The sequence below is a fragment of the Eulemur rufifrons genome, chromosome 7 (genome assembly GCF_041146395.1).
Source record: "Eulemur rufifrons isolate Redbay chromosome 7, OSU_ERuf_1, whole genome shotgun sequence".
Lineage (NCBI taxonomy): Eukaryota > Metazoa > Chordata > Mammalia > Primates > Lemuridae > Eulemur > Eulemur rufifrons.
In genome coordinates this window covers 108,022,177-108,094,265 of record NC_090989.1, presented here as the reverse complement: position 1 = coordinate 108,094,265, position 72,089 = coordinate 108,022,177, and the positions used below count along the sequence as shown (strand labels likewise).

Here is a 72,089-nt window from a genome sequence, read left to right as displayed (position 1 = left end):
TGTTGAAGGAAGTGCCTATTTGTTTTTCAATCTTGGGTGGCCTGTCAAATTTTAATATAATGTTAGGGGCAAATACAGTCAGGGATATTTTTAACTCAGCAATTCTTTAACCTCCTGAACTCTTGTCATCTGCTGTAGTCAGAAAAATGTCCCCTCAGCATATTCTTTTACTAATCCCTTGGCTACATCGTGGAGGATTCTGACAGTCCTAGCCATGCTGGACTGCCCAGCCCGTTTTCACTCCAGCGTGTGTGGACAGCACAGGGCCTCTGCTCTGCCGAAATAAGCTCTTCTGCTACTTGCAAGGCTGGACAGGACAACCAGACATGTCCCAGAACGTTTGGGAGACATGTTTGAGGGTTTTAGAAAATCTGGTGCAAAACATTTCTCTTCTGTGCCTCTTTTGTTTGCACCTCATGATAAATGTTCCTTTGGCAGTTTTATAAACAGACTGCTGAAATGCCACCTTTTCAGAAGTGTGACAGGCTTGTTGGAGAGGACTGCTGGGAGTCAGGCGGGCTAGGGGCAGTAAGTAGCTGCCTTGGCCTGGGCTGGCGATTGATAACGAGCAAGTCATTTGTCTGCAGAGCTGGCCCAACTTGCCATCATTCACGTAGACAAAAAAATGACATGGCTGATCCTCTGAAATGCAGACACGGGGTTTCTATGTGCATTTCAGTCTTCAGGGATGCCTCTTGGATCTATCTGTGAACAGCGTGAAAGACGGGAGAAGCCGGCTGGCCTGGAGTGGGGGCCACCCTACCCGCCCGCCCCAAACCGGGTCTCCCTTAGGAGCAACAAGCTCTAGCTCACTGAATGAAGCAGACACAGATAAAATTGGGTATGTTCCAAGCAAAACAACCAGTCTACAGAGCACGAATGAATTAGGTCATCTTGATAATAATGCATTTGCCATCCCCAGAAGCCTAATGTGTTGTGAGGCGAAGGAACACATTATTTGAATTCATGCTCAATTAGTGTAGAAATTAGTTGTAACTGCGTTCAGGCCCATCCACCCTACAAAGCAGATGGAGCTTGTTCTGCTTTACTCATCATCACGTCATCAATGGAATTCCATGTGAATTCCCAAGATTCCCAGGAGGGTCACAAAACACATCTTAGTTGCCACATGGAACATGTTGGAAATAGGGAAAATAAAGTCTTAATTTGTAAAGTGAGAAAAAATACTAGATGCCTTGAGAAAGGAAAATGCCCAAGACTTCACAGATGGGAGTTTGTCCTTCAGGCAGAAAGCCTGTTTCCGTTTCATGGCCCCCAAGGCCGATGTCCAGCAGGCAGCAGAATTTTCTCAACTCAACGGTGCAATTCCTATTAGCTAACAAACTTGCTTTGAATTCGAATGGTTCAGGTAAACCAACTTTTTGCCTTTTGAAGCTTACAGATTACAGTCACAACCTTTTGCTTCCCTTTGAGCATGAATGATTTAAGAACTGTGTCTAATATGGTAGCCACTGGCAATATTAAGCACTTGAAATGTAGTTAGTCCCAATTGGCATATGCTGGAAGAGTGCAACACACACGCACAAAATGTCAAATTGATTACATGTGGAAATGATAATGTTTTGACTATATTAAATTAAGTATATTCATAAAATTAATTTCACTTGTTTCTTACATTTTTTAAGATGCTCCTAGAAAATGTAAAGTTATATACATGTTTTGATAATGGACAGCACTGTGTTAGAGGTTTAATTTCAAGTATGAAGAGTCTCCAGCTTCCTTTTCCACATTCCTGCAAACATTTCCTTATTCTGGACGAATTCTGAAGTTCTTTTAGTGAGTCACCAAACTTTCTTTATTGCCACAATTAGGGACAAACTTTAAAATGTCAATGATTTTTAGATGGGCAATAACTACCCAGTAGTGCTGCACTAGGGAAGCCAGGTGAGAGACATTGGTCACAGGGACAGTCTCACAAAGCTGTTTTAAGTTCACACATTATATTTTTTTCACCAGCCTCTTCCCATTTTTACCACCTCCCATCACCCCAATAACACTCATAATGAAGGTTTGCCTGAGCCCCACTGCACAGAACTGACACCAACATCTCAATGTCTAAGAGTCAGGTTACCTAAATTTTATATACAAGCAGGGCTGGAGTCCTATCAGATATAAAATACTATGGGCAAAAGACAGAACTAGTAAAGGCAACCTAAACCTGGAGGCCGTGGGAAAGATGTGAAACCTGTCACGCCTACATCCAGCCACTCACAGGCATTTCTCCCTAAGGAGATAGTGTCAGTTCCTAAGAAAGATCAGATTCCAAAATTTCCGTCCAGTTGAATTCATTTCAATACTCTGTACATATTAGACATACAGTCATCCCTAGGTATCCATGGGGGGTTGCTTCCAGGAACCCCCACAGATACCAAACTCTGAAGATGCCCAAGTCCCTTATGTAAAATGGAGTAATAATTTGCATATAACCTACACGGAGCCTTCCATGTACTTTAGATCATCTCTAGATTACTTATAATACCTAATACAATGTAAATACTATATGGTTGTTATACTATATTGTTTTATTTTTATTATTTATTTTTTACTGTTGTATTGTTAATTTTTATTATTTTTTTCTGGATATTTTCAATCTGCTGTTGGTTGAATTGGAGGTTGGTTGAATCCACAGATTCAGAACCTGCAGATATGGAGGGCTGATTGTAATTATGATTAATGTTAGGTTTCTCTGCCACTGACTTTCTGCAACTTTTGTTTGTTAATACTCTTCAACATTAGTATCATCCCTTACACTCAGCCACACTAAAATACAGATGACTGGTCTTAGATCCTGTCTTGAAATCAAGTTTTTCCCTCTTTTTTCATGATTATTTGACTGATGTAGATAATCAAAACTCCCTTAAAAACTTGAGTTAACATTTTAAACTAATATCACCACCACTCTAAGATAGCTTTCAATTTCTCTGTTTCTTTTTCCAAGATGAATTAATGAGTTACCAAGTTACGTTTATGGATAATGTACGACTTTTTGCTCTATAATTAGGCCCCCCTGCTTGCTCGCTTGCTTTCTGAGATCAGATTTGAATGGAAAGAAGAAAACTAGGTTGGGGAAAGGCTGCAGGAGAGGGAGGACGAGGACAGTGGACTGTCCACCTCAAGCACAGGGTAGAAGACCCTGGAAGAGCAAGCCCCGGGCACCATTCTAGGACTGCAGGAGCATTTGGACCAGATTCACTCTATCAGTGGATCAACATATACTTTGTGAATGACAACTAGTTGCTAATGATTTAATGGTAAACAGGCCACACACACAGGGGAGTTGGTGAGTGTGTTGTCTGCAACTGCAGTCCTACTTCCTCACTCCCATTCTCTCCTCAGGCCCTTCCTCTCAGGCTTCTCTGGAAACCGTCACTCCACTGAGGCAGCTCTGGTCAAGGTCGCTAATGACCTCCGTGTTGGCAGATGCGATGGCCACCCCTCTGTTCACATCCTATTTCACCCTCACAGCATGTAGGTGAACTCTTTGAAACACTTTCTTTCCAGACCTCCTTGACACTCACCTGATTTTCTGCCTCTCTCACTAACAGCTTCCTCTCAGTCCCGTTTGTTGGTTTCTCCCTCGCTGCTTGATGTTTAAATGTTGGTCCTGCACTCTCTTCCCAGCACTATCTGTATAGGTTGTCAGGTAATCATATTTGATGCTGTGATTCCAAATAGAATCCACACCCTTTCTTTCCAGAACTCTGAAGTCATGTCTCTGTCTGCTCAACGTTGCCAATTAAAATGTCTCATAAGCCTCTCAAAATTAACACGATAAAAAAAATTTGAAGGTTCTTTCCAAATCCCCTTTACTCCTAGCTTTCTCCATTTTGGTAAATGTCACATACTCTACCCAATTGCTGAAGTCAGAAAAGGAGATGTGGGGACCCCTGGCTTCAAGATTGCTGAGTAAAGCAAAGCCCTTTCTGCCTCTTTCTTCCCTCAAAAATTGCCCCCCAAATTACTGGGAGAGAGCAAAAACAACAAAAAAGGAATATAAACTTCCATCTTTAGTGGAACTAGAGGTCCTTGGTGATCTTGAACCATCAAGTATCAAGATGAAAAGCAGATGAGGAGATAGGAAGAGGCTTAGCAGAGTGGGTGAGAATCAAAACTAGGCACCTGTGGAGAGACAGAGCAAGGAAGGGCAAGCTGGTTCACCTCACAGGACCCTGAAGAAGCTCCAGGAAGGAAGGCACAAATTATCACGAGAGGCAGAAGTAGAGCACAGGGCTACAAACATTGCAATTGAAGATCTGTATAAGTAGTAGTTAAACCTCCCCCAAACAGTTTTATCCCCGCGAGACTACCTCTCTGGCAACTTCACAGTAGACAGAAGTTAGAGTCCATGGAGAGATTGAAGTAGAAGGAACCAAGGCACAGAATTAGAAAAAAATGAGGAATTAAGCAAGTCTGCTGAGAAGTAAAACCTTAGCAACTCCCAGTCACCAGTTCTAGGAAGTCAAGAGAAAATTACAGACCACACCCTGGCAGGAGGGCAAAGCATCCTCTCTGGAGATACCGAATTGCCACAAAGAAAGTTAACCAGAAACTGACATCCAAGGGTCCCTGTGAGGCCATGCAGTTGCCCTACACTAAAGCCCACCACCCAACAAGCTCCACCCAAACACACAGAATGGGTTAAGATGCATTTTGATATCCCAGAATGACCAGCCTTGAAGAAAAGCCTCTGGTGTAGAAGGGAGAGATAAAAATTAAACAGAAAGCCAAAACTTAGAGAAAAAAGAGATGATGCAAAAAATAAAATAAAACTTTAAATCCAGAAAAAAAGAATAGAAAAAAAATGGTGAGGAGGGAATAATATATAAAATCTAAAATAATAAGAAATATTTTCAGGACTGAAGGACATAAGTTTCCAGATTGAAAGCGTCTAATAAATGCATGGAAAAAGATATCTATCAAGGCACTTCATCATGAAATCTCCAAAGTTAAATGGAGGAGCTCAAAATCTTTCGGAGAAAAAGAATGTCATAAAAATTAGAAATCAAGGGCCAGGCGCTGTGGCTCCTTCCTGTAATCCTAGCACTCTGGGAGGCCAAGGAAGGATTGCTTAAGGTCAGGAGTTCAAGACCAGCCTGAGCAAGACCCTGGCTCTACAAAAAATAGAAAAAAAATTAGGCAGGCGTGGTGGATGCACCTGTAGTTCCAGCTACTGGGGAAGCTGAGGCAGGAAGCTTGCTTTAGCCCAGGAGTTTGAGGTTGCAGTGAACTATGATGACATCACTGCCCTGTAGCCCAGGTGACAGAGAAAGACTCTGTCTCGGGGGGAAAAAAAAAAAATGGTAGCAAACTTTTTTCAGCCTCAACATTTAAAAATAATACACAATAAAAACAATGAGTTCATGTGGAGAAAAGGGAACCTTGTACACACTGTTGGTAGGAATGTAAATTAATACAGCCATTTCAGAAACCCGTACGGAGACTCCTCAAAAAACTAAAAATAGAATTACCATATGATCATATGATCCATCAATTTCACTTCTGGTATTTACCCAAAAGACTTGAAATCAGTTTGTCAAGAAGATGTCTGTTCTCCCATGCTCATTGTAGCACTATTCACAGTAGCCAAATTATGAAACCAACCTAAATGTCCATCAATGAATGAATGGATAAAGAAAATGTGGTATATATACACAATGGTATACTATTCATCCTTTAAAAGGTAGGAAATTCTGTCACTTGCAACAACATGGATGGAACTGGAGAACATTATGCTATGTGAAATAAGCCAGGCACAGAAAGACAAATACCACATGTTCTCCTATGTGGAATCTAAAACACTTGAACTCATAGAAGCAGAGAACAGAATGGTGATTACAGAGGCTGGGGTTGGGGGAATGTGGAGAGGATGGTCAAAGGATATAAAATCTCAGACAGAGGAATAAGTTTTCATTTTGAGATCTATTCCATATCATGGTGAATATAGTTCATATTAATGTATTGTACATTTCAAAATTGCTAAGAAAGTAAATTTCAAATGTTCTCATCACAAAAAAAGGTAAGTATTTGAGGTAATGGACATGTCAATTAGCTTGATTTAATTATTCCAGACTGTATTCACAAATCATAGCATCACTTGATATCCCATAAATATATATAATTATATATTGCCAATTTATAATAAAATTAAAAAATAAGCATATTATATTGAGAAATTTTTTCTAGATCTAGTAGAGGTATGGAAAGAGGTAGCCAGTGAGCAAAAAAACAAAAACAAAAAGGCAATTAATAGCTTCAGATAAGATAAACATTTGTATAAGAAAATTGTATATGTGAACTACAGTTGGAATTTACCTATATCTACTATTAAATACATAGGGAAAAAAGAATGAGGGGCCTAAGAGAGCTAGGATCCCATTTATTATGATGAACAACATCTAAAATCATTATCCTTGATTCTAGGGAGGAGAGGAAAGGTAATATGAGATTAGATCTCCCTTTTATGCTCTTTTCCACATTTGAATTTCCTTCATGTTGATGAAATTTAGTCATGAGGCAGAAGGCGGTGCCACCGGCTAAGACAGAGAGCAATGGAAGAGAAGCAAATATGGAATCTGGGAAAACACTAATTTGTGTCTTAATTTTGGACATGTTGCATTTGAGGAGCTTATAAGCCATGTAGGTAGGTATGTGGTGCAGGCTCTAGACCCATATTGGCTATATGGATCTAGAGCTCAGAAGAAAGGACTAGTTGGGAACATCTAACTGGGAAGAAGTAAATGAAAGTATTGAAGTTACCTAGGGAGGGAATGCAGTATTAAAAGAGAAGAGGGCCTGGGAACAACGTCTGAGGAGTGGCAAAACATTAGGGAGAGAGAAGGGAAAGGCATCTGGTGAAAGAGAAAAGAGAGGTAGAAAGAAAAGTTGGAGAGTGTGGCCTCATGGAAACTAGGAGAATCTTCCCTGATGCATGTGCTGCTCCCTAGTAGGAGGTCACAACTTCCATTATGCTCTTTTTCATGTTGTACTTTCCTTCATGTACTGTATGGAATTAGAGTTTATGTGATTGATCATTGAATAAACAATTAACAAGTACCTACTACGTGTCAGAACTGTTCCAGGATGCAGATCCAACAGGTGCAAGTCAGACAATGCCATTGTTTTCATGAAGTTTATCTTCTGGTGTGGATTGACAGATGGAGAGGAAGGGAGTGGCCAAATGTGTCACATGCTTCCAAGGAGTCAATGACAATGAGGACTGGATAGCATGTCTGCTGGATTTAACCACTTGGAGCTTATTTGCCACATTAGTATGGTGGAGACAGAAACCAGATCAGAAAGTGCTAGAGAATAAATGATGAACCAATTGAAAGAAGAAATGTAGATAACTCTTGTGGGAAAATTGAGCAAGAAGAGTGAGAATAGAACGGTGCTGGAGGAAATAGCGGGAAAAATCCAGTTAAGATCAGAATGATCACAATGTGTTTAACAGATGTTGGAAAGGATCAGTTGCTAAAATAAGATTGAAAATGTAGGAGAAACTAAAGGTAGATAATGAGTAGCATAAAGTTTCTTAGAATAGGGGTGAAGAGAGAACCCAAAGCACATGTGGGGAGATTTGCCTCTGACAGCAGAAGGGACACCTCCTTCATCATAACGGGTGTCAGGGATTTGTGGAAAATGATGAATTTTAAATAGCAATTGTAGGAAGAGTGTTTATTCCCTGCTTTTGACTGAGGAGCATTCATTGTCTTAGGAGGGGCAATAGAGGAAGAAAGTGAGGGGACGGTAGATGAGAGGGGCTTGTGGGGTTAAGAAAGAGTTGAAACAAGAGCTCTCAAGCAAAGACACTGGGAGAAGAGAAGGCTGAGGGCCAAAGACAGGATGTTTGACTTAATAGATTTAGAAGATTTGTGAGCAGGAATGGGTGAAGTTGAGCATAGGGGAAGATCACTGGAAATGAAGTAGTTCAGAAAGTGCATGGCTAAGGAATCAGAAGGCAATCCAGGATGATGCTGGCATTGCCCAGAGGAATGGAGTGGAGGGGAATGCTGGGCTGAAGTCCTCGAGCTAATGCCATTAGGTGATTGGCCTGGCTCATGGGATCCACTCAGGGACTAAACATAGGGGAGAGGTGGATCCCTCAACAAAAATCTGTCCCATAGTCAGAAGCAAGGGTAATATGTGCTGGGAGGCAAACCCCAAATGTTAGCCATGGGTCACTGACAGCAGTTCCAGAAGATGCTCTGAATGGGACTAGTCCCAGAATTGGGGCCAGGGACTTCTGTTCTTCCCTTCAACCTTTAAGCTCCAGCGTTTATAGTTAACATAGCACTTCACAGTTCACCTTCAACTCAGAGGCTTGGGTGTTGTGTCAATAGTGGCTTCTGTCTTCAGACAAAAAGCCACATGTGCTAAGCAGTGTTTGGGGCAGGTCAAGCTTGTGTTTCTTTAAGCTACAGGTGGAGGGATGCTGCCCTTTTATTTAGAGCAGGGTTTCTCAATAGTATGTTAATATATACCAAAATCACCTGGAGGGCTTGTTAAAACACAAATTGCTAGGTCCCAGCCCCAGAATTTCTGATTCAGAGGGGCTAGGTGTGGGGTCAGAGAAGCTGAATTTCTAATAAGTTTTTAGGTAATGGTGATGCTGCTGGTCTGGGAACCACACTTTGAGAAGCACTGATTCTCTGAGTACTGGTTCTCAATTCTGGCAGCATACTGGAATCACCTGTGGAGTTTTAAAACCCAGTTGGTCTGACCATTAGGAATTGTCAAGGCTCTCCAGGTGATCGTAATGTAGCCTCTGATTGAGAGTATAGGCTCCCTTGAGAAAAGCACATGGGACAATTGCTTTCTTTCTCTCTTCAAGCAGCAGTGGATATTTACTTAATCTATTTGGACGTTCAGTTTCCAAGAGATAGTTCATTATGTATGGTAAGTCTACTATATCTGTGATATATTCCCTTATTTGACTTTGTGATTCCGCCCTCCCCCCACCCCAGATCATCATTGAGTATGCTTTACAGTCCAGAGGGAAATTGTGGCATTTGTTTATCTGAAAATACCCATTTACATGATTTGCAATTTTTTTTTAATTTCAGAATATTACAGGGGTACAAACATTTTGATTACATAAATTACTTTTGTACAGTTTGAGTCAAAGTTATAAGTGTGTCTATCACCCAGATAGTGTGCATTGTACCCATTAGGAGTCAATTTGCCCATCCCCTCCTCCTTCTTCCCACCTTCTTAAATTCTGTCGAATTTTACTACCATAGGTGCACATAAGTGTTGATCTATTAGTTCCAGTTTAACAGTGAGTGCATATGGTGTTTGTTTTTCCATTTTTGCAATTCTTCACTTAGAAGAGTGGTCTCCAATTCCATCCAGATTGTTACAAAAGGTATTAGTTCACCATTTTGTTTTATGGCTGAATAACAAATACTCCATGGTATACATATACCACATTTTATTAATCTGCTCATGTATTGATGGGTACTTGGGTTGTTTCCACATCTTTAAGATTGTGAATTGTGCTGCAATAAACATTCTAGTGCAAGTGTCTTTTTTATAAAATGTCTTTTCTCCTTTGGGTAAATACCCAATAGTGGAATTGCTGGGTCAAATGGTAGGTCTACTTTTAGTTCTATGAGGTGTCTCCATACTACTTTCCATAGAGGTTGTACTAATTCGCAGTCCCACCAACAGTGTATAAGTGTTTCTTTCTCTCTGCATCCATGCCAGCATATGTTATTTTGGGACTTTTTGATAAAATCCATTCTCACTGGAGTTAGGTGATATCTCATTGTGGTTTTAATTTGCATTTCCCTGATGATTAGAGACGTTGAACATTTTTTCATATGTTTATTGGCCATTAGTCTATCTTCTTTTGAAAAGCTTCTGTGCATGTCTTTTGCCCATTTTTAATGGGTTTTTTATTTATTTATTTTTTTTTGATGTTTTCTTGCTGACTTGCTTGAGTTCTTTGTAGATTCTGGTTATTAGCCCTTTATTGGATGTATAGCATGCAAATATTTTCTCCCATTCTATAGGTAGTCTGTTCAGTGGATTTGTGATTTAAAAGAAGGTTTGGAAGTGTAGCATATTTCATTTCATTAATGGAAGTGATACGGCTCATTAAGCCCCACCAGTAAGTTTCTACTTGAAAAGCTTTATAACTTCCTGGTCAGGCTTGGGGGCTTCGTATACTCAACAAACACATTTCACTCTGTAGGAGCTTATAATTTGGAACCCACAGAACTTGCTTCTGGGTTGTCTGCATTAAGAAGCTTACAGCAACCAGGACAAAAGTGCTATGCAGCATCTTTTTCACTCCAGAAGTCATTGTTTAGTATTTCTGTGTTGATTTATCCTTAGATAATTCCTGCTCTACTGTGGACCGGTTATAGCTCCTTCTCTAGGATCTATGATTCTGGAAGTTTATAGTTGTGGCCAAGTTATAGTAAAGTCCTTCCAGTATTCCTATAACCAAATTACATTAAACAAGCTTCAAGACCTATCCCCAGGTTCCGCAGCATTAAACATAACAAAACAAACCACAAAACATTGTAATATACTCAAACCTGTTTAAGACGCTTTTTAAGAGTATGGATGTTGGAGTCTGAATATCAGGGTACAACTCCTAGTTAAAGCACTTTAGTTTCAGGGCAAATTACATAATTTCCCTGAGTTTTAATTTCCTTACCTGCAAAATAGGAATTTTAAATCACCTGGCTTAACTACCCCACAGGTTGTTGTATCAAAGGACATGTGTGAATGTTTTCTGTAAACTGTTAAATCAAATACAAATGTTAGTTATTTCTACAACAGTACTTGCAGAATGTAAAATTCTGGAAAATGGCCTTTAGGGATAATTGAGGCCTCAGCACAAATAATTTTTTATTTTAATTAGAATGGAAAAAAACATACTTTTCTTCTATGTTCAACAATCCTGGGACCAGACCAAATAATTTACCTACTTGCTCCAGGAAATACTTGCTCCTGGAGGATGACTGAGAACCAATTAAATAACTTATTTACCAAGAGTATCTTGTTCATCAATACTCATTTCTAGACCCTTTCCTCACCGTGCCCAACAACCCAAAGCTATTGTGTTGCAAACTCTGTCCAATCCCAGTTTCCTGTCTTGCAAGACTTGCCTTTAAAATCATCCATTCCAGACCCTAAAACACTATAAATATCCTCCCCTGACTTATCAGTTTTAAGACACAACCAAGAATTTGTCAAGGTGATGTTCTCTCTTACTACAATAAGACTAAAAGTTTAGCTTTGCTCGATTAACAGGCTTTTCTGGTAGTCTTTTGGGAAGTGAACACAATCCTGTGGAAAATCTCAAAATGTAATATTCCAACTTTATTCTACAGCAGCATGGCTTAGTATGAAGAACACAATGGAATCCTAGTTATTTTCAGATATTACTCAGTGCCTTGGGTGATCTTTTAGTATGTAGATTTTTCATCCAAATATATAGTCCACTAAAGTTCCAATTATTCCAAACCTCTGGATGATTGAGTCTTAGTGAGAGTGGAATGGAGTGGTCCTCAAAGCTGCTGTCTCAGAATTTCTGGGGGTGGGGCCCAAGAATAGGATAATTCAAGTTCCATGGGAGCTTCTGCTTTGAGGCCAAGGGCTGAGGTCCTGTGGCTGATTGTATTGTTAATTGCATAGAATTGAGTTTCTCAAACTTCAGTGTGCATAAAAATCACCTGAGGAACTTACTTAAAATGCAGATTTCAGAGCCCCAAACCCAGAGATTCTAATTCAGAGGCCCAGGATAGAGTCCCAGAATCCATATCTTGGGCTTCCCTTAGTCTTTTACAGACCACATTCTGAGAAATGTTGATTGATTTGGGAGAAGACCGTCATAGCTGTAGGAAACTGGTTATTATGAAAATCTTTAGATAATATCCAATAATGAAGCACAAGTTCCCAAAATAAAACTGTTTATTATGGGCTTTAGTTTCCTCATTTGCAAAATAGGACAGCTAAGATTTATTAACCACAAGAGATAGCCCATTTTTCCCCTATGTCAGGATCCTAACTAAAATCTGCATAATGAAAGAACAATTGACAAATTTATTAAGATCCTGTTTTGAATTCCATTGTTAATGTTGCTAATCTGCTTTAAATTCATTATGTGCCTTGAAGAGAATCCTCATTCTCTAGGAATGTAATAAGTCAAAGTATGTAAGGGTTTCTCAAATATGTTTGAATTTTTCTCATCTTGGAATTTCAGCTGAACCAATATTTTCATGTGTTCACAAATATAATCAGTACACAAAGTCTTACGTTAACAAATAAAATATTGAGCACCTAAATGTGCCAGGTACTCTAGGTTATGAATAGAGGGAATGTGACAGGTGTGTAATAATTATAAAACAAAGCTCAATGAGATAAACAAATAAAAAAGAGTTGGGCCCAAAGGAGAGGGAACCAAATCCACAAGATGATCCCTTTAAAGGGTGAAATCTATGGTATGTGAATATCTCAATAAATCTATTATTAAAAACATATATTTGGAAAAATACAATAAAACACAACAAAACAGAAGTTTATTTCTTTCATATATTAAAAAAAGTCCTGAGATAGTCTATACAGGACTGATGTGGTGTTCTCTGGGGCTGGAGAACCAGGCTCCTTCTGTGTCACTGCTATGTCATCCTCAGCATGTGGCTTCAAGATGACTACTCATGCAGCCACCACTTGTGCATGGCAGGCAGCAGGAAGGAGGAAAGGAAGGCAAAAGGCATGGGTCTTCCCCTTAGGGCATTTCTTAGAAGTTGCACACCTCACTTCTACTTATATCTCATTGGCAGAATTAAGTCATGTGACTACACCTAACTAAAAGAGAGGCTGGGGAATGCAGTCCTTATTCAGAGCAGCCATGTGTCTGGCTAGCATTCAGCAGAGGAAGGGGTATCTATTATTAAGGACGAGGGAGAGAACAAATAAGCAGTCTCTGGTACATGGACACTATGTAGAGGGCCTTGAATATCATGATGGAATAGTTTGTATTGAATTCACTAAGGAATTTGGATACAATAAATTATTTTGAGGCAAAATGTGATGTCATTTTAAGAATATAATCAATCTGGCAATGATGTGTAGGATGGATTAAAATAAGGCAAAACTTGAAGCAGGGAGGCCAGATAGCTTATTGCAATTGACGAAGCAAGAGGTAATGTGGACAGAGTGTAGGCAGCAGCCATAGGACTAGAGAAGATACACTCAATTGAAAGGGTGGAACCAAAGAATTTGGCAACTGAATTTATTGTGTGGATGAGCAAGTAAGTGACAGAGACTGCCAAGGTTCAATTATGACTTCCCAGAATGGAAGTGCACAAGCTTAAATATCTCCAGGGACGATGGATAAGAAATTGGGTAAAATGGGCTCCCATCTCTCTGGTAGGAAGGCAGGGGGCCTTCTGGGTGCCTAGCAACTGAAAAGCTGCTCAGGCCCCTGGAGGCATGGTGCTCAGACTCCAGCACCATTGGGACAGGCTGGGGGCATAAATCATTTATCAGTATCTCATAGTTTAAAAATTTCACACTACCATATTAAATGAGTATAAAATACTTTCTGGAGGATGGGTACATAACCATTTCCACCCTAAGCCCCCAAGATGGGTAATGATTATAAAATAAAGTCAGCATTTCCACATGCCCTAACAATACCTAAAAGCTAACATTTATGTAATATTTCATAGTTTTTAAAGTACTTTAAAATCCATTCATTTAATCATGTCCTTAAATATGATTTCCATTTTATATGTGAGAACACTGAGAAATAACAGTCACATTGCTGAGAAGGGATAGGGCTGAGATCTTAACCCAGGGCCTCCTGCCTTGTAATTCCAAGGTCTCCCACCTCTGCGACAGGAATGAGCAAGAAGGAGGGTGTTTATGGATTGTGTGTTTGTGCATGCTCGCTTTGCATTTTGGTTACCACAAAGAGCTAAGAATACCCTGAGTAATCTGGGAAACACGATTAATATGTCACCTCCAGAAAAACTGCTTTTGTGCAGATTGGTAACCAAAATTCCTGTGACATAAGAATTTTCTCTCCAGTTGGGACATTGAGACCTAGTGACGGTTCTGGTTTTCCTGGCTTTCCTAAATCTCTTGTACATATTCTCGTGGTTGGCATGACAACTGCTCTTCTTGTTGCAACTGATTTATGCAGACCTTTCATGTTGCTCACTGAACTTACTGAGACTTCTGGGTCAGCTCACGACCCAGCTACATTGCCTTAAATTCTTCCCACCTAAATTCGCAAAGACACAACCCCGCTTCCTTAAGAGAATTAAAACTCTGCTAACCTGGAATAAAATATATTTGGTAAGTAAAGAAAAGATTAAGCATATTGCAGTTATTAATAACAAGGGGAATTTGAAAAGAGCCCAAATATCTCATTGTAGGGTTTTATGTGCCCTGTTTATTTATCATCGTGAGCAAATAACGATAGATCTATTCAATGAAATATTATTCGTTCATTGAAAAAATGGTGGTTATAAAGACTACATGGCCATCAAAACAATACAGTATATATAATAATTATCAGGGAGGGAGTAGTCAAGAAATTGAATGTGACTTGTGGTTTTTATCATGTTAAATAAAAAGGAAAATCACAAAAGGAAATATACCAACATGCTAACATTGGTTATGTACCCTATAGCACATTCAAACAGAAAGAAGTCTTGTCAAAGGAACATTTTGGAAGAACTGCAAATTAACTGAACACCAGTATCCGAACTGTTATAAACAGGTTTGGTTCAGGTATTGATCAATGATAATACCAGGAGAGAGTCTTTCATTTAAGACTTGACGAAGAGAACAGAATTTGATAGGAATGACTGAACCCATGCTACAAAGCAAACAGTTACACACAGGCTTACAAGAGAGTTAACAAGAGCATGATGGAGAATCAGGTTCTGAAGTCAGTCAAAATAATTTACTATTTGCAAGGCTTTGAGCAAGTTACTTAACCTCTATGTGCCTCAGTTTTCTCTTCTTTAAAATGGTATTATAATCGAGGATGAATTAATACTACCTGGCATGCAGTAAGTACTCAGTAAAAGTTACTAGAAGCATTCTGATACCGATTCTCTTTCTTTTCTTGCTAAGAAAATGTTGATAAGCATTAGCCACACATAGCAAAAGAAAGACTGTATCAAGTGCTTGGCAACTTTATCGGCCCCTCCATCTGCTTGATTAGCAAAAGCTTATCCCTGGGTGGTATAGCCCTGGAGGTTTTTCTCTCTGATGTGGGAGTTCTGAGGTCTCTCCTTTGGGTAGAAAATTAATTCCAATATGGGATCCAAAGTGAAATCAGTTTCCACAAGTGGGTGGAAAAACAGACACCCTCGTGTTCCCTGCGTGATACTGTGGTACATCCTCTCTGCTCTGTGGCACACCACAGGTGTTACAGCTCTGCCATGCAGCCGGCATTATGTCAGTCCTGACGAGAGGGTAGAATGGAAGGGCCATGTGTGAGTCAGCTGCAGGAGGGGAAAGTGTGAGGAGGGGGACAGAACAGGGTGGTGGACTAATAGTTACGCTCTGCCCCGAATTTGCTTCGTGGCCTTGGGCAAGTGGGTTCACTCTGACCCTTAGTTCCACCCCAGGTAAAACTGGGGAGGAGAGCTGGGTAAGTTCCTTCCAACACTCACATCTATGATCCCATGCACCCTCCCAGCAACCACTTCCTCTGAAAAGACGGGAAACATGATAGAGTCTCACAGCTCTCTGCTGATTCACATGATCTCAGGTCCCCAAGCCCTTTCTTCACTGGTAGAGCATGACTGCAATCAGGCTGACGTTAAGGCTGTTCAGCAAATAGTCCAGCCTAGAGCTGGGGGTAGAGGAGGTGAGCTCCCCGCCTCTGCAGGCTGGGGCTGGGCATGTACTCGTCGTCATTGCTGCCATGGTCCGTTGCTGCCTCATCTTGGAGAACATTTTGCACTGTTTACTCTGCCTTTCTCTCTCTCCCAGCACTCTTCTAAATTGTCCTGGCTGATTTTTCCCTTTTCTTTTCAGAAGTTCAGTTTACCTTTGGCTTTAACTCAGAGCTTTGGTGATGAAAGAAAGGAGATCATATTTCCTCTAGTCAGAGCGGTATTTTCAGGGCACAGCTGCCTGGACCCACTAGAAATAAAACAAGAGTAGATATGAGGTCATGGGCAAATCCCACCCAGCTCCCTCCTGGTGTGAGAAGAGCCCATGAGAATTTAGCTTTTGGAAGGTCAAGCCCAATCAGGATCGTAGGTTGGAAGCTGGGTGCTGGTGTCTTAGCTAATCAGTCAAAGGGAGCGCTCTTTTCTGGCTTTGGGATGGAGCTGCCTCCAATCCTATGCCTGAGGTCTAGGAGAGGTCTTAGTTTTTGACTTATGGAATGTTGGAATTAGAAAGTCCCCAAGATCTGTTGTATAGTGACACTGAAGCCCTGTTCGGTGCTTCCTGAAAAGCCCTAACAAATATGGCTGGTGCAGAATACACTTCAGGAGGCCAACTAGTTGGATTAGGAAGCTTATAATTTTATATATCACATTCCATGTCTCCTATATATATATATGTTATATATAATTTTAATATCACATTCCATGTCATATGTATGTGTGACAAACATACACACATGCATAGATGTTTCATGAAGCAGGTAACTGGAGAGTGAATGGCCTGTTTGCAAGGCATTTGAGATATTCATTCCAGGACAGCAAATAGTTAGCAATAAGTCTAGGTCTTATGAGCTGGTAATAATGTCTATGTGTATACAGTATTTATTGAGCTCTTATGATATCCTGAGGGCTTAATAAGGATTATATTATTTAATGTTCACTACAATCGTATCAGGTAAGGATTGCTATTACCCATATTTTATGAATGGGAAAACAGAGACTTAGAAAATATAATTAACCCTTCCAAATTCACAAAGCTGCTCATGGTAAAAAAGGAATTTAAATAAAAGTAGTCAGTCTACTACAGAGCCTGTGCACCTATCAAGCAAACTGTACTACATCCCCAAATGTGGTCTCTGTCCCAATGACACAGTGAATACTTTTCATTTTACAATGAATTTCATTCAGTGTAGGTTAAGAACCAGGATTTAGGAGCTTTACTGCGTGGGTTCAAATCCCGGTTCTGCCATCCATTCATTGCTGTAATCTTGGGCAAGTTGCTTAACCTCTGTGCCTTAGTATCCTCATCTATAAAATGGGGATAATGATAGTATCACTCTCATAAAGTCATGAGGATTAAATGAGATAACACATGCAAAGCTCTTAGAACATTGTAATGCTAGCCATTCTTGTCATGTTAACTATTATAAATAAAAAATATATATTAATTACCTACTATATGCTAAGTATTAGGTTCTTAGATATAGGCAGAGGAGAGGGACAGGATATTATGGTTAATAAGAAAAAGTTATGGGGAAGGAGAGACAGTTATTTAAACAAGGTATGATGTAAAGTGTTATATTCCATAGTGGATTATTAAGAAAGGAGTAACAGGGAGGAGATAAAGCTACAAAGGGAGGTTTGGGACCAGACTTGGAAGGAAAAGGAAACTGTATGTGCTAAGGGGTTGGGACTTCATCCTGTATAGTCAATGAAGGAGCTGGGTGTTTTAAAAAGAGGGAGTAGCCCAATCATTTGAGGGCTTTCCTAACCTCTATCTGAAACTCACTTAATCAGAGGCAAGCATAAGAAAAGATCCTAGAGGAATGGTTGTTATAAAAATATTTTTTGCCAGAATTTAAAAAATTCTGTTTGCAAGCTGATCTATAGATTTTATATAACATAAAAATATTCTCTGTACCAAAAGAGGACTTTAAATCATTTTATATCCTGATCCCATATGCATCGTGCAAATGACTTTCATTGACTTAATACATTTGGCACCTTCTAGTATGTATAAAACATGCTTTATAAATAGTAACGTAGCCCATGCTGCCAGCGGCTCTTCTTGACTCAGGCAAAGATGACAGTGTATTCTCTTAAGAACATGAGATAATGCCTCAGGCAGTTCTCTTACTACCTATGCCAGAGAAGGTTTGAGCTGGGGCATAATCTCCAGGGAATGGAAATAATTTTAAAACTCAAAGCTAGGGTTGGCTGATTTTTATAGCAGTAAACCCAACCTGTTCCACCAGTCCCAATTTGCATGGTTGATTAAGTGACCAGCGTGACCAGCCAGTTCTGTGCTATGTATGCCCAGCTTAAACACAGATAGCCAAAGGAAGTGGAAAAACCCAGGTTAATAAGGAAAGAGCTAGGGATGTGTGCAAGGATTTAGCATGGAATGTTTGTCACAGTGTTGATTATAATAGTAAGAATGCTCAACAATTGGTAAAGTGTTTAAATATTATGATACATCCGTAAGACTCGCTACTTCATAGTTATTGAAAAGGTTGATGTAGAAGAGAATGTAATGACAACACAAGGGGGTTGTACTATGGTATATGATTATTTTTTAATATGGTATGCACAATAAAATCCTATTTTGTAAAAGAAAAAGTCATATTTTAATAGCTATTATCTTTAGGTGGTACGATTATAGGTGATTTTTGTTTTATTCTTTTGCTTATGTGTACTATTTAATTTTTCTATAGCAAAGGGCTATCAATCTTATTTCAAAGTCATTTTAAAAAATCGAAACAATTATCTTCCCCTCTCTCTTCCTGGGTGCTGCCTACACAGGTAAAATCCATCTCCTACTCAGCATTATGGCCAACCTCAGACCCCTTGTGAAGCCCAAGATCATAAAAAATGGGCCAAGAAGTTCATCCCTTAGCAGTTGAACTGATATCTCAAAATTAAGTGTAACTACATAGCAGCAACCCAGACACACCGACAACAGGGTGTGGAGAAAATTCAAGGACCAGATCTTGGTGTCCAACATTGGTTATGAAAGCAACAAGAAACAAAGCACATGATGCCCAGTGGCTTCCAAAAATTCTTGGTCCACAACATTCAAGAGCTGGAAGTGTTGCTGACATGCAACAAATCTTACTGTGCTGAAATTGCTCAACATGTTTCCTCCAAGTACAGTTAAAGCCATTATGGAAAGAGTAGCCCAGCTGGCCACCTGAGTCACCAGTCCCAACACAGGCTGCACAGCAAGGAAAGTAAATAGACAGCTCATATGCACATTTTATTTGTGTTAAATAAAATAATAAATAGTGTGTCATCTTGCATTTCCCCCACCTTAAGAACACATAAATAAAAACCAGGAAAATCTAAATAAAATGGAATACAAATAATTTGTAGGTGATTTATACATGTTGCTCATTTAGTTCTCACAACAATCCTATGAAATGTTATGGCTGAAACTGCTGGTGTTCTCCCCAAACCATGCGCTTAATGACATTTCCCAGCCCCTCCTGCAGTCAGACTCCTTCTATAACAGAGCTCTGAGAGATGGAATATGGGTGTAAGTTATGTCCCCCTTCCAGCCTGGCCCTGCAATACCCACAGTCCTTTTTGCTGTCTCTCACCCTTTATCACAACTTCATCTTGTGGCCCAATAAAAGGAGTCCAGATGTTCAGAGAGAGCTGCCCAGGAAAGTCACTCATCTGCACCTACCTTGTGAGAAAGGTAATAAATCCTTAGACTTCTGGTTTCCAGTCCGTCATGTAAGAAGCTGGAAGTCACCTTTCAGTTCTAAACAAGTAAAAAGCTGAACAAACTGGAAAAATCAACAATTCTTCTTAGATCTGTCAGAAAAGTGGGATCACAGAGCAAACAATTGCCCCCCAAATTAAAGGTGAATTATCACAAGTGAATAAAGAAAATCACAGTTTGCTGGAGCAGAAACCCATGAGCACAGACTTCTGCAGTAACCACGGCTGGGGTAGGGAAACCCGAGCTCTAACTGACAAATTTCTGGAGGGTCAGCGTGAACAAGTCTGAGAGAAAAAAACTCCAGAGGGACCCAGTCATGGGAGGACCCCACATTTTATGCGTTTTATTTCCAAGAGCTCAACCAGATTCTTACAGTGACTATCAGAGAAAAGTCTTGTGCTTCTGGCAGAGAGAGGGGGAAATAAAGTATTTTGAAATGTGCCAGATCACTCTGCTCTCAACAAGGTCTGCCATAAGGAGAAACTATTTAACCAGAGCCTAACCTGCTGGGGTTTTATCAGAGCCTAACAGACACGGGGGAAGGAAAATACTCCAGCGCACTCGAGCTTTCTTTCCCACCTAAGGTGGGGGAAAACTAAGAAACATGTGTAAAGTTCATGGTCCAGTGGTATAAGCTCACTAAAAGACTGAGATATAATCACAGGACTATAGTACTATTCCCCTCCCCCAACACCTTACCACACCGTATTACTAAACGCCTACTTACTGCAGTTCCTTTTACCTAGTACATCATGTTTGGCTATCAATAAAAAAATTACAAGAGATACTAAAAGCCAAAAATCAAGGTTTAAGGAGACAGAGCAAGCATCAGAACCAGACTCAGATATGGCAAGGATGTTAGAATGATCAGGCCAGCAGTTTAAAATGATGATTAAGATGTTAAGCGTTCTAATGGAAAAGAGACAACATGCAAGAACAGATAGATAATGTAAGCAGGGAGATGGAAGTTCTAAGAAAGAACCAAAAGAAATGCTAGAGATCAAAACACAGTAACAAATGAAGAATGCCTTTGACTGGGTCATTAGTAGACTGAATACAGATCAGGAAGAAATATTTGAGGTTGAGGACATCCCTATAAGAACTTTCAAGACTGAAAATCAAAGAGAAAAAAGACTGGAAAAAAAAACAAACAGATCAAAATATCCAAGAACTGTAGAACAATTATAAAAAGTGTAATGTGACAATGGGAATATCAGAAGGAGAAAAAAGCGAAAATAGAACACAAGAACTATTTGAAGCAGTAATGACTGAGAATTTCCCCAAATTAATGTGAGACACCAAACTACAGATCCAATAAGCTAAGAAAACATCAGGTAGGACAAATGCAAAACAAACAAACCCCAAACTACACTTAGGCATATCATTTTCAAACCATTGAAAAACAAACATAAAGAAAAAGTTTTGAAAGAAGTAAGAGGAAAAAACACATTACCTATATAAAAACAAATATAAGAATTATATCTGGCTTCTAAGAAACCTGCAAGCAAGAAGAGAGTGGAGTAAAATATTTAAAGTATTGAGAGGAAAAAAACAGTAATCTAGAATTCTGTACCCCGTGAAGTTATCCTTCAAAAGGGAAGGAGAAAAAGACTTTCAAGGACAAACAAAAAAATTCAGGAAATTTGTTGCCAGTCATAGCTTGCACTACAGTGCCAAACTCCTGGGCTCAAGGGGTCCTCCTGCTTTGGCCTCTCAAAGTGCTAGGATTACAAGCATTAGCCACTGTGCCTAGCTGCTTTTTTATTCTTAATTGCTCTAACAGTTTGTTCAAAATAATAATAAAAACAATGTATTCCATTGTGTGTGTCTGTGTGTATATTCATACATCCTTATGTATAGGTAAAGTGAATGACAGCAGTGATAAAAGGGATGGGAGGGAGGGATTGCAAATATTTTGGTTATTATTAGGTACTTACTTGCACTACCCACAAAGCAGTATAGTGTCATTTGAAAGTGGACTTAATTTAGGTTTGAATGTTTATTGCAAACTCTAGGGTAACATGAAAATATGTTATAAGTAAAAAAGGAGTACAACTAGTGTGCTAATAAAGGAGAGAAAATGCTCAATTAAAATCACAAAAGGCAGAAAAAGTGTGGAAGATAAAAATAGGAACAAAGAACAAGGGCAACAAATAGAAAATAGTAACAAATATGTTAGATTTTAATCCAACTATATCAATAATCACTTTGAACATCAATGGTCTAAATGCACTTTCTTAGACAGTTTGGGCTGCTATAACAAATTGCCATATACTGGGTGACTTATAAACAACAGAAATTTATTTCTCATGGTTCTGGAGGCTGGGAGTCTGAGATCAGATTAGTGAAGACCCTCTTTTAGGTTGCAGATCACCAGCTTTTCATTTTATCCTCATGTGACAGGGAGGGAGGGAGAGAGAGAGAGAGAGGGAGAGGAAGAGTATGCTATCCTCTGGGGTTCCATTCATAAGAGCACTATTCCATTAATGAGGGCTCCACCATCATGACCATAATCAAAGGACCCACCTCCTAATACCATTACATTGAGGTTTAGGATTTTAACATATAAATTTGTGTGGGGGGACACAAAAAAGAACCAATTAAAATACAAAAATTGTCAGAGTGGATCAAAAAATAAGATCCAAATATATGTTGTCTACAAGAAACCCACTTTCAATATAAAGATACATATGATTGAAAGTAACGAGATGAAGAAGATATACCATGCTAACACTAATCAAAAGAAAGCAAGAGTAGCTATATTAATTTCAGACAGAGTAGACTATAGACCAAGAAAAGTTACCAGCAATAAAGAGAGGCACTATATAATGACAAAAGGGTCAAGTCTCCAAGAAGACATAGCAATTCTTAATGTGTATGTGCCTAATAGTAGGGCATCAAAATATGTGAGGAACAACTAATAGAACTGTGAAGGAGAATTCTGGCAAGATGGGGATATAGAAAGCACCAGGAATCTATCTTCTACCTAAACACCAATTGCACTGGTAGAATCTGTCTGATGTAATGGTTTTGGAACTTTGGAGTCTATTGTTCAGGGGAAGGCTTGGATGATAAATTGTGGTTAATTTTAGTCAATTTCAGCTCTTTGCCCAATAGGAGCTTCCATCCCCCTCTCCATCAGCTGTGTGGCAGGCAGCTGTGTGTGTGTTCCTATAGCAGCCTACACACAGCTTGCAGAAATGAGGTTGGACAAAAAGGACCCTGTTTTCCAATATCAGGGATGTGTGCTCTTCTGATCTCAGAGGTGTAAAAAGGTGGCCAGCCACTACTGTTGCATTTTCCCCCATTGTTGCAAGACCCTCCCCCCTTGGCTGAAGTGACTTCTGGGGAAATGTAGTACAACGTTAATAACATGAAGATAAATAAAAACCCAAATGAAGAAAGAAAACCCACATGATCACCTCAATTGATGCAGTAAAAGCATTTGACAAAATTCAATACCCTTCCATGATAAAAACACTCAAAAACTAGGAATAGGAGAAAAAACTACCTCAACATAATAAAAGACATATATGAAAAATCTTCAGTGAACAGCATACTAAATGATGAAAGACTGAAAACTTCTCCTCCAAGATCAGGAACAAGGCAGGTATATTCAATTTTATCCCTTCTAGTCAACAAAGTACTGGAAGTTCTAACAAGAATAATTATAAAAGAAAAAGCTAAAAGGCATCCAAATTGGGAAGGAAGGGGCAAAATTATCTTTGTTCACATATGACACAAACTTATATGTAGAAAACCCTAAGGATTAAAAAAGAAACCCTGTTAAAACTAATAAATGAATCCAGCAAAATAGCAGATGTAAAGTCAGCACACAAAAATCAGTTGCATTTCTATATGCTAACAATCAACAATCTGAAAAGGAAATGGACAAATCCATCATACAGAAAATCAGTAAGGACACAGTTGAACTTAACACCATCAATCAAATGGATGTAATGGGCATCTATAGACTACTTCATTTAACATACTTCTATTGCTCACATTAAACATTTACTAAGAGAGACCATATTCTGGGGCATAAAACACACTTTTCAAATTTAAAAGAATATAAATCATACAATGCAGACTTCAATGGAATTAAAGTAAAAATCTATGACAAAAACATAGTGGGAAAATAGCAAAATACTGAGGTTAAGCAGCATATTTCTGAATAACACATGAGTCAAAGAAGAAATCACAAGAGAAATTTTTAAATACTTTGAGTTAAATGAAAATAAAAACACAACTTGGCTGGGCACAGTGGCTCACACCTGTAATACCAGCATTTTGAGAGGCTGAGGCAGGAGGATGACTTGAGGCTCGAGTTTGAGACCAGCCTGAACAACATAGTGAGACCCTGTCTCCACAAAAAAATTTTAAAAATTAGCTGAGCAAGGTGATGAATGCCTGTAGTCCCAACTACTTGGGAGGCTGAGGTGAGAGGATCACTTGAGCTCAGGAAGTTGAGGCTGCAGTGAGCTATGGTCATGCTATTGCACTCCAGCCTGAGTGACAGAGTGAGACCTTGTCTCTAAAACAACCAACCAAACAACAACAAAAAATACCCAAAACAAAAGTTATCAAAATTTGTGGGATGCAGCAAAAGTAGTGCTTGGAGGAAAATTTATAGCATTGAAGATATATATTAGAAAAGAGAAAAGATCTAAAATCAATAACCTAAGCTTCTACCTTAGAAAACTAGTAAAAGAAGGTAATATAAATGTAAAGTAAGCAAAAGAAAAGAAACGATTAAATTAAAGGAGAAATAAATTAAAGTGAAAACAGGAAATCAATAGAGACAATAAAAAAAATGAAAGCTTATTCTTTGAAAAGATCCATAATATTGAGAAGCCTCTAGCCAGGATAACTAAGAAAAAAAGAGAACGGACACAAATTCCTAATACCAAAAATGAAAGAAGGGATATCGCTATAGTTCTCATGACATTAAAAATATAATAAAGGGATACTATGAACAATTCTATGCCCACAAATTTGATAACCTAGATGAAATGGACCAACTCTTGGTAGGCACGATCTGCCAAAGCACACACACAAGAAGAAACAGACAATCTGAATAGGATTATATATGTTAAAAAACTGGAATCAATAGTTAATAATCTTCCAAAACCAGAAAGCACCAGGTCCAGATGGGTTCACTGATAAAGTCTACTAAAAATTTAAGGAAGAAATTATACCAATTCTCTGCAGTTTTCTCCAGAAGATAGAAGCAGAGGTAATACTTTCTAACTCATTTAATGAGGCCAGCATTATTCTAATACCAAAACTAGACAAAACATTACAAGAAAAGAAAACTAAAAGCCAATAGTTCTCATGAACATAGATACAAAAATCCTTAGCAAAATATTAGCAAATAGAATCCAGTAATGTATAAAAAGAATTATATACCACAACCAAGTGGGATTTATTCCAGGTATGCAAGACTGGTTCAATATTTGAAAACCAATTGATGAAATTCATTGCATCAACAAACTAAAAAAGAAAAATCACAGGATCATATCAATAGATGCAAAATATACATTTGACAAAATCCAACACCCACTCATAATAAAAAATACTCTCAGTAAACCAGGAACAGAGAACTTCCTCAAGTTACAATAGAATATCTACAAAGACCTACAGCAAATATCATATTTAATGGTGGGGAACAAAGTTTTTCTGCTAAGATCTATAACAAGGCAAGGATGTACTCTATTCTCCTCTGCTTTTCAACATCATACTGGAAGTCATAGCTAATGCAATAAGAAAAGAAAAGGACATAAAATGTATAAAGTTGGGAAGAAAGATATAAAACTGTCTTTGTTTACAGATCTCTATGTAGAAAATCTGAAAAAATCAACAAGAAGTCTTCTAGAACTAAAAAGTGATTATAGCAGTTTTGCAAAATACAAGGTTAATACACAAAATTCTATCATTTTTCTATATACCAGCAATGAACAAGTGGAATTTTAAATTAAAAACACATTACCATTTACATTAGCACACTCCAAAATGAAATACTTAGGTATAAATCTAACAAAATGTGTATAAGATTTATATAAGGAAAACTACAAAACTCTGATGAAAGAAATCAAAGAACTTAATAAATGGAGAAATATTCCATATTCATGGATAGGAAAACTCAATATTGTAAAGATGTTGATGTCAGTTCTTCCCAATTTGATCTATAGATTCAGCACAATCCAACTCAAAATCCCACCAAGTTATTTTGTGGATTCTGACAAACTGATTCTAAAGTTTATGTGGAGGAGAAAAAGATCCAAAATAGCCAATTCAATATTGAAAGAAAACAACAAAGTCAGAGGACTGACACCACCCAACTTCAAGGCTTACTATAAAGCTACAGTATTCAAGACAGTGTGGTATTAGCATAGTAGAAGACAGATGAAAGGAACAGAACGGAGAGCCTGGAGATAGAGTCAACTGATCTTTGGCAAAGGAGAAAAAGCATTTATGGATTAAAGGACAATATTTTTAACAAATGAAGCTGGAACAACTGGACATCCGCACACAAAAAAAAATGTATCTAGACACAGAACTTACACTCTTACCAAAAATTAGCTCAAAATGAATCATAGGCCTAAACATAAAATGCAAAACTATAAAACTCCTAGATAATAACATAGGTGAAAATCTAAATGAACTCGGTTTTGGTGAAGACTATTTGCAACACCAAAGACAGAATCCATTAAAGAAAGAATTTGACAAATTGGATGTCAATAAAATTAAAAACTGCTTTGCAAAAGATAATTCAAGACAATGAGAAGAAAAGCCACAGACTGGAAGAAAACATTTGCAAAAGATATATCAGGTAAAGGACTGTTATCCAAAATATAAAAGCAGTATTAAAACTCAACATAAGAGCTCAAACAACCCAATTAAAATATTGGCCAAAGACCTTAACAGACACCTCACCAAAGAAGATATACAGATGCCAAATAAGTGTATGAAAAGATGCTCCTTATCATATGTCATCAGGAAAATGCAAATTAAAACAACAATGACATACCACTACACACCTATTAAAATGGCCCAAATCCAGACAACTGACAACACCAAGTGTTGGCAAGGATATGGAGCCACAGGAACTCTCATTCATTGCTGCTGGGAATGCAAAATGGTACAGTGACTTTGGAAGACAGTTTGGCAGTTTCTCACAAAACTAAACTTACTCTTACCATATGATCCATCAATCATACTGCTTGGTATTTACCCAAAGGAGCCGAAAACTTATGTCCACTAAAAAAACCTGCACATGGATGTTTATAGCAGCTTTGTTCATAATTGCCGAAACTTGAAAGCAACCAAGATGTCCTTCAGTATGTGAAAGGATAAATAAACTGCGGTACATCCAGATGATGGAATATTATTCAGTGCTAAAAGGATATGAGCTATAATGTCATGAAAGCACATGGAAGAACCCTAATGCATATTACTAAGCGAAAGAAATCAATCTGAAAAGGCTACATACTGTATGATTCCAATTATATGACATTCTGGAAAAGGCAAAAATATGGAGACAGTGAAAAGATCAGGGGTTGCTAGTGGTTAGGAAGGAGGAAGAGATGAACAGGTGGAGCACAGAGACTATTAGCAGCAGTGGAACTACTCCATATATAATAATACTTAAATGGTGGATGCATTATACATTTGCCCAAACTCATAGGATGTACTACACCAAGAGTGAATTCTAATGTAAACTATGGACTCTGGGTGATTATGATGTGTTAATGTAGGTTCATCAATTGTAACAAACATACCACTCTGGTGGAGGATGTTGATAACTGGGGAGGCTACGCACGTTTGGAGCAGGGGTTGTATGGGAAATCTCTGTATTTTCTATTCAATTTTGCTTTGACCCTAAAACTACTGTAAAAAATAAAGTCTATTTTTAAAAAAGAGAGAGATAAACCTCTACTATGTTAAGTTATTCACATTTCAGGCTATTGGTTTCAGCAGCAACCGTCCTACCTTAACTAATACAAGTTCATATCATTGTTATCCAATTTTACAGGTGAGGTAATTAAGGCTCAGAGAAATTGTCTTAGTCTATTTTGTGTTGCTATAACAGAATACACAAACTGGGTAATTTATAAAGAAAATAAATTTATTTCTCACAGTTCTGAAAGTTGAAAAGTCCAAAATCAATGTGCTAGCACGTGGTGAGGGCTTGCTTGCTGTGTCATCCCATGGCAAAAGGCAAGAGAGTGAGAGAAGGCAAGAGGGAAAGAGAGCAAGAGGGAGCCAAAGTCACTTTTATAACAAACACACTGTACTGTAGTGATAATGAACGCACTTCTGAGATAATGACATTAATCCATTCATGAAGGCAGAGACTTCATGATTGAATCACCTCTTAAAGGTCCCACCTCTCAACACTGTTGCATTGGAGATTAAGTTTCCAACACAAGAACTTTGGGGGACACATTCAAACCACAGCAGAGAAGAAGCAACTTTTTTTAAAATTGGGGAGCTATATAGGGACTAAACCAATGCCTGTTACATTCTAAATCCAGGGACTGTAACAATCTTCTATAGGGAGTTATACTTTATTTTCCAGAATGAGAAGGCAACAATGCTTTCAACATATGCTGATTTTTAGAGCGATTATCAGGTATACCCATGAACTGATAGGGATATATATTAAAGCTTGAGGTACATAAAAAGCATTTGGAGCACTGTTTAAAAAAAAAAAACCTCAGTTCTAGGACCCCATTCTCATAAATTCTGATTCAGTAGCTTAGAGAAAGGGACATGGAATCTGCTTTTATACAAACACTAAAGAATAAATTTGTGCCCACAAGTTTACGAGGTAGTTGACCTCAGTGGCAGACAAGTGCCATCTTTCTGGCTCCTTGGGCCATGACCCTCTCTAATGTCTGGTCAAGGTCTCACACCACCACTTCCCTTTCGGTTAAGGTCTTACACCACCACCCACCATAGAAGCTGAAAATAACAATCACACTATCCCAGATCTCAGGCAAAAGACCTTGGCTCAATTCCTCAGACATACCTGCCCTAGAGTTGGAACCAAAGTTAATAAAGGAAAGAGCAGGCCTGGGAGGAACCCTGTGCTAAGCTTGTGACTTGAGCGGGACAAGCGGAAGTGTTGGCAGCGTGCTCGCCAGAGAAGTCCTGTGAAGTTTTAGGATCATTCTGGATATAGATGGCCTCAAACCCAGTTCTCCTGCCTTCCTGACATTTCTGTGAGCCACCCAAAACCCTTTTAATGAATGACATTTCAACTTAAATCCATCAGAGAGGATGGTGTACTGTTGCTTACTATTAAAGACTCTGCCTAAGTCACTGTGATCCTGTTGAAACTGCAGTCAACAGTGATACAGTTTCAGGCATCTAACAGTAACACCAAAGCAGCTGAAGTTTTTACTAAAACACAGTAAAGGGCATACCTAGTTTAACACAATGATTTGTAAAGCTACCTTTTACTCTCCATCCACTTTATTCACACCTTGCACACCTGCAAACCACCCCTCTCTTTATCTCTTCCCCAGACTATAACGGGACTCACTTCTTCATCTACCTTTCCCCTTGGCCTCTCAATTCTGCTGTAGAAAAACTTTTGGAGAACCTCTCTGGCAAAGGCAGAACTCTCTCAGGGGCACTAGAGTAGTTAATGCTGAACAGGCAAAGGTAGAATCCACTTTAATGAGCTTGGGAGACGAAATCTGAGAATGCTCATATGTTTACAATTTTTTTTGTTGTCACATATTCTAAACGTGAATGAGGCCACCTCACCCATTCTTCTGATGCTTCACAGTGCTTCTTTATAGCTGGAAGTAGTAATGACTTTTGCACAGGGAAACCCAGAGTCTCCAAATAGCCTTGTCGTGCTGCTTATGAGAGTATCATGAGCAGAGAATTATACACCACAGCCCAAACACTTGCAATCTAGAAAAGCATAAGGCATATAAACCTCAGGTCACATTCCAATTGTGCAAGAAACATAATTTTATATTTTTATCTTTAGCAACTGTATTCATATTTTTGCCTTTATCATGCCTAGTGGCAGAAACTTGATCTCAGTCAATTCAGGGTTCCCCTTTCTCCCTGAGTTTGTATCTAAGTTCCAGGAGGCTTATGTGATGGCACAGCTTTGGGAAAGGACATCTGGCTCTTGATAGCCATCTCCAAGGCCATCATCTGCTAAGATGCATAGCATTTCTTCTCACTGGTCCACAGGTGTGGTGGTGTCCATCCCCATTTCTTTCCTCTGGGCCTTTCCAAGTCTGGGTCTTTTGCGTTCTCTCAGCCCACCTTCTGGTCCACTTTTTGATGCATCTCCCCTCTCTACTTGGGAGCATGTGGGAATTCTATGAGGCCGCTTCAGTACTATCATCCCAGACATCCCACATAACCATCTTTACTCGCTCCTTCTTCCTGCCAAGTGCAAGAGAAATCAGGGATTCTTACTACCCTTCAGGTTCCACCTGGAAAGCAAGAATAGTTGCCCTCTGCACTTGGATCTCTCAAACCTATCTGGTTTCTACCATTCCTTTGCCCTCCACTCCCAGGGAAGGCAGGGTACAGGGTACCTCTTCAGGGGCCCAGCTTTTATACTTGTTCTCCAGTCCTCTTCTCGCACCAGTTGTGTAAAGCCAGTTTTAAGGGTGGGAAAGACTGGCTCTGAGTCATTGTGTATTCTTTGAAATCTTTTGTCCTATGTCCTGTGCTCTTTCTGGTCCCTGCTGTGGGTTAGGTATTTAAAACTGAAAAGGCTTCTCTCACCCTCTGCTGTGTTGTTCCTACCCTGAGGCAAAGTGCATTGAACTCCTCCCAAGCTTGAGTGGGAGGAAGAGCATAGGAAACCCCTGGGACTGGGTGGGAGGCTCAGTGGTTAATATCTTAAAATATTATTCAACCACAGGAGTTTGGTATGTCATGTTTAGCTGAGGGCTTTTTTAAAAAAAAAATTATGAATTTCCAAGAGCATCAGGCTCCTACTCAGTCTTCCCAATTAAATAGTGATTAGAATATAAGATATCACATTCAGAATGGTTCATGTAATTGATTCTTTTGATAATGTCCATTTATTTAAAGAGCAGAGATTGTTTCATCTTTATGTACTATACAAATGCAACTTTTGTGTACCTTTGAGATTAATTACTATAAAATGAAGTACATCATTTTCCTCTTCTTGATTTTTATATAAATTGCATCAAAGAGTATGTACTCTATTGTGTTTGGATTCTTTTGCCAAGCTTAATATTTGTGAGATTCACTCCTGTTGTTTTGTGTATTTTTACCACTGTATAGTATTCCATTGTATAAATGGGCCAGAATTTATTTACCTATTCTTTTATTGATGGACATTTGTATTGTTCCCAATTTTTGGTTATTATGAAAAAAGCTGCTATGAACATTCTTGTACATGTCTTCTAGTAGACAAGAATTCATTCCTCTGGGGTATATAATTAATAGTGGATTGCTGGGTCAAAGGATAGTTATATATTTATTTGGCATTAGTATATAATGCCAAACAGCTTTCCAGGACTTGTGGGATTTATACTTTCACCAAGAAAAGTTTCAGTTGCTTGACATCTTAACTAACAATTTGTATCATCAGTCTTTAAATTTAGCCATTCTGATGAGTATATCATATTAGCTCACTGTGACTTTAATTTTCATTTTTCTGATGGGTAATGATGGTGAGCATCTTTTCACATGCTTATTACATATTAGGGTTTGTTTGTTTGTTTTTTGTTTTTAAGGGACATGGTCTATGTTGCTCAAGCTGGTCTCCCTCCAGGCCTCAAGCAATCCTTCGGCCTTGGCCTCCCAAAGTGCTGGGATTACAGCCACAAACCATGCCTGGTCCTTATTAGGTATTTGAATATCTTCCTTTGTGGCGTGTCTGTTCAAGTCCTTTGCCTATTTTTTATTCATGTTTGTTGTTTTTCTTATTGATTTATAGGAGTACTCTATACATTCTGGATACAAGTCTTTTGTTGGATGTTTGCTTTGCAAATATTTTCTTCCAGGTTATGGCCTGCCTTTGCACTCCTTTAAGGGTGTCTGACTTTTGATGAGCATTTTAATCATGTCTAATTTATTAACTTTTTATGATTAGTGCTTTTTGTGTCCTGTTTAGTAAACCTTTGCTTAATCCAAGATGATGAAGATATTCTCCTATGTTGCTTCTAGAAGGTTTATTGTTTCACCCTTTACATGTAGGTTTTACCATCAATCTCAAAATAATATTTTGTGTTTGATGTGAGGAAAGAGACAATGTTCATTTTTTCTGTATGGATGTACAATTGCTATAACACCATTATTGAAAAGATTCTACTTATACCTTTGTGTTGTTATTATACATCAAATGACTGTGTAAATGTAGGTATATTTCGAGGCTTTCTAGTTTATTTTTTTGGTTTATTTGCTTGTGCTCAGGCCAATACCACACTGTCTGAATCACTGTAGCTTTATAGTAAATCTTGAAATTTGGTAGTGTAAATCCTTCAACTTTGTGTTTTTCTTCAAGATTGTCTTGGTTATTCCAGGCCATTTGAATTTCCATATAAATATTACAAATTTTCACACAAAAAAATCTACTGGATTTTGATTGGGATTCCATTGAATCTGTAGGTCAATTGGGAAGAATTGACATCAACATCTTAACAATATTGAGTGGCCTCATCCAATTTAGCAAAGTTACTGGATAAATCTATGTATTAATATATACAGTCAAAGCATCTGTGAATAAAAGTAGTATCACTTCTTCATTTCTAACCTTTATATCTTTTATTTTTTTTCTTGCCTTAATGAACTAACTAGTTCCTCCAACATAATGCTTCATACAAGTGGTGATAGTGGGCATTCTTGTCTCATTTCAGGCCTGAGGGGAAAGGAGTTTAATATTTTACCATTTATTTAATGTTAACTATGGGAGTTTTATAGGTACTCCTTACCAGATTAAGGAAGTTCCCTTCTAATGCTAGGTTACTGAGAGATTTTATCATGAATAACTGCTGAATTTTGTTAAATGCTTTTTCTGCACATATTGAAGTGATTCTATGATTTTTCTCCTTTATACTGTTAATTTGAATTACATTGATTAATTTTTAAACAAATGCAAATATAGTAAAAATGTTTCCCATCTGTATCACTTAAAATCTGTCGTGAAACAAAAATGTCCCCAACTTAATTCAAACTTTAGGTTTGATACTTTAGGAAGGAATTATTAATATTTCTGAAGTGTCAATAGGAATAAGGGATTAAACAACGAATGTTAAATCACCTGTAGATAATTCATCATCAACAGGACATCATTATTGCCTCTAGGTCTGAAGAAGCTATGGGAGAAAAGTGTTATTAGAAGCTGATATAAGCTAGAACCATGGGGCTAGGACCCTCTGCAAGTGCTGCAGTTATGGAGGAGTGAAGATACTGCCGTTACTATTTCACCAAGCGAGAAGGCAGTGGGATGGGAGATACCCTGGCTATTCCCCTCCCATGTTTCCGTCTGCTGCTATCGCTTCCCTTTAGCTGAATCCAAGCCAGTCTTTAGGTGGTAATCCCCAGGACAGGAAGTGGGTCACAGAAGGGTGGAGAATGAGGGAATGGGGATGGGGTGTGGGGGACAATTGGAGAATAACAAGCATAGGGGCACGCTCACACATCAACTGGAGAAGTGGGGTGAAGCTATGACATAACTCTGCTCTGAATTGCTAGGATATGGCATAATGAGCAGTTGTAAAAAAAAAAAAAAAAAAATGGCACTCTAATTGGGAAGAGACATGGTCCTTGAACTCCATTCCAAAGAAAAGTAAGAATTGGAGAATCACAGAAGATATTGCCAAGATAGTGTTTTGTACACTGTTTAGTTCTATCTCCAGTGTGGGTTGTGTACCATGGTGGTATACAACCTGGAACAAGGGCTTGATTTTACATTATTAATACATTGAATCACATGCTAAGAAATTTATTCACTTTTTAATTATCCTTCAATCCTTCTAATTAAATCGAGTAGAAAAATTTCCACTTGAAAATTTTAACAGCTTTCTAACTCTTGCCTATCTTGTTAATTTTCCTTTTTAAACAAACAGAGAACAGGCCCAGGTTAGGAGCTTTTGTCAAGCAGCAGAACTGAGCTAGAAGTTAATAAGATTGCTTGGTTTGCGTGGCACTGATTTTTAAAATTACTGTCTGTTTGTGGCAAATGACATTGGTTTTTCCACTTATGAGAATGACATAAGATTTCTTTTGAAAAGATATGTACCCAAGTAAAAAACAAGTCAGTTTAAAGAAAACTATTAATTAAATCACAGTATGGAAGGTAATCTACTGTGGCAAGCATAGTGAAAAGATAATTGAATGACTATGTTTGGGGTACACAGCTCAATACTGTTGTAAAATGTTTATTATTATTAATATCTACCAAAAGCTTCTTTTTCAGATTATACTATTCCCGGGCCTTCTCTTTGTCTTTGATGTAGAAATCATTGGCCCCTCAGGGAGACAAATTTTACTTCATTTTAAGATTGTATCTTTTCCCTTGGATATTTCTTCCGGTGCAGAGCACACAGCTTATACCAACATTCAGAGCTGTCTAAGCTTTTTTGGTAGGTCTTGTTTTTGTTTTTGTTTTGTTTTTGGACTTTTTAAATAAAAGACAAGTGTTTCTCTTTTCTCTTTTCTTTTTGGCAAAAAATACTCCCACCCTCTCTATGTCGACGATGCTTAAACAAAAACTAAAACGATCCTCATGTTTCCTTCCTTTGTATTCTTACCTAAATATGAAATTCTACATTTTTTTGGAAGAGGGCAAAGAGCATTGGCAGTTTAGGTTCTTATTAGACATAATAGGCCCAAGTGGGATGACAAAAAAAAAAAATAAGCTTTACTTGGTTTCCCCTTTTGTGTATGTTGATTGCCAGATAAATTATCTTAATAACTAGCATATAAGGCAAAAAGACAAAATCAATTTAAATAAAAGATCCTGAATAGATGGAGAGAAGTACGATAAAGCAAATATGTTAAGATATTAATTGTGGAATCTAGGTGATGGGTATATGTGTGCTCACTGTAAATTTCTTTCAACTTTAATATCTGTTTGAAACTTTTAATATCAAGAAGTTGGAAAAAAATCCTAAAAAGATCCATTTCATGTTTTCCACAGTAAGTTGTAGAAAATAGGACCTTTCGGGTCTGGGTGCAGTTGTGATGATCTACCTGGGCCCCTAAACAGTGTCCAGCACTTCACAGAGGTTCACCAGAGGCTGCCTGGGCTGCACGTTTGCAAAGGCCTCTGAGGTTTACAAAGCCCTTTCACATTCACAGGCCCTGACCCACCACCTGCCATCGCCTGGGAGGCTGGCAGGCGGGATGTCACCACCACCTTTATTCTCTTTTTGAAAAAAAGGAAACTGAATCTCAAACTAAGTAGCTAATGACCCTGGGGGATGAGCCAGGTCTCTGATTCTCCTTTTGTCTGAGTGCTGCTCTAAGTTATCAAGGAGACAAAAGGACGCTGATAAACAACTGCAAGGAATCCGGTTAGCCAAGGTATTGGTGATTTAAAAGTGCTAAATATGCTTCTCCTCCCAAAGGTGTTTGTATTTTTTAAAAAGTTGAAACAGAGCAATAACTAAGCCAGTGAAACAACTAAGCCTTTAACTGCGAAACTTCTGTCATTGTGGGTGGCTACTGTGTTGGGAAAGGGCACACCCTGTAGGTAACCAGCTTCTCTGTCCACACACAAAGCCAGCATTATTGAAACAAACCCATCAGCTAAGGCTTAGTCTTCATATGGCGGTAGATCAATTAAATTGCAGGCACAAATTATTGATTTTATTTATATTTTAAAATTTATATTTATGCTAGAAGATTCATCTTTAAGTTAATGGTATTGATATCCATTAGATCTGATGCTAATTTCCAAATCTTATTTAGCAGTAAATAATAGCATCAGCTCCTGGAGAACAGATACAGAGGGGTAAGTGTCCATATTTATTGAATGAAAGAAAATCATTGTTCTTCTAAAAGCAAAGTTTGAGTAATCCTATTGCTGGTTTGGCTTTTCAGATGTCCGTGGACTTTTAAGTGGGAATCGAAGCATTATAAATGAAACAGGAAAAGTCAATTGACCTGAGCTTCCATAACTTCTTTAGCTCAAAATCTAGCAGGCTTGTTGTCATAACACTACTGACACTTCTAACGGTGCATTCTATCACAACATCAGATGGAATGTTCCTTTAATTAGATTTGGTTTTAAAATTTTTCTGAGGTTTCATAACCTATTAAAAAAAACTCAATATTTTAGCACACTCAAAAAATCTGGGATGAGATTGATTTAAATATAGATATATCACCAAGAGCTGAGACAGCACATAACGAAGTGTAGGGTTTCCCAACAAGGAGAATGGGAAGCATGAACCCCTAAGTGGGGCAGAGAACTACCACCTGGATGCAGGGAGGTGGAAGGAGGTCTTGCTCAAGATAAGTTCCCGAACCCCTACCCCTATAAGATTTTTACCAGCTTTCAGACACAGTTCACCTGTCATAAATCAACAAGAAAAAAATCAAACAACCCCACTAAAAAGTGGGCAAACGACATGAACAGAAACTTTTCAAAAGAAGACAGACTAATGGCCAACAAACATATGAAAAATTGTTCAACATCTCTAATCATCAGGGAAATGCAAATCAAAACCATCATGAGATATCACTTAACTCCAGTGAGATTTTTATCAAAAAGTCCCCAAACAACAAATGTTGGCGTGAGTGTAGAGAGATAGGAACACTCATACACTGCTGGTGGGACTGCAAATTAGTATAACCTCTGTGGAAAGTAATGTGGAGACACCTCAAAGAACTAAAGTAGAACTACCATTTGATCCAGCAATCCCACTGCTGGGTGTATAAAGGAAAAAAAGACATTCTATGATAAAGACATCTGCACTCCAGTGTTTACAGTACCACAATTCATAATTGCAAAGATGTGGAAACAACCCAAGTGCCCATCAATACATGAGTGGACTAATAAAATGTGGTATATGTATACCATGGAGTATTACTCAGCCATTAAAAAAAAATTGTGAACTACCTCTCGTATTATCCTGGATGGAGCTGGAGCCCATTGTTCTAAGTGAAGTATCACAAGAATGGAAAAACAAGCACCACATGTACTCACCATTAAATTGGTACTAACTGATCAACACTTGTGTGCACATATGGAAGTAACATTCATCGGGTGTCAGGCAGGTGGGAGGGGGGAGGAGGAGATGGGTAAATTTACATCTAATGAGTGTGGTACACACTGTCTGGGGGAGGGATGGGCATGCTTGTAGCTCTGACTCAGGCGATACAAAGGCCATATATGTAACAAAAGTATTTGTACCCTGTAATATTCTGAAATAAATAAATAAAATAAAATATACAATTCAGTGGCTTTTAGTGTATTCATACAGTTGTGCAACCATCACTATAATCTAATTTTAGAACATTCTCATCATCCCAAAAAGAAATCCTGTATCCGTTAGCAGTTGCTCTGCTTTCCACTTCCCCCCAGCCCCTGGCAACCACTTATCTACTTTCTGTGTCTGTGGATTTGCCTATTCTGGGTATTTCATATAAATGGAATCACATAGCACATGGCCTTTTGAGAGTGGCTTCTTTCATTAGCATAATGTTTTCAAGATTCATCTATGTTGTGGCATGTATCAGTAATTTATTCCTTTTTATTGCTGAATAATATTCCCTTTATGGATATTCCACATTTTTTATCCATTCATCAGTTGGTGGACATTTGAGTTATTCCCATTTTGGGCAATTATGAATTAGTGCAGCTAAGCATTTTTGTATAGGTTTATTTGAGGACATATGTCTTCATTTCTCTTGGGTCTATACCTACAAGTAGAATTGCTGGGTCATGTGGTAACTCTATGTTTAACATTCTGAGAAACCGCCAGACTGTTTTCCAAAGTGGTTGCACCCTTTTACATTGTGATAAAGCAAGGGATGGAGATCCAAGCAATGTTTGGGGTAAAAAAAAAAAGACTGAGTTTAAGCCTGAGAGATCTGTACTAGCAAGACTGGAAGAGATGGCACAGACCCAGAAGGTTCTGAGCCCAGAGATCCCCAACTGGCAACTGCCACCATGTAAGTCCTGTAGATCCTCAATATTCAAAGTGTGGACCTTAGACCAGCAGCATCTACATCAGTTGAAAACTTATTAAAAATGCAAAATCTCAGCTCCCCCCTCCAGATCTACTGAATCAAAATCATTTTAATAAGAATTCCAGTGATCTGTATGCACACAATAGTTTGAGAATCACTACTGTACAACGCTTAGAGTAGATTTTAAAAGTGCACTGCCTGGAAAGGCCCGCCGGGATACCTGTGCCAGCAGGGGCTGATAAATGTCGAAGACTGGCTCGGAAAAAAACAGTCATGCAGGTAAATTTATCTCCAGTATCTCCAAGCCAACCCCCTCAATTCTAAATGCTTTCCTTTTTTTATTTTGGATCCCCTCTTTTTTCTTTTCTTTTCTTTTTTTTTTTTTTTTTGTTTTTTTGTAAGCAATGCCTTCTCTTTGTCTTACCCCTCTCCTATGGCACAACATGCTTTGTGCAACACTCCATCACACCACAGGGAACAACAGCATTAATGGTGTCCACGAGCTATATTTTTTGTCCAATTAAGAAATGAGAAGACCTAAACCTTTTGGAGAAAACCAAATGTACTAGGATGCCCAGGGCTTTTTCCAGGTCTTGGAATGACACCAGAGATCATCTTTGTTATTTATATCCTATATCCTGCATAGTGCTGAAAAGAATGAAGAGTTGAAATAAGGGTAGGAGAAAACGTGGAAAAGCCACCAGGCATAGGGTTTGTGTATCAAATTGATGTCATATTGCTAGAAACAGGTTGCAAATTTGGCTCTGAACTTTCCTGCAGCCAACAAGAAGGGGGAAATACTATGAAATACATACTCAGTGTCCATAAGATAAAAACCAATCAGGAGTTGCCCAGCCATTCTTGGGGGTGGGGTTAAAGAGAATTTTCCTCTTCAGTCCTCAAATTCGTAGGTAAGAGCAGATAGATCCAAATGTATGAACCCTCAGTGAATTGATATCCTCTTAAGAAAACCAAGGACTCAAATGTGAGCACCCTGAATAGTACAGGGGTGAATCAAAAAAAAAGTATCTCAGGCAGGATCTGGTGCCAAGACCATTCTAACATACCCACATGCACGTCACTGAGGCCTCAAGGGTTTATGACATATAGATAAAAGGTACCATGTAGGTGGCTTCCTGGATGGGGCTAGTCTAGTGAACTAAAGTTTGTGTCTGTCTGTCTCTCTCTCTCTTTTTTTCCTCAGCTATAACTCTCCTGCAAAAAATCTTAAGATCCAGACAACTGGGTCTAAAGATGTATTCTCTTTTGCCTAACAGGGAAAACTGCCTTGGCACTCTTAGCTCAAATCATCTCAGAACATTGAGCGTGACAGGGACCTGGAGATCATCCAGGTTATTCTCCACATATCACCAAGCCAGAAAGTCCTGGAAACTGGCGGCTTCCATGGGACAGTCAATGCAGACTTTGTCAAGGCAAAAGTGCTGATGTCACTCATGATACTAGCAGCTGACTGCCAAGTGGATAAGATAAAAGAGGCCAAGCTAGTGAAAGCTTGTGGGAGGTTAGGAAGGAGGGCACAATGTGATTTTCATGCAAGAAGGTTTTGTTGGGTATAATGGGAAGAGTACTGGGTTTGTATTGAGTATATGACCTTGGACATGTCATTACTCTTCCTGGATTTTCCTCTCCTGCAGTAAATACTCAAAGCAGCTAACACTTACTGAGTTCTTAGTACTTTACATAAACTATCCATGTTGAAACTTCACAGCAATCTGTAGGATATAGCCTGTGATTTTTCCCATTTTACAAATGAGGAAACTGAGGCACAAAGAATTTAAGTTACTTGCCGAAGGCCACTCAATTGAATCCAGGCAGTCTCACCCCAAAGTCTGAGCTTGGTTGACTGAGAGGGTTGGAATGCTAGGACCCTTTCCACCTCTGCTATTAATTTTTTCTCCTGTTCAATTGGCATAATAATAGAGTTGTTTCAAGTTCATGAGATAACGCAGGTTAAGTGCTTAGCAGGGTGCCTGGATCTTAAGTGTTTAATAAATGTCAGCTATTACTATTGTTCATACTTTTACTATTACCATTACCATTTTGTAGAACAAATTACTTCTGTTGCCTCCTCAACAGCTGCCTGAGTGCACAGTTAGTGCAACTGAACTGATTAATATAGTCAAACAACAGGTCAATTGAGTTATAAAATCAAGCAAGCCCGAATTGATGCTGGAGAGAATTACCTAGATAGTCTTAAGCTGTGCTGTGGGATAGAACTCTCTGTGATGATGGAGATGAGCTATATATGTGCTGTCCAATTCAGTGGCCAGTAGCAGCACATGCCTCTTGAGCACTCTAAATGTGGCTAGTGTGACTGAAGCACTGAAGATTTAGCTTACTTAATTTTACTTAAATGAAAATTATTTTAATAGACATGTGGCTAGTGGCTGCCATGTTGGACAGCTCAGGCTAATGCCTTCCACCCAACGGAAGCCCTTGGTGAGAGAGCGCTGAGCCATCAGGCACAAGGAGGAAAGTCAGGAGCCCTCTGGCCACAGCTCTGTTTTGTTACAGGTGCCTTAAGGAATCATGGATATTCAAATGCTCAGGCTCCAGAGGGCTCCCTTGCCCTGGTAAGCGGGGATGTGTACTTTGGGGGTGGGAGAAGGAAAGGAGATAATTCTACTTTCCTCACTGGGAGGCCCCCAGTGGATTCTCAGAAGATTTTGATTTCTAATTTCTGTTAAAAATTATTTTAGGGGTGGATATTTTATACCTCAGCAATGTGATGGCACCATGATGTTCCATCTGTCAAATGCTCGATTTTACTACGTACAGAAACTAAAAGTTGATTTTAATTCATGGTCTGAATCTTTAATTAGAAGAAAATATTGAAAATGGATGATCAAAGAATCATGGATTTGGAGGCGCTGCCTCATAAGCATGTCCATTACAAATTGGCATCTTAAGGAAGCCACATATACATCCTCAACACAAGGGTGACACTGTGCCTTGCTGTTTGGATTAATCAGATTTGGATCAAGAGAAGAGGGACAGTCAGTAACGTGGTGTCAGTGCTGTCCTTAGCTTTCACCCTTGTTCTCCAAGGATCCTGCCCATTTCTAAAAAAATAAAAACTTCCTGATAATATGAGGACATCAGTAAGCACATTTGGGCCTAAGAATGTGACCTCTGTCCTAGTACAAATGACTAGGGCTTTGTATCATGTTCTGGTTCTAAATATTTTGAGCAATGAAGAAGCCCCCTTCCTCTGCTCACTACCCTCTACCACTAGCATTGGTTGGGTGAATAAGTCAATGGCTGCCAAAATTTGAAGAAAAAGAAATTGAAATCTAATGAGGCTTGCTTGTGTTAAACCAATTTTTAAATGATAGTAATTAAGAGAGTTTTCATATAGAAAAGGCTTTGTTTAGATGGAAACATTAAAAGCCACCACCAGAAACATGAGGATCTTATGCATAAAGGATTCTCTTTTTGCTGCCTCAAAATCACACTGGCCAGTGTTTGAGCACTGAATGCTAGCACAGTGGCCTGCCCTGGCGTTTGCTCCTCTCCACCACTGTCCTGTGGAGTTCACCTCAGAGAATGCCTTACACCAGGACTCTGGCCTCTCAGGCTGTCTACAGATAGACACCAGGCCATCTGCCCTCTCGCCTTCCACCCAAACACAGCTGCTGGGCTCCATCCCAGCTCCAGCCATCTGGAAGAAGAACAAAGACCCCCCTCTCCTCACCCTCCTCCCACTGCAGAGAGGGACTGGGGAGCTTTGGCATTCTCAGCCTCGGTGAGGAAAGGAAAGGAAAGGAAAGGAAAGGAAAGGAAAGGAAAGGAAAGGAAAGGAAAATGGAAGCAGCAGCAAGACCTGGCTACTAGTGGCAAGCAGCTCCTCACCTCTGGTTGTAGGGATCAATGACACCCTTCATTCATTTCCCAAACATGGTTGAACTCTTGCAAGTGTCAAGTCCCGGACCAGGCCCTGTGGGCTTGAGAATGAGACACAGCCTCTGGCCTCTAGGAGCTCACGCTCTGGTGAGGGTGATGGTTGTGTGCACAGCCAAGTCCACTGCAGAGGGATGCTCAACCCAGACTGAGGGGGTCAGAGAAGTCGTCCCACAGGAGGTAACATTAGGTCAGACATCTGAAAATGCGTCCACTCTGAGTGCCAGCAAATCAAATGGGGAAAGGCCGGCCTGTGTGGCAGGGTGAGAAGTAGGAAGAGGAGGTAACGAGGAGAGAGGCTGGGTAGGGACAGCCAGATTCTAGAGGGCTGTGATGCCCGGCAGAGAACAAGGAGTAGGAAGTTCAGGGTGGTGAGAGCACGAGAGGGTCGCAGTCAGATCTGATGCAGACAGATTCTTCAGGTGGTAGGAAGAGGAGGGGTTTGAGGCAACAAGACCAATTAAGAGCAGTCAGTAATCCAGAGGAGAAATAACGGTGGCCGAACGAAGTGACAGTGAAGACAAAGAAATGAATTCGAGGGAGAAATCTTTACTAAAAATCTTAGCTCTGAACCCTCCAGGCCGATTCCCAAATAATTTCAAAGTTCACAGAAAGCTCTGCAAAAGAGGAACTCAAAACTACTCTTCAGTGTGCCTGGACCCTCTTCTCAAATAGCAAAGAGTTTGACCGCAGGGGCCCAAGAGCCACCCGGCAGCCACAGATGGTGTATTCTCAAGAAGGGTAAATGCCAAGAAGTATCTGACTTTTTGAAATGGCTCAAGTTCCAACTACCGCATTTGCCCATGATCCTCATTCAACTTGAGTGCTCAAAGCCACCAGGAGAGACCTCCTTTTCGAAGGCAGATTGTTCAACTGGTTGCAGTCAGCTCTTGAGTGCTTTTGGCCTGACTGGCAGAAATCTCAGGGCAGTGGAGGGCAGCCTCAAGGAAAAGAGGTGTGTCAGCCACTGATCTTCCCCTCTGCTCCTCTCCACAGGTGCAGACGCTGCCCACAAGGCCCTGCACATCAGAGGCCAACGGACCGTTAGAGGGAAAGGAAGCTACTGTCATCCCCTCCAAAATTCATGTTGAAGCTTAATCCCCAAGGCAGCAGTATTAAGAGGTGGGGTTCATAGGAGGTTTAGGTCATGATGGCTCCTCCCTTGTGAATGGGATTAGGTCTTTATAAAAAGAGCTTTCACACAGCATTCGGCCCTTCTTGCCTTTCCTTCCCTTCTGCCACATGAAGACACAGTGTTCATCCCCCCGGAGGACACAAAATTCAAGGCACCATCTTGGAAGCAGAGATCAAGCTCTCACCAGACACCGAACCTGCCAGTGCCTTGCTCTTGGACATCCAACCTTCAGAACTGTGAGAAATAAATTTATGTTGTTTATAAACTAACCAGTCTTGGGTATTTTGTTGTAGCAGCAGGAACAAACTAAGGCAAAAAGGCAAAAGCCCCTTCTGTTCCAAAACCCTTCATTCCTGGCCTTCTTAAACTTCATGGAGTTTCATAATTTCAAGAGCTCTCATAAAGAATCAGAAGCCAAAAAGCAGAGATGGAAACTGGCTCCTCTTAGAAAGGCAGGAGCCAAATGTCAGTGACAATCTGATTTGAGACGAAGAGAAGACAAAAGACACCATAATTCCATCCCTTAGACCGGTGCAATGGACTCTATACTGGCTTCAAGAGAGAGGCTCTGAGGCCTGGCTTTCTGCTTGAAATCTCAGTTTCTAATGATTAAAAAAAAAATGCTTTCAAAGCATTTTCTGTTTCCTCTTTGCAGACTTAATCATTTTTGAAAACATGAAATGTGGAGAACTATAGTAGGTCATAGATCTGGCAGCTAGATTAAAACATTCTTTAAGTCACTAAAAAAGATACCATTTTTTCTTTATTTTTGAGTGATTAATCTTAATTTCCATTCTGACAAATTCTTTTTTACTTTTAACACATGAAATTTAAAAATTACAATTGCTAAACATAACCATGGATATATTTTCTTTTCCTTTTCTTCAGTTTCTTTAGGCCTTTGTATCAATGCTGCTTTTCTCTAAGGAGGGTTGTTTGTGTGTGTTTGGTAAGTTTTTAGCATATATATTTTTCTATTATTTTAATTCTTGTGTTTTAGAACATCTTCTGTTATTAGTGTTACCCTAAATTAGACATTATAAAAACATCAGAGATAAGCTTATTCAGCTGATTCATAATTTCTTGCATAAAACAAGCATAACAGCAGTTTTAGAAGACATGATAAATTAATACCATAACCTTCAAAACAGACTGCTGAAGGATCCAAGAATTACCATGTAGTGCTTTCTTTGGAAAAAAATTTTTTCTTCATGCTATTCTTATATTTAAGAGAGAAAAAGTATTTTTTGAGCATCAACATTATTTCTAAAATTCACACTGCTTTTCACTCTCAATACATTGATTCCAAGAAGAGTCATCTTCATAAAGTCCCTTCTCTGCGCCTCAGTGTCTTCATCTATGAGCGGAAGCAGGAGAAGTGAATGACATATATTTCAAGAGTTTTAATGTTGTATAGTTCATTCACTAAAAACGCTGCTTCTTCATTCTGTTTAATATAATCCATGCTCTTTGCTCCTATTTTGGTTCCTAAATTCCCAAATGCCTGCAGTCACGGGCATCCGCCTTACCCCCTGCTGTGGGGCTCTCTATTACTGTGGTCCTTGAATCACACCCTTTCAGCCAGAGAGCCCTCAGCACAGTTTGCTGTCTAAGAACTCACATACTTTGGTTGGACCAGAAGGGCAAGTCACATGACTTCCCTTCCTTGTCTGGAAATTGCTCAGTCTAAAGATTTCTCAGCATTTCTTTCACTTCATTTATTCCAGATCCTTCAAATCCCACTTTGTTCTCATGCTCAGAATTTCAGCAGATGGTCTTCTAAAAGGAAAAATATGTTGTGGTGTTCAATTCCCCTCCCTTATTCCTCACTTACCTATCCTTGAAATATTTTCCACATCCTACCCTCTTCCAAGCTTTTATATATACTTTTCTCTTTTGAAATACAGTGACCCCCCTTAACCACAATTTCTGATTCTTTCTTGCTTGAAATATAAATTCATCATTCCCAAAGCAAACTCTGCAGGCAACACTGTTCTGCGCCTTTAGATAAATACTAAGGTTTCATTATAATAGTCTACTTTGTTTTCCATTAAAAAAAAAAAAACCAACAGTGACAAAAGATGTTTTAGGAATTTCAAAATTCACTTTTCAAGTAACAAAATACAGAAGCCCCAAATCAGGGTATTTTTGAGGAAGAGGAGTGCTTTGAGATGATTTGATGGAGCATCTCCATTTTACAGAGGAGGAAACTGACAGTCCAGAACCGTGAAGCTCAACATCATGCTCTAAGTTGTGGCAAAGTCAAATCAGAAGCAGAGATAGCTGCCTCCCAAACCAGAATCATTTCTACATCAGTTTCTTCAACTGTAAAGTGAAAAACTGTAAAGTGCAACACAACTGTAAAGTGAAGTACCCAGCTCACAAGAGTTTTGTGGAAAGCCAATGAGTTAATATTTGTAAGTCCTTCAAACAGTGTCTGGCACAGAGTTAATGTTCCATAAATGTTAGTTCTTATTACCAAAAAGTACTGAAGCTCTACAGTGTAGGAAAAGGATGCCCTGTATTCTCACTGTGTGAATTTTGTCAAAACCATTATATTTCTTTATTCTATGAAGTTCCTGTTACAAATTTGGAGGATAAGATTTGGTCCAAAATAACTATGATATTGATAAATAAATTCACCAACACAAAATACAATAAGAATGATTTAAAAATAAAAATAAAAGTGTCCCGGTATTGAAATGTGTTTTATAAGGCAGACAACATTACCAAAGCCATGGAGAAATCCTTCATAATCTCTGCTCTTTTTCTTTTTTACCATATTTATCAGTTTTATGAGTTTTTTCCAAAAATATATACTATATTTAAAAATAATCTCTCCCTCTACTTTCATTTCTCAATATTTTTCTCTTTCTTCTTTTCCATCCAGATTATTCTCAATTGAGAAACAGATTTAGAGTTTTAAAATGGCCATGTATTTGAAAGTAGGAGTCTGTCTTTTCCGTAACCCAACAATGCTATTTGTTCATCAAACATGCAATTCTCTTTTTAGTTACATGATCTCCTCCCTTATCCCTCTGATGTTTTCATTCTTAAGAGTAGATGGGGGATGGTGGTGAGAAGCCATCAAGGAGGAATGGCTTGAAATGAAAAGACTTTAAAATGTCAGTGTGTCAATACACTTACAACGTAATATTCATGGGGAATAAATAGAAGGAGCAGAGAGAGATTAAAATAACTAAGTAATTTGCAGAGTGGTTGAAAATGTGGTATACATTTAGAATTCCGCTTCAAATGTCAAGTCTGTAAGAATATTTAAAAATGTATGATGATTTTACATATGTATAATAATTGATATAGATATCCTTAAGAACAACAGATTAATTATGGGGTAAGTTTGGGTCTGATTGAGGTACTGCATTGCGTATGTGTGTTTATATCCCTCTTGATCATATAACCTGGTCATTTCTTCTGAATTTAAAAAACAATTGGAGGAAGCATTATGAATGTTATTCCTCCTTTGCTACGAGGATGTGTATGGGAGGGGATAGGAGAGTGTTTGAGAATGGAGGTGAAACAGCATGGACAGACTGAATCAGGGAACTCCCTGCCAGGAAAGAGGAGCTACTGGAGCTGCATGTACACTGTGGCCAAAGAAAGCCATGGGCCTATCACAACATGAACTCATTCATTCCTCACAACAACCCCGTGAGGTAGGTCCCATTATTACTATTTCCAGATGAGGACACTGAGGGTCAGAGAACTTAAGCAAGCTATTCCAGATCACTCAGCTAGTCAGTGATACCCAGTGAAATGGGGAAAGCATAAACAAACAGGAAGAAGTACTGCCAAGGCTTAGTCTGTGGGTTGTGGGGGCTGGTGGGTCCTTGACTCTTGGTCAATCTTGTTGAGGGTGAGGCCAGGGGAAGCTAAGGAGCCAGGAGAAAGGCTGACAGCTGAGACAGCACAAAGGAGTCACTGCTTTCCTACTACTGCCTTAGCCAACAGGGACGTGCAATTTCAAAACCATAAAGGAGGTGGAAGTGGGGAAAATATAAAGAGATCAAAAATTTCTTCTGACATATGATTGACTGCTCTGGTTTTAATAAGGGTGACCATAGACTTGTTTTCTGGGGTCACAGTCAGTAGATGAGGTAGAAGACTGCAAGGATCATTATGGTTCTCTTCTGGAGATCTTTCTTTTCTCAATAAGTCACGCATTTGCTGCTAGGCTGTGAAGTTGGTATTAATCTTGCACAAGCTGAGCTAAGCCAATGCCAAAGGAAGATGCATTATTCATTTGGAACACATTACCACCATCTTGCTAGAGAGGCACAAGCCTGGTAGTACGTGATGAAAAAAATCAGGAGATATCTTTCCATCCCCCAAATGGGAAAGTTCTTAAAGAACAGGGAGACACGGACTACATATCCATACATACAGATGCACATATATACACCCATGGACACACACACACACACACACACACACGCCCGTACTTCCAGCATGAACATTTTAGCAGGAACCAGGAGACACAGCTTTTATTTTGGTTCTTATTCCAGACTGGGCTCTCTGGGAAGCACTCTCTGAGATGGTTAGTGTGCAAGAAGTTTATTCAACAGTGCCCTTGGGATCAACACTTGTGGAGGGAGGAAGGAAAGCACAGGGAGAAGCGAAGCCATGAAGGAGGTCCACTGACAACCTGAGAGCTTCAGCCAACCCCACAGGCAGCTCTAGAGATAAAAAGGCCCATAAATGTGTTCCACATTAGGTCAAAGGGATGAGCCTTTATACTGTCACCTTAATTGGTCATTGGAAATGAGCTGCCCCAGGAAGGTCCTGTTCCTGGGCAAAGCCACTCTCTGCAGCTAAGGCTGTCTGTCCATTGCCCTCCCAGCAGCAGAGCAAAGATCTCTCTCCTTTAAGAGATATCTGGGGGGCCCATCACTGAGACCACCATGGATCTAGTCCTAACTAACTGTATACACTTGTGCAGGTCATTTTGCTTCTTTGGGTTTCAACTTTATCCCCTACAAAAGGGCTGGTTGGATAAGATCATCTTTAAGGTTATTCTTAGCTCTAAAATTCTAAATTTTAAAAATCAAATTAAATTTTTATAGCCTGACTTCTACTTCATTTTTAGCAAATATGAAAAATAATCTTATATTTTATATATATATAATTAAAATGACATACACATGCATACATATGGCTGGAAAATCTTGTTCCCTTTGTCACACCAGGAGTTTGGCTAGAAAGCACAAGCAAGAAGGAAAAATGGGAATGATTAGATAAGAACTCCATTCTCGGGCATCTCTGGAGGGCTATGAAAGTTGCCATACAATGTGTGTCTCTAGACTATAGATTATAAATATAAGATTGTTGTCTTCCTTTAGATGCTCCAGACTTTGCATCTAACAGTGATAAGAGCTCACTCACTCATTTTCTCTCTCTCTCTCTCTTTGTCTCTGTCTCAAACTATGGTGATTAGGGCCAACTGTAGGAACATTAAGGGAAAGAAGTCCCCTTCTTGTTTCTTCCTTTATCAGCCAGCCCACAGGATCTTCCACCTCCTCCCCAGCTAGATTTTTCAAGACTCATGTGGGCATCTGCAGCGTGGAAGCCAGATGGCAGTTTTCTTGAATCTGCTTGTTCTACTTTAACAGCCTCTTTTCAAAAACCTCCCCAGAAGAGTATGTTGCAAGTGGGGTCAGCATAAGAGAACAGCAGAATCAAATCATCTGAGACTATGGGATTCCCAAATACCAAGTAGATAGGAAGATAGCTTAAAGCTTAACTCAGTGTGGAGACTTGAAAGAGTCTATCACAGGGTGAAACATGCAACATGGTGAAACATATCCAGGAAACAGGTTTCTGGTTTTTATTTAGGTTGTAGAAATGGTGACATATTTGTAGGTAGGGGCTGATTGGTAGGGAAAAGTTTTGATGTCTAGTAGAGCTTACCATTTGTTATAGACTTTGGGAGTATATCTTTGTCTCATGGTGAGACTATGAGGATGGACCAACTTGGTTACTGGTTTTTGGTTGCTAAGAGAAAATGGGTAGGGCAGCATGGATTGTGGAGGGAAGAAGAGATATTATAGGATTGTGGGGCAAAGAAAGATAAAGTAGCCCATTGGTCTTCAAATGCCAGCCTGCAGGCTGGGAATGAGTTGGCTGCTTCAGAATCACTTGGGGAGTTTGTTAAAAATAGAGATTTCTAAAACCCATCCTCAGAAATTTTGATACCATAAGAAATTCTCCTGCTTGATTCTGATATCTAGTTAGGTTTAGGACCTACAGAAGTAGTTAGAACGTAAGATTTAGAAAATTGGAATTCATCCATTATTCAAATATATAGTTATTAAGCATCTGCTATGGAAAAGTCACTCAGTTAAGTTCTGCGGAGTTTATACATATGTATAAGGTATAGGCTGCCTCAAATCTCTTTGAACATGAACAGAGAACTAGTTAGGTAGGCAGGTAGGTAGCAGACAAACAGAGATGTTCTCAGATACCAATTTACAGTTCAGTGGAATGGAGAGGAAAGAATAGAACTATGAAGCCTGGGGAAAATAAACAGATGTTTTAAACCAAATAAGGAAAGCAGAGGGAGACAGCTTGGCAGATTTCCTAGGAATAGTCTCTAGTTCACATGTCCATAGGTTAAAGAAGACAAATATTAAACCAACCTCATAAGTTTGTAGAAAAAAATTCAATGAAAGCATTGTATGTAGTACTTAGCACAGTGTATGATAAATGTCAATAAATGGTAGATATTGATAATTGTAGGAGAATTAAGAGGCTATAGGCAAGTATCTTTTTCAAAAATATTTCTCTCTCCTTCCCTGTAACAGTGCTATAATTCCACAAAACAAATTTCTTTTGTGGGTTTTGAAGTCTTTTTCAATTTCAAGTCTTTTATTAAATAAACTATTTTGAAAGCTCACACCTTTAATAGTTAATCTAGGAAGAGAAAGAAAAACAAGAGACAGTGGCCAGAGGAGAAGGCAGAAGTCAGAAAAAAGGTGAGGTGGTGTCAGAGGCTAACTTTCACATATCCTACACCACTGCAGTAGAGCCGCCCTCCTGAAGGTGGGGCAGCATCCAAGGCAGTTTGTAGGGCCCATGTAATCATCCAGACCTCAGGTCCCTTCCACCTGTGGGTCCTTTTTGATCTCAGCAGCTGGCAGATGGGGAAAGAGGCTATAGAGGAGGTGCATCTGCTTCTTAACCACTTGGGTCTTTAAAAACCTCATCTGCTCAGATTCCATTGGTGAGAATCAGTCACTTGGCCCAACTAGGCATAAGTGGGTATATGGGGGAGGGGATGCTGGGAAATATATTTCCTGACTGGGCAGGGGGAATGAGGATTCTTTGCATCCTGAGCATTCCTGAGAATGTGACAATGCATTCATAAAAAGGAGTCAGAAATAGAGAGGCACAGTCTTGGCCAAAAAGAGGAAGGCTGAAGTGAAGAAACAGGTCAAAGTATAGATGCCCCCCTACAGATAAATGAACTTTTTCAGGGAAAAGAAAGGTGTTAAGTTGTGATAAAAGGCTGAGAGAAGGGAAAGTATTTGGGGGGCTTATAAAGGATTGACAGTAGAAGCCTCAGGCTTAAAAAAAAAAAAAGTGAAAAATGATGCTAGAGGAAGGTAGGAAGGCCAGCTATATGAGGACTAGTCTCCAGATGGAAACTTAACTTGCAGAGAGGTGACAAACATGGCTATCTGACCACCAAAGATTCATGCTCTCCCTGACTAGCCAGGAGCTACATTTCTCACACTCTACCCTTTACATGTAGTTGGGTCATGTAATTGGTTCTCAGCAGTGCAATGTAAGCAGAAGAATTTTGTAAACAGTGTTTAAGAAGCAGATGTATTTTTCCCCATAGTTTCTTTCCCCATCTTCCAGCTACTGAGAGGATGACAAGGAAAAGGAGCCACAGGGTGGAAGGGGCCTGGGCTTTTGAATGTTCACAAGGAAGGCCATACAATCCACGTTGCACTGTGACGTGAATGGGGAAAAAACCTTATTGTTTTAAGTCGCTGAGATTCTAGGGTTTATCTGCTTCATCAGCTAGTTTCATTTAAAACATATAAAAGGTCAGAAGAGGCTTATAGGGAACAGAGGAAATTCAAGAATAAAGGGATGACTCCTTTGAATTCCTCCTCTCTGCAAATAAAATAGTTGGGGCTGATAAATACAGATACCCACATACCTCTTTAAGCAATCATCAAGACAAGGAAAAGGGAAATTTCCCTACCCCACCCCACTTCTACACCTAGTCCTCAGGCTCCAGACTTTTAGGGAGCCTCTACAAGGTCTTGATCTGTCATCTTTTAAATCGCTGTTATTAGATAACTATATTGGAGTATAGGAAGGACACTGGATGTTGATTCTAACTTTTACAGGGGACAGAGGGTTAAAATAATGGAATCAGATAAACAGGTAAACATCTTAGTTATAAAGAAGAGGGGAATGCTGCCATAAGAGGATATTGTTCTATCTCTGACCTTTGAGTTTGCTAAGGGAGATGGTGCTTTAGTTTGGCTAATATGTTGATGGCTCTTGGATAGGCAAAGCTGGATTTAGAGTTCAGCTTTGGAGAAGGAATCAGGAAGAATTGAGTTACTCTGCATAAAAGCATGAAGAAGAGAGTTGAAAAAAGGAAAAGATATGGAAAGAAAGAAGTGATAGCAAGATCCTGAGTTACCAGGGAGACCCATGGGATGGGACTCTAGGGGAGGTCTTGGTGATAGCAGAGAGATGAGACTGTTATATCTAGGCAACACTAATGTTCAGGGTTAAACTATCTGGTCACTTCTATGTAGCTCCCTCTTTCACCCAAATTTTCAGTGAAAGTTTTCACACCAAAGACACCTTCTGCAGAAGATTTTTCAAGGGCACCCAAGGAAGGCCTAGAGTTATACAAATGAGTTGAAAAATGATAGAACAGGGACAGCATATACAGGCGAGAGAAGACCCATAAACAAAACTGATCCAGATGGAGATAAGAATCACAAGACCATCCACTCCACATTTATTGAGCACCCAATATATGCCTAGCATTAGTCTAGGGCATGAGGATCACACCTTAAACAAAATAGACAAGGTCCCTGGGAACTCACAATCTAGTGAAGTGACAGACAATAAATAATTGAATAAATAAATAGGTAAGAAAACTAAGCAGAGGATGTGATGGTGAATGGCGGCTCTGCTTGAGAACGGATAGGTGCCTTGCAGAGGCAATACTGAAGCAGAATATTCCCATTAGGAATTTACAATCATCGATGGGGCTGGAGGTCTAGGCCCCCAGGCGCAGAGCGCCCCCAGTACATGTGGCTTACAGACCGATCATCTCATTTCTCCTACTAATTCTTTTCCTTTTCCCCATGATGATGTAATGTTATTTTCCAGCAGACAATAAATATGTATTAAGCTCTTCTTTGTATGCTATAGGGAGACACATGCCACTCAGAAGGTACAGTCAAGGTTGTCGCTGAAGAGGGAGTCCACGGACTCTGCTTCCCTCCCGTCTTTAAGGAAAGGCAGTGGGGCTGCTGGTTTAAAATTATTTGATCTGACACTTGCCTAGAAGCAGAAGCACCAAGCAGACTCCTTAAGTCCCTCACCTGTCCTGACGGAAAGATGCACTCCACCGTCTCGCAGAGAAAAGACGTTTCTTTTTAACTCCTGGGTGGCGGACCATGACGTCCTTGTCCTGCTGGCCGTGCAAGGGCACCGGCTCACGGTTCTGAGAAACCGCTGAGCCCACGCTGCCGCGCCGTCCGCCAGTCCAGAGGGAAGGAAAAGAAGGAGCTCCATCTAGTGTCGCTACGAAGCAAGGCCAAAGGCAACCCGACGATTAACTCCTTCCGAAGGGCAATTACCAAAAGAACAAACACACCTTGTCTTCTGTCAGGAAGATGTTGCCCTGGAAGCCAGAGCTGCTGGATTGTAGGAATTCAGCGCAAGGTACAAGCCAGGCTTCGCCTTTGGCTGGAAATGAACCCGGGAACGCAAACAAGACGTGTGACTACGCATAATACGTTTAGGGCAGAGCCCACCATTACGCATAGGCTCGTTTTGTGTTATACAATCAAGGTCTGGGGACTTGACAACATCCAGAGCAACCCGGGGAGGCCCATAAACTGGGTCCTGTAGATGTACGACTTTTGGAGCACTTGTATATGTATTTGTAATTGATGGATCATAGGGTTCACGTATCTTCAACTTTAGTAAATAGTTGACACTATCTGAGGGGTTCCCTTTGCTCCTTATCCCCTTCAGAAGTTGATATTGTCAGCCGTTTTCATTTTTGTCATTCTGATGGGTGTGGTGATGATACCTGGTGGCGTTTTAGTTGGCATTTCCTTAATTGTAAGTGAAGTCAAGCACTTTCTATATATTTCTTGGCTATGTAGATATCCTCTTTTGTGAATTACCTATTCAAGTCTAGTGCCTAATTTCCCAACGTCTTTTTCTTAATTATTTACACTAGTTCTTTATATATTCTAGTTGAAAAGCCTTTATTAGTTACATATATTGAGACATAGTCCTCCTCTCAAGGCTTGTTTTTTCATTGACTTAATTGGTGTCTCTAAATGAACAGAGGTTTTTAATTTTAATGGAACCCAATTTATAACTCTTTTATGATTTGTATTTTGTGTCCTTTTTAAAAAGATTTCCCTACCCTAAGGACAAGAAGATATAGTCCTATATTACCTTTCAAAAGCTTTATTGTTTTGCTTCTTGCATTTAGGCCTGAATCTCCTTATATTGACATTTTATTGGACAGAAGGTAGTGGTCAAAATTTGTTTTTTTATGTGGACTTTCATTTGTCCCAGATCTATGTATTGGAAAGAGTCCTCTTCCCACTGTTCTGCAGTGCCACTCTTGTCATTAGTGTCTGTTTGTGTCTGAGTTTGTTTTGGCATGAACTATTCTGTTCCATGGTTCTATCTTGCCTAAATATCAAACTGTCCTAGTGATCTACAGATTCAGTGCAATCCCTATCAAAATTCCAATGTCATTTTTCACAGATATAGAAAAAACAATCCTAAACTTCAAATGGAACCACAAAAAGAGCCCAAATAGCCAAGGCAATCATGAGCAAAAAGAACAAAGGTGTAGGCATCACACTACCTGCTTTAAAGCTATACTACAAAGCTATAGTAATTAAAACAACATGGTACTGACAAAAAGAAAAAAAAAACTGGTTACAGAAACCAGTGGAACAGAATAGAGAGCTCAGAAATGGTCCTGTGCATGGAAGGTCAATTGATTTTGACAGAGGTGCCAAGAATACACAATGGAAAAGGCCCGTTTCTTCAATAAATGGTGTTGGGAAAACTGAATATCCACATGCAGAGGAATAAAATTAGATTCTTATCTCACACCATATACAAACAATCAACTCAAAATGGAGTAAAGACTTAAACATAAGGCTCAAAACTGTAAAACTACTAGAAGAAAACATAGGGAAAAAACTACATGACATTGGTCTGGGCAATTATTTTTTTGGATTTGATCCCAAAAGCACAGGGAACAAAAGCAAAAATAGATGAATGATATCATATCAAACTAAAAAGCTTGTGCGCAGCAAAGGAAACAATTAACAGCGTGAAGAGACAACCTACAGATTCAGAGAAACTATTTGCAAGCGATACATCTGATAAGAAGTTAATATCCAAAATATATAAGGAACTTAACTCATTAGCAAGAAAACAAAAACCCAATTAAAAATGGGAAAAAGACTTGGATGGACATTTCTCAAAAGAAGACATACAAATGGCCAACAGATATATGGAAAAAATATTCAACATTGCTAACCATTAGGGAAATACAAATTAAAACCACAGTGTGAGGCCGGGCGCGGTGGCTCACGCCTGTAATCCTAGCACTCTGGGAGGCCGAGGCGGGTGGATTGCTCAAGGTCAGGAGTTCGAGACCAGCCTGAGCGAGACCCCGTCTCTACTAAAAATAGAAAGACATTATATGGACACCTAAAAATCTATATAGAAAAAAAAATTAGCCGGGCATAGTGGCGCATGCCTGTAGTCCCAGCTACTCGGGAGGCTGAGGCAGTAGGATCGCTTGAGCCCAGGAGTTTGAGGTTGCTGTGAGCTAAGCTGACGCCACAGCACTCACTCTAGCCTGGGCAACAAAGTGAGACTCTGTCTCAACAAAAAAAAAAAAAAAAAAACAAAACCACAGTGTGATATCATCTCACACCTGTCAGAATGGCTATTATAAAAAAAACAAAAGATAAGTGTTGGCAGGGAAGTGGAGAAAGAACACTTGTACTCTGTTGGTAGGAATGTAAATTAGTATAGCCATTATGCAAAATTGTATCAAGGTTCCTCAAAAAACCGAAAATAAATTTGCCATATGACTCAGCAATCCTACTTATGGGCATTTGCACAACGGATTTGAAATCAGTTTAATAAAGAGATGTCTGGACTTCCATGTCTATGGTAGCACTGTTATTCACGATAGCCAAAATATGGAATCAATCTAAATGTTCAGCAACAGATGAATGGATAAAGAAAGCGTGGCACATATACACAACGGTATACTACTTAGCCTTTAAAAAGAAGAAAATTCGGTCTTTTGCGATAATACAGATGGAATTGGAGAACATTATGCTAAGGGAAATAAGCCAGGCACAGAAAGATAATATTGCATGTTCTCATTCATATGTGGAATCTAAAATAATAATAGAAGCAGAGAGTTGAATGTTGGTCACAGAGGCTGAAGGATGAGGGGAATGAGGAGATGGTGGTCAAAGGGTACAAAATCCCAGTAAGACATTATTTTTTTAGCTCTATTACACAGCGTGGTGAATATAGTTAATAATAGTGTGTTGAACATTTTGAAATTGCAAAGAGTAAATGTCAAATGTTCTCATCACAAAAAAAGATAAGTATTTGAGGGGATTGATATGTTAATTATCTTGATTTAATTATTCCAAATTGTATTCATAAATCATAAGATCACTTTGTACCCCATAAATATATACAATCTAGAGGCTATGGGAGGAAAATTAACATCTGCATAATATTAAGTATACAATAGGTGAACATGGCATGTCTTTCTATTTACATAGGTCTTCTTTAATTTCTCTTAATAATATTTATAATTTTCATATGGAGGTCTTGGACATCTTTGGTCAGATTTATTTCTAGGTATTCTATATTTTATATTTCTGTAAATATTATTTTTTTAAACAGACTTTAATTCTTTAGAGCAGTTGTAGTTTACAGAAAAATTGAGTGGGGGTTCCAGAGATTTCCTGTATACCCCCCTGCCTCTCCCACTATCAACATCCTCCACCAGAGTGGTATATTTTTCATAATTGATGAGCCCACATGGATATGTCATTATAATCCAAAGTCCATAGTTTACATTAAGCTTCACTCTTGGTATGTTATATTCTAAGATTTTTGACAAATGTATAAAGGCATGTATCCACCATTATAGTATAATACCGAGTATTTTAATTGACCTAGAAATCCTCTGTGCTCCACCTATTCACCCCTTCTTCCCTCCTAACCCCTGGAAACCATTGATCCTTTTACTGTTTCCATAATTTTGCCTTTTCCAGAATGTTCTATAGTTGAAATCATACAAATTGTCTTCTTTTACTTAGTAATATGTGTTTAAGATTCCTCTATGTCTTTTCATGGTTAAGGTCATTTCTTTCTAGTGCTGAATAATATTCCATCATCTGGATCTACTACAGTTTACCTATTCACCTACTGAAGGATATCTTGGTTGCTTCCAAGTTTTGGCAATTATGAATAAAACTGCTATAAACATTTGTGTGCAGGTTTTGTGTAGACATAAGTTTTCAATTCCTTTGGGTAATACTAAGGAGTGCAATTGCTGAATCATATGGTAACAGTATGTTTAATTTTGTAAGAAATTGCCAAACTGTCTTCCAAGATAGCTGTACCATTTTGAATTCCCACAAGCAATAAATGCAAATTCCTGTTGTTCTACATCCTCACCAGTATTTGGTGTCATCATTGTTTTGGATACTGGCCATTCTTTTTTATTTTTTTCTTTTTTTGAGACAGAGTCTTGCTGTGTTGCTTGGGCTGATCTGGAACTCCTGGGCACAAGTAATCCTTCCACTTTAGCTTCCTGAGTAGCTGGGATTACAGGCACATCACCGCATCCAACTGGATATTGGCCCTTCTAATAGGTGTGTGGTGGTACCTCATTGTTTTAATTTGCATTTCCCTGATGGCATATTATATTGAGCATCTTCTTTTATGTTTATTTGGCATCTGTATATCTTCTTTGGTGAAATGTCTTTTCAGGTCTTTTGCTCATTTTTATTCAGATTGTTTTCTTGTTGAAATTAAGAATTCTTTGTATATTTTGATAACAATCCTTTCTCAGACTGGTCTGTGGTAAATATTTTCTCCTACTCTATGGCTTATCTTCTCATCTCTTGACAGTGTCTTTTGTAGAGCAGACATTTTTGTTTTAGTGAAATTAAGTTCATCAATTATTTCTTCACAGATTGTGCATTTGGTGTTGTACCTAAGTCATTGCCATATCCAAAGTCATCTAGGTATTTTCATATGTTATCTTCTAGGATTTTTATAGTTTTCCATTTTACATTTAGATCTGTGATTTGTTTTGTGAAGGGTGTAAAATCTGTGTCTAGATTTTTTTTTTTTGGATGTTGATATTCAATTGTTCCAGCACCATTTGTTGAAAAGACTCTATTTTACCCATTTTATTGCCTTTTCTCTTTTGTCAAAGATGAGTTGACTATATTTAAGTAAGTCTATTTTGGAGCTCTATATTCTGTTCTCCCAATCTATTATTTATTCTTTCACCAACATCACACTGTCTTGATTACTGTAGCTTTATAGTAACTCTGTAATTGAGTAGTGTCAGTCTTCCAATTTTGTTACTCTCCTTCAATATTGTGTTTGCTATTCTGGGTCATTTACCTCTCCATATAAACTTCAGAATCAATTTGCCAATATCCATACAAGAACTTGCTGGGATTTTGACTGGGTTTTTGTTGAATTTGTAGTTCAAGTTGGGAAGAACTGACATCTTGACAATATTGAGTCTCCCTGCTCATGAGTATAGAATATCTTTCCATTTATGTAATTCTTTGATTTCTTTCATCAGAGCTTTGTGGTTTTCCTCATATAGATCTTATACGTAGATCTTATACATTGTTTTTTAGATTTATCCCCCTTTCAGTTTATTAGGTGCTAATTTAAATGGTATTGTGCTTTTAATTTCAAATACCACTTGTTCATTACTGGTATTTACAAAAATGATTGACTTTTGTGTATTCTGAAACCTTGTGTTCTGAAACTTTGCTATAATTGCTTAATAGTTCCAGGAGTTTTTGGTCAATTCCTTCAGCTTTTCTGCATACACAATTATGTGATCTGTAAACAAAGAGAGTTTTATTTCTTCCTTCTCAATCTGTATACATTTTTTAAATTTATTTTCTTGTCTTATTGCCTTAGTGAGGACTTCCCGTATCATGTTGAGAAGCAGTGGTGAGAGGAGACTTTCTTGCTTATTCCTGATCTTAGCAGGAAATCTTCTAGTTTCTCCCCTTTAAGTATGATGTTAGCTGTAGGTTTTTGTAGATGTTCTTTACCAAGTTGAGGAAGTTCCCCTCTATTTCCAGTTTGATGAGAGTGTTTATTATGAATGGGTATTGAATTTTGTCAAATGCTTGTTTTGCATCTATTGATATGATTGTGTGATTCTCCTTCTTTAGTCTGCTCATGTGATAGAGTACATTAGTTGATTTTTGAATGTTGAACCAGCCTTGCATACCTGGAACACTGTGGGATTCATATTGTTAATATTTTGGTGAGGATTTTTGTAGCTATGTTCATAAGTAATATTGATCTATAGTTTTTATTTCTTGTAATATCTTTGGTTTTGGTATTAGGGTAATGCTACCCTCAAAGCCTCAAAGAATGAGTTAGACGTATTCCCTGTACTTTTATCTTCTGGAAGAGATTGTAAAGAATTGGTATAAATTCTTCCTTAAACGTTTAGTAGAATTTACCAGGGGGTCCATCTGAACCTGGTGCTTTCTGTTTTGGAAGGTTATTAATTATTGAGTCAAGTTCTTTAACAGATATATGTTTATTCACATTGTCTATTTATTTTTGTGTGCATTTTGGCAGATTGTGTTTTTCAAGGAATTGGTCCATTTCATGGAGGCTATCAAGTTGTGGGCATAGAATTGTTCATAGCATTCCTTCATTATCCTTTTAATGTACATGGGATCTGCAGTGTTGTCCCACTCTTTTATTTTTGATATTAGCAATTTATGTCTTTTATCTTTTTTTTCTTAGCCTAGCTAGAGGCTTGTTTATTTTATTAATCTTTTCATAGAATAAGCTTTGGTTTTGTTGTTTTTCTCTATTGGCTTCCTATTTTCAATTTAAATGGTTTCTGGTCTAATTTTTATTATTTATCTTCTTCTGCTTACTTTGGATTAATTTACTCTTCTTTTTCTAGTTTCCTAAAGTAGAAGCTTGGATTATTGATTTTAGATATTCTTTTCTTTTCTAATACAGTATTTGCATTCAATGCTATAAATTTCACTCTAAGCACTGATTTCATTGCATCCAACAAATTTTTATAGGTTGTATTTTCATTTTCATTTAGCTTAAAATGTTTTTAAATTTCTTTTGAGATTTCTTCTTTGACCCATGTGTTATTAGGAAGTGTGTTATTTAATCCCCAAGTATTTCAGGATCTAACTATTGTTCTGTTACTGATTTCTCATTTAATTCCATTGTGGTGTGACATGATGTCTATTCTTTTGAATTTATTATGGTGTGTTTTATGGTCCAGAAATGTAGTCTGTTTGGTAAATGTTCCATGTGAGCTTCAGAAGCATGTATAGTCTGCTGTTGTTTGATTTAATGGTCTATAGACGTCCATTTTATCTAGTTGATTGATGGTGTTGTTGAGTTTTCCTCTGTCCTGCCTGATTTTCTACCTTTGGATCTGTCCATTTCAGATAGGGTGCTGTTAAATTCTCCAACTGTAACAGTGGATTCATTTATTTCCTCTTGCAGTTCTATCAGTTTTTGCCTTAAGTATTTGACATTCTCTTGTTGGGTACATACACATTAAGGATTTTTATGTCTTATTCTTGGAGAATTGATTCTTTTATCATTATATAGTATCCCTTTTTATCTGTGATAGGTTTCCTTGCTCTGAAGTCTGCTTTGTCTGAAATTAATATAGCCATTCCCATTTTCTTTTAATTAGTGTTATCATGGTATATCTTTCTCTATCCATCTACTTCTGTTCTGTTTGTGTATATTAAAGTAGGTTTCTTGTAGACAACATATATTTGGGTCTTGTTTTTGGATCCACTCTGGCAATCTCTGTCTTTTAATTGGTTCACTTAGAACATTGACACTCAGAGTAATTACTGATATAGTTGGATTAATATCTACCATATTTGCTACTGCTTTCTCTTTGTTTCCTTTGTTCCTGTTTTTGTCTTCTACTCTTTTTATGCCTTCTGTGGTTTTAATTGACTATATATATGTGCATATATATATATGTATATATATTTCATTTTCTTTCCTTTCTTAGTGTGTCAGTTGTACCTGTTTTTTAAAAACGTTTTTTAGGCCGGGCGTGGTGGCTCACGCCTGTAATCCTAGCACTCTGGGAGGCCGAGGTGGGCGGATCGTTTGAGCTCAGGAGTTCGAGACCAGCCTGAGCAAGAGCGAGACCCCATCTCTACTAAAAATAGAAAGGAATTATATGGACAGCTAAAAATATATATAGAAAAAATTAGCCGGGCATGGTGGCGCATGCCTGTAGTCCCAGCTACTCGGGAGGCTGAGACAGGAGGATCGCTTGAGCTCAGGAGTTTGAGGTTGCTGTGAGCTAGGCTGACGCCACGGCACTCACTCTAGCCTGGGCAACAGAGTGAGACTCTGTCTCAAAAAAAAAATAAATAAATAAATAAATAAATAAAAACGTTTTTTAGTGGTTGCCCTGGAATTTGCATTTTACATTTATAACTAATCCAAATCCACTTTCAAATAACTTTATACCACTTCAAAGCACAAGTTCCTTATAATAACAAAATATTCATAATTCTTCCCTCCCATCCCTTGTATCATTGCTGTCATTCATTTCATTTACACATTAACATACATAGTCATACAAAATTGAATACATAGTTGCTATTATTATTTTGAACAATAAGAATATTATTTTAGTCAATTAAGAGTAAGAAAAATAAAAGTTTGTTTTTACCTTTACTTATTCCTTCTCTAATGATCTTCTTTTCTTTATGTTGACCCAAATTCTGACTTATATCATTTCCCTTCTTTCTGAAGAGTTTTCTTTAGCATTTTTTGTGCAGCAGGTCTACTAGCAACGAATTCCTTCAATTTTAATTTGTGTGAGAAAGTCTTTATTTCTCTTTCACTTTTGAAGGATGATTTCACAGGGTACAGAATTCCAGGTTGGTGTTTTTTTCCTCTCAACACTTTAAATATTCCATTCCATTCTCTTCTTGCTTGCATGGTTTCTCAGTAGACATTGAATATAACTCTTACCTTTACTCCTCTGTAGCTATTTTTCCCCTTGCTTTTTTCAAGATTTTTTCTTTATCTTTGATTTTTTGAAATTTGAATATGATATGCCCAGGTGTAGGGGTTGGGGCAATGGGGAGTAGGCATTTATCCTGCTTGGTGGTCTCTATAAAACAACTCCTAGAACTAATAAGTGAGTTCAGCAAGTCACAGGATACAAAATCAACATGCAAGTGAATTGTATTTCTACAATGAATACATGGGAATCAAAATTAAAAACACAACACTATCTATAATTGCTGGGAAAAAATCTTAGATATAAATCTAATAAAACATGTACTGGACTTGTATGCTGAAAATGCAAAATGCTGATGAAAAAATTTAAAGATCTTAAAAATGAAGGAATGTATTATATTCATGGATTGGAAGATCAATGAAGTAAAGATGTCAATTGTCCCTAAATTGAACTATAGTTTTTAAAAAGCTTTATTTTGGCCACTGGTTTTACTCTCCTTTCTTGAAAATATTTATGGAAGATTTCAATGAATAGCAAATTGGAATTATTTATGCTTGCACTATCTATTCTTCACAGCTTAATGTCAATTCCTGAATTAAAATTGAAGGAGCTTAGGACATTTCACCCTAAAATATTACTCCTTGGTATAAACAATATTTTGAACTCAAGGCCCTTCAAAATCAACAGGTATTGGAAGGGGCTTTTTCCTCTATCTACATAAACTGCACTGACTCATCAAAAGAACAATTGGCTTCCCTTCCCCTCCCCATTATCTTAATATATTGCAGGAAAAATGATAAAGAATGCAACCAGACCTGGCCCAAATCATTTTAAATATAATACCTGTCTCTCAGGTTAATTTAATTTTTAAAACATTTACTTATTTATTTTCTTAAATTTCAGAATATTATGGGGGTACAACCTGTTTCCCCCATCCATTCATCTTCCCTGGCAACCATTTACTGCCCCTAAATAGAATTATTTATATTCCTTATCTCCCCCTCCCCTCTGAAAGGATGGTATAAATATATCTGGATCCCATTGGGATATTAATCACTCTGTGATTCTCCCCATGTGCACAGTAAATAAACCTCTTCCTCTTATCAATCTGTCTTAATTGTGAGTTGATCTTTCAGCAAACTTTTAAGGGAAAGGGGAAGTTTTCCCCTTACCCCCATAAAATCAAGTATCTGCGCAGCTACCTACTTCCCAGTAGAGGAAAGGGGAAAATCGAGAATTTACTCTAGGACAGGGAAGTACTGTGCGCAACAATTCCTGAAAGTGGTATTTTTCTCAAGGTATTTGTTTTTAAATGATCTGCTTAGAGAGGAGGTGTTTGCAAGTGAAGAGCAGGAGGGGAGCCCCTGGGGACAATAAAGAAGAGTGTGGATAACAAAGAAGAGATTTGGAAATTAAGAATCCGCTAGAAAGACAAGGTAGGGGAAGAGCATCATAAATTTAAAAATCAAAGGATCCAAACAGGCAGTACTCAATAAAATCATAGGGCATTTTAACTTCTTACGCACCTGGCAGACATAGCTAGACTCCTTGTGGTTTCCATAACTCTTTGAATAGCATTTGTTGAGGTGAAAAAAAAGCTCCATAGAATCCAGAAACAATAGATATTTACCCTATAAATCTTAAAGGGAAAATATCCTGTTTCAACAAACGTAATTGCTGTCTAATTGTCTTGTCTTTTGTTACCAAGTGAACAAAATACAAATTGTTTGTTTTCAAATGTTCTATGGTGTTCTAACAGTATTTGCATTACCTCCAAAGGGGTAATTGTATAAAGACACAAGAAAAATCTTGGGCTTTGGTAACAGATAGGACTGGGTTAGAATTACAGCCTCATCACTCACCAAGGTGAAGACTCTGCCTCCCTGAACTTAGTCTTTTCAGATGGAGACAATGAGAACTTTCACCACTATTGTGAAGATTAAAAAGTATGTATAGAAAACCTACAAGCCCAGTGTCAGACACATTGTTGGCATGTAGTCACTGATAAATATTCTTATTATTACATTATTATTACTTGGTAAATCTTCAGTATAACACTATTTACTATAAAGATATCATTTTGTGCTTTTTCAATCTTCCTGGGGTCAGTAAATCCAAAGGAGACTAGTTACTAATATATTACAAAGACCTCTGTATAAACCATGCTTACTTTATAAGGCTGTCTCCTGGAGTGGATGCCAAGGATAGAGTTATAGGGAGGTGTTATATTATTTATTTCATGGAACAAATTACAAATCTTACCTAGCAGTAAATTATATTAAGATAATAATAGAAAAATGCACTATAGATCACTACAGATACTTTTTTTATTCTAGAAACCCCAAAATTATTTGTCTATAATATAATCATAAAAGAATTGATAAATTTGCCAAGAGTACTGCAGGAACTCACAGCAAAAGTCCTACATATTTTTGTTCCTCAGAAACCCAGATTTTTCCACCTCTCAAATCCCTAAAATTCACCAAAGTGCTCTGAGTCACTTAGGTGCTCCTTGAATTCACTAAACATCCCCAAATTTTTTGTGGCATTAAATTACATTTTGTTACCACAAATCTTTGAGGTGGAAAAAAAGGAATAAATTCCTTGAAAAAAGTAACCATGGTGGTTCTCTCCCTACCAAGTTCAATATTACACTTCTTGGCATTCATATGTCAGTCAAATGGGTCCCCTTTTCTTAACTGAACCCCAAGTTACTCCCTCTGAGGCTCTAGTTCATTGACTTTGTTGTTAAGACTTCTCATATTCCCATGTAGTTCAGGAACCCAATGAACCCTGAACATTTGGACTTACTGATCTGCTTATCATGTTCTAATGTCAATGGAAACATTTTGTATTATAATTTTAAAAAGAGAACAGCAGGGAAAGTTTAGAAAGAACAAGTTCTCAGGGAAAGTCAGGGAGATCAAATTAGCTGGGAAGATTTAATTTTCACAAAAATATTGCCTTTACCCCGAGTTCTCCCTGAAGTCTGCTCTATAAATGAACTACGTCTGTGGAAGAAAAGTGCAGTGGAATTTGACTACAGAAAGAGCCTGTTATTTTTAAGAGTTAGGAAAAGAAATCATAACTCCAGTTCTTTTCATAATCATAAATAGCAACTGCCTAGACCCATAAAACTTTACAATGGAAGAGACCTCAGAGATTACAAAATCCAGTCCCTTCATTTTACTGATAATGAAACTGAAGCCCAAAGGTAATATCATATTTTCTCATGGTCACAGAGACCCTTAGCACCAAGCCAAAGATGTAAACCCAAGACTTCTCATCTGTGATCCATGCCCTTTATACCACCATAGCAGCTACCTTAATTCACCATATATTTTCAAATATGTCTTTTAATTGTAATCCCCAGTTGTGTGTCCAATAAGCATTATGTTGAGGTTCAGGACATATCACCCCAAAATATGACTGTAGGTGACCAGATATGCCACCTCAATATATATTATTTATTTGGAGTATTTTGAGCTGGTTATCCTGAGAAACTACAGACATAGGAGTAGCTCTGAAAGGCTGCCCTTTTATAAAAGAAATTTACATCAGTAAAGGAAATCTACATTAGTAAAAGTATTCATATCAGAAAGAGAGCTGCTAATAAAGACAACTTTATTACCTGAAAGAGCTTTTATCTGCATATCAAGAGAACTTTTACCCACCATACATTTCTTCCACTCACCTTCATATAACTTGTTTCCCTCCCACCCCCGGAAGCCCCAGGCGCCTATTCCTTCCTGTAGCTCGGGATGCTATATAAGCTTCAATCATCTGGCCCTTCTTCAATGCTAATATTTTGTCTCCCATGCATATGCACATAATTAAATATGGTTTTTCTCCTGTTAATCTGTCTCATGTCAAATTAATCTGTAGCCCAGCCAAAGAACCTGAAAAGGTAGAGGGAAGCCATTTTCCCCTCCCCTACAACCTTAAAATTAACACAAGGGGACCTTATTGCTTATGTTCATTATCACATTCCCAGTGCCTAGACTAGTTTCTGGCACCTTGTAGACCATCTGTCTACCTGGAGGATATCACAGAGAGTGAATATTAGGCCTACTCTGAAGTATATCTGTCTATTATAAACCTGTAGATCAAATTTTGTCAAAATAATCCTGTAGCCCATTGCCCCAATAGTGGAGTAAGATGGGCACAAATTCTTTGATAATACTCCCATCAGGAGATAGATCTTCAGTCCCCTTGCTCCAGAATCTAGATGGGCTCTGTAACTACTTTGACCAATATAATACAGCATAAGTAGTGTGCCATGCCTATTTCCAGGCCCAGGTTTGAGAAACTGGAAACTACTATCTCTTTGGAACTCTTTCTCTCTGGGTGCCCTGAGCTACTGTATGATGTTTGCCCAGCCCAAGACCATCATGCTGGAGAAGCCACATGCACGTGCTCCACGTGCAAGTTGACAGACTCTACCAAGCCCTGTTTCACAGGCTTCCCTGCCAAGCTATGAGACACGGGGGGGAAGCCATCTTGGACCCTCCAGACCAGCCCATCCACTGGCTGAGTACCAGCCAGTGATCTCAATCAATGCTACATGGAGCAGAACAATTGCCCAGCTGCCCCTGCCTGAATTCCTGATCCACAAAGCCACAAAGCCATTATATCCACAAAGAGATATAATAAAAAGGTTGTTGCCTTAAGCCATAAGTTTTGGAGTAATTTTTTTATATAGTAATACATAACCGGAATAAGCCCTAACAACAACAACAAAACAGAAACAAACACAAAACCCTCTGTGCCTTTATGGAGGGTCTCAATTAAGAATGTGTTTAGCTGCAAATAACAGAAAACCCTATTTAGTGGCTTAACCAAATAACAGAAGTCCAGAGCTGGAATTGGCACTGCTTCTGCAGACTGCCATCAGGGACTCAGGCTCCCTCGATCTCGCTGCTTGGTATCCTCACAGGATGACTATTGTACCTGTAGCCATGACAGCATGTTGAAGAAGGTAAAAAGAGGCAAGGGCAAAGCGGTGAGGGAAAAAACGCCTGTGAGACTGCCAGGCAAACCTGCTTCTTCTGAAAAAAAGTTTTCTAAACATTTCATTCAATGACTTTCCCTTATATTTCACTGGCAAGGTTTGGGTCACATGGGCCACCTCTAGCTGCAAGGGAGTCTGAGAAGACTAGTACTTATAGCACAGCACACTGTCACCCTCATACTAACTCAGCTTCTGTTGGGAGAGAGAATGGATATTATGTAAGCAATTAATGTCTGCTGGAGGAATTCTTCCTACCCTGGGGCCTCAAACTGAGCAGTGGCTGCTTGCTGCTACAGCTCCTGAATTACTCCAGGGAAATGGTTCAGAGCATAAATCTTATTGGACGTATAGGTAAGAAGACTTATCTTGAAACTGAACTTTCGTAGCAAGTTTGTTGGGTTTTGCTTAAATTATATGTTTATTTAGGATAGCTTAGGGAAGCCTACGGAGGGTTTTTGTGTGTAAGGGAGCACCTCTCTGCCACTCTTCCCACACAACTTACCCATTGAGGCTGATGCTGTCTTCTTGGGCAGTGAAACACCAGCAGTCATAACTACTCTAAGGAGTGATTTGAAATTAGCTTTTCACAGATATAAAAGGCCTTAATAACTAGGTCAATCCGTAACAATCATTTCTGTATGTCTTTGCATGACAAATGAACAGAGATGCAAATCCACTGTCAATAGCACCCATACACACAAAAACTCATTACAAAAATGGAGGCTTGTCATGTCTGGAACAAGAATGGTTTTTATTTTTTTAAATAAAAAAACCCTCATCTGAAATCCAAATACCTCACAAGCACTTGAACATGTAACATGGCCTAAATGTTAATGAAGCAATTAGGCTCACTCAGCGGGATGAGCAACAAAAGAAACTCTTTTCAAGACACAGCTGTCAACAATTACACTTGGCGGCAGGGACTGGCTGATATTCAGCATCTTAAAACTCATGGAAATGTGGAGCCTGTTTGACCAGAAACCATGCCAGACTCCAGGGAAGACAGTAAACCCTGTTTGTCTGCAGACTGGAGGACGGAGAATGGGATATTCTGGTTAGCTGGGTATCCCCACCCAGCTCAGAAATCAGTGGACAGGGTTTTCGTTGTTGTTGTTGTTGTTGTTGTTAAGATTCAGAATGATAAAGAAAGTACTTAAGAATGACATAGAATCTAACCTACGCTTTTCTTGATGTGGAGGTTCAGAGGGCATTTCGGGGTGTGGCAGAGCACTGATGATTTCATATTGTCAAGGACAATTTTTTTTTTTTTTAATTTAAGCTTTCTGGTTATCTCTATTTTTGTAAACAGAAGTTCATTTTACTCTATTCTGACTACTTAGAGGAAAGAGTCTCCATTCTGGCTGAGGAGTGCTCCTCTGAGGATTACTCCTCTTACCCCAACACACACATGCACACATACAACACATGCACACACACACACATATGCACACATGTGCTCCTGTGAACACACACATACACATGTACACGCACACACAGACCTAGCAGACATGTTTGTATGAAGTGGCCCTTAGAGCACAGACAGCAGGACCAGAAGAAACCCCTGACCAAAGTGGGATGATCAGATTCTCTTTCCTGGGAGGTCGGGGGTCAGAATTCAGCGAAGCCCTGGGTCTCCACAAGTTTCTGTAGCAGAGAACATGAGAATTTGGGATCTGGAAAGTGACAATTTTTTATCTTGTGCCTTTGCCAGAGCTAACTGGAGAAAAAGAAAAGCAGGAGGTAATTGTATTGAGTGAAGAACAGACTAGAAACCACCTACCCCTAGAAAAGAGATGCCCCAGAGTAGCTGCCTGGGTGTCAAAGCCTCTAGCTCCTGGTTCTTGCCTCCTGTGAGGCCTGACCACACTTTTCGCCCTCAGTTCCCTGGGGCTCCCGTGTATCCTTCCATTTTGACATAAACTGGTTTGAATGACTTGGCAAAGACTTCAGTTGCCTCCCCAGTCTTCGTTCTCCTCTTTTCCCTCACTAAATGAAACCTGGTTTTATTCAGATCAGGTAAAAAGACCACAATTCCCAGCCTCTGTTATGACTGGGGTAGTTAATGAGAAGAAATCGGAAGTTATTGGGAGAGATTTCCAAGAATTTTCTTACAGAGGGCAGCCCTAGTTAGGAGGCATGCCCTTTGGCCTTCCTCTTTCCGTCTTATTGCATGGAAATCGGACATGATTGCTGCAGCTCCAGCAGCCAGCTGTGATCATGCAGCAGCCATGAGGACTGAAGCCAGCGCTGAGGATGATAGAGCAGAGAAACAGAAGGAGCTAGGTCCCCAGTGAAAGGTGAAGCCCATGCAAACCCAAGACTTTCTCCTTCTGGGTTTAAGTGCAGAAGAATGAGCTTCTAATCTGCTTAGGCCACTGTCATTTGGGGTATCGATTAGTTGCAGTCAAATGAAATTCTACATGACACAAGTGGGTGTTAGCTCCTTACAGCCAATGCTGAAGAGAGTTTCACAAACCTTATTACAAATTGTACCAAATGTTCCCAAGGATGATACAGGCAGTGGATGCATTATTTACTAGGTACATGCAACACTCTACAAAGGGCCAAAGGGGGCTAACACAGAAAGCACAGTTTCTGTACCATCTACAGCTTCTGCTGGTGGATGTGACCCGGGAGGCTTGTGATGGGTTAGTGGGTTAGTCCTCTTCCTTCTCTCTCTCCCACCCCGGATAGAGTCAAGAGAGAATTTCTTCCTCTCTAGAAGGAGGGAGGGAAGATCCACATGGCCAGTGGTGTTGCCAGGCCTTAGGTTATGGCCAACATCTGGTGAAGCAAAACTTTTCATGCTAAAGGTATTGATAACAGCACCTTTATACAGGACTTACAGATTACAAACTAATTTTGCTCTAATTCCCTACCTCACATTGAAAGACCTACCTTAAACCAGACTTCAAACTCTCAGTAAGTGTCCCAACTGCTCCTCCTACTCTGAGATGCCATCAGGTTCTGTCAAGGTAGCCTTCTCCCTTCCATGGTGAGTCATCATTTGGCTTTGTCCACAGGCTGTGGTAAGCAGCATTCAACAAGATGAAGACCAAAAGGGAATAGGCAAAAGTTAAATCCATTATAGAGTGACAATAATGTAATCTTTACTATAAAAGGCATCAACTTGAGTAAAACTGGGAAAAAATAATATTAGATAATTTAATGGAATTGTTAATTTTTAAGTGCAATTATAGCATTTGGGTGAATTCTTTCTTTATTTCAAAATATCAAGGAGGCACTAATGTTTTAGGTTACATGGATCAATTTTGTAATGCTTCAGGCCTGGCTATAGGTGTGCCCATCACCCAAATAGTGTTCATAGTATCCATTAGGTTGGTTTATTCTCCTCCCCTCCTCCCCACTCCCCTGTGGTTGCTCTGCACTGAGTTTTACTTCCCTCTGTGCACTTGTGCGCTCATCAGTGAGTTCCAATTTAATAGTGAGTCCACGTGGTGTTTGTTTTCCATTCTTTTGATACTTCACTTAGGAGAATGGTCTCCAGTTCCATCCGCATTGTTACAAAAGGTATTAATTCATCTTTTTTATGGCTGAGTAGTACTCCATGGTGTACATATACCACATTTATAAATCTACTCATGAATTGATAGGCACTTAATTCTACATCTTGGCAATTATGAATTGTGCTGCAATAAACATTCGAATGCAGGTGTCTTTTTAGTAAAATGATTTCTTTTCCTTTGGTAAAATACTCAGTAGTGGAATTACTGGATCAAATGGCAGATCTACTTTTAGTTCTTGAGGAATCTCCATACTGTTTTCCATAGGGGTTGTACTAATTTGCAGTCCCACTTAACAGTGTATAAGCATTCCTTTCTCTCTGCATCCATGTCAGCAACTATTATTTTTGGACTTTTTAATAAAAGCCTTTCTAACTGGGGTAAGGTGATAGCTCATTGGGGTTTTAATTTGCATTTCCCTGATGATTAGTGATGTTGAGCATTTTTTCATGTGTTTCTTAGCCATTTGTCTTTCTTACTTTGAGAAGCATCTGTTCATGTCTTTTGCCAACCTTTAAACAGCGTTGTTTGTTTTTTTTCCTGTTGATTTTCTAGAGTTCTTTGTAATTTCTGGTTATTAGCCTTTTATAGGATATACAACGTGCAAATATTTTCTTCCACTCCGTAGGTTGTCTACTTGCTCTGTTGATTGTTTCCTTAGCTGTGCAGAAGCCATTTAGTTTAATCAAATCCCATTTATTAATTTTTGCTGTTGCCATGATTGCCAATTGGAGTCTTTTTCATAAACTCTTTTCCTAGTCCAATATCTAGAAGAGTTTTTCCTACATTTTCCTCTAGAATTCTTATGGTTTCATGTCTTAGATCTAAGTCTTTTATTCATTTTGAATTAATTTTTAGGAGTGGTGAGAGATAGGGGTCCTGTTTTATTCTTGTGCGTGAGGGTATACAATTTTCCTTGCACCATTTATTGAATAGGGCTTCTTCTTTTCCCCAGTGTACATGGTTGTCTGCTTTGTCCAAGATCAATTGGTTGTAGGTAGATGGTTTTATGTCTGGCTTCTCTGTCCATTGGTCTATGTCTCTAGTTTTGTACCAATACCATGCTATTTTAGTTACGATAGCCTTATAGTGTAGTTTGAAGTCTGGTAATGTGATGCCTCCAGTTTTGTTCTTTTTGCTTGAGATTGCTTTAACTATTCTGGTTCTTTTCTGGTTCTAACTGAAGCATAGATTTATTTTTTCTAAGTCTGTGAAGTATGACTTTGGTAACTTGATGGGGATTGTGTTGAATTTGTAAAGCACTTTGGGTAGTATGGACATTTTAACAATGTTGATTCTACCTATCCACAAACATTATATGTTTTTCCATTTGTTTCTGTCCTCTGCAATTTTTTTCCTCAGAGTTTCATCATTCTCCTTGTAGAGATCTTTCACCTCCTTGGTTAAGTATATTCCTGGGTATTTTATTTCCTTTTTAGCTATTATGAATGGTATTGATCTTTGATTTGACTCTTGGCTTGACTGTTATTAGTATTATATATTTCTCTAGCCTTTTCTAATTAGTGAAAGACCTAGGAGTTGACCATTGAAGGTACAAATGGTCCATATAATTTCAACTTTAACTAGAAAGATTTCTTTAAATAACCCTTACACACAAACTGCATCCCATGCAAGGGAGTGCCGCTCACACAGGCAACTTTGTGCAGACCACTCCTGGAGCTGTACAAGCAGGATGACCAGTTCATCCCGGTTTGCCCTGGACTGTCCCAGTTCCATCGTTGGTAGTCCCACCTCTGTTTGGTCACCTTATGTGCAACACAGGGGGCCCTGGCTGTGTTTTGCAATGTTGACAATGGCAAGGAGGGCACTGTGCACTTTACCAACCTCAATTAAGATGCTGTTCTGTTAGTAGATGGTTCACAATCCCACTAGGCCCCACCTGTACACATCAGCAGGTGCTTTCCACCCACAAAGCCAGCCCAAAGGGTGACATCAATAGCAGGGACACTCCTCAGTAATGATAACTTGGATTTTGTTGGACACTAACTGAAGAAGGTTCCTCAAAGCTTCCAATATATTAATAGATAGAACAAAAGTCTAACACCACCAGCCCAACCAGTGAAACTTTTTGTTGATACTGCTGCCTTTCTGTTGTGCTTCCCTATTAGTGCTTATAAACTATTCCATCTTCCCTTGTGC

The 72,089-nt window shown here is 38.8% G+C and overlaps 1 pseudogene; it reads left to right on the top strand.

Annotated features, from left to right (window-relative positions):
• Positions 1-18,724: 18,724 nt before the first annotated feature.
• Positions 18,725-42,798, top strand: LOC138385783 (large ribosomal subunit protein eL32-like; annotated as a pseudogene).
• The last annotated feature ends 29,291 nt before the right edge of the window (positions 42,799-72,089 follow it).